General features: G+C 27.6%; 5 protein-coding genes and 3 non-coding genes across 9 annotated transcripts in view; 5 read left to right on the forward strand and 3 right to left on the reverse strand.

Moving 5' to 3' along the window:
- Positions 1-957: 957 nt before the first annotated feature.
- LOC129968711 (60S ribosomal protein L34-like) lies at positions 958-7,315 on the forward strand. The gene is made up of 5 exons (XM_056082890.1): positions 958-1,082; positions 1,202-1,283; positions 1,591-1,684; positions 4,648-4,751; positions 7,199-7,315. Exons 2-5 carry the CDS (start codon positions 1,219-1,221, stop codon positions 7,284-7,286), a joined length of 351 nt encoding a protein of 116 aa, XP_055938865.1. The 5' UTR covers positions 958-1,082; positions 1,202-1,218; the 3' UTR covers positions 7,287-7,315.
- A 3,037-nt stretch (positions 7,316-10,352) lies between these two features.
- Positions 10,353-26,797, forward strand: LOC129969357 (protein lifeguard 1-like). 2 transcript variants are annotated; one of them, XM_056083903.1, is made up of 11 exons: positions 10,353-10,713; positions 15,498-15,599; positions 16,869-16,947; positions 19,185-19,238; positions 20,322-20,412; positions 21,234-21,271; positions 23,410-23,455; positions 23,559-23,600; positions 23,839-23,928; positions 24,945-24,992; positions 26,589-26,797. In XM_056083903.1, exons 2-11 carry the CDS (start codon positions 15,518-15,520, stop codon positions 26,736-26,738), a joined length of 720 nt encoding a protein of 239 aa, XP_055939878.1. In that variant the 5' UTR covers positions 10,353-10,713; positions 15,498-15,517; the 3' UTR covers positions 26,739-26,797. The 2 variants fall into 2 exon arrangements, with proteins under 2 accessions (XP_055939878.1, XP_055939886.1); XM_056083911.1 differs by having other exon boundaries at positions 10,353-10,585.
- Positions 26,798-33,846: 7,049 nt separating this feature from the next.
- LOC129969562 (glucose-6-phosphatase catalytic subunit 1-like) lies at positions 33,847-49,332 on the reverse strand. Its single transcript, XM_056084190.1, has 7 exons — positions 49,210-49,332; positions 44,981-45,045; positions 42,315-42,479; positions 40,875-40,990; positions 40,662-40,752; positions 37,404-37,525; positions 33,847-34,541 (listed from the first exon to the last, which is right to left on the reverse strand). Exons 2-7 carry the CDS (start codon positions 45,031-45,033, stop codon positions 34,042-34,044), a joined length of 1,047 nt encoding a protein of 348 aa, XP_055940165.1. The 5' UTR covers positions 45,034-45,045; positions 49,210-49,332; the 3' UTR covers positions 33,847-34,041.
- A 4,188-nt stretch (positions 49,333-53,520) lies between these two features.
- Trnag-gcc (transfer RNA glycine (anticodon GCC)) lies at positions 53,521-53,591 on the forward strand. Its single transcript has one exon. It is a non-coding gene; the product is annotated as a tRNA-Gly (tRNA).
- A 339-nt stretch (positions 53,592-53,930) lies between these two features.
- Positions 53,931-54,004, forward strand: Trnai-aau (transfer RNA isoleucine (anticodon AAU)). The gene has a single exon. It is a non-coding gene; the product is annotated as a tRNA-Ile (tRNA).
- A 728-nt stretch (positions 54,005-54,732) lies between these two features.
- On the reverse strand, positions 54,733-54,805 carry Trnav-aac (transfer RNA valine (anticodon AAC)). The gene has a single exon. It is a non-coding gene; the product is annotated as a tRNA-Val (tRNA).
- A 6,603-nt stretch (positions 54,806-61,408) lies between these two features.
- Positions 61,409-62,614, forward strand: LOC129972701 (septin-10-like). The gene has a single exon (XM_056086933.1). It carries the CDS (start codon positions 61,409-61,411, stop codon positions 62,612-62,614), a length of 1,206 nt encoding a protein of 401 aa, XP_055942908.1.
- A 3,613-nt stretch (positions 62,615-66,227) lies between these two features.
- The window catches only part of LOC129958398 (glucose-6-phosphatase 2-like), a 7,928-nt gene continuing 2,066 nt past the window's right edge, over positions 66,228-72,089 (reverse strand). Inside the window, exons 2-7 of the mRNA XM_056070910.1 lie at positions 70,741-70,819; positions 69,329-69,493; positions 68,535-68,650; positions 68,336-68,429; positions 67,712-67,833; positions 66,228-67,269 (exon numbers count right to left, since the gene is read on the reverse strand). Of these exons, the coding sequence (XP_055926885.1) occupies positions 66,764-67,269; positions 67,712-67,833; positions 68,336-68,429; positions 68,535-68,650; positions 69,329-69,493; positions 70,741-70,817 (1,080 nt within the window). The 5' untranslated portion in view covers positions 70,818-70,819 and the 3' untranslated portion in view covers positions 66,228-66,763. The remainder of the gene's footprint in view (positions 67,270-67,711; positions 67,834-68,335; positions 68,430-68,534; positions 68,651-69,328; positions 69,494-70,740; positions 70,820-72,089) is intronic.

Below are 72,089 nucleotides of genomic sequence, written 5' to 3' on the forward strand. Positions count from 1 at the left end.
CCAAAGGCGGCTGGTATACAAAAAATTAATGCATATTAGTGTTTTGCGTTGATTTTTTTTATTGAAACAATGAAATCTTTATTTAATAATCCTCTGATATATTACACAAATTAGGAAAAGTATGCTTTAACACAAATAAAACTTCAACGCTGAATGATTCTATTTTCCATCTTATTTCTTAAAAAAATGCTTAGTTTCATAAAAAAATGTTTTTGCATTATTTGACGTTTAATCATTTCAATTTAAAAATTAAAACTCGACTTTCTAAAGAGATCACGGAGATACATTACTCAATGCACTGACTGGTGTAATGATTTTAAGATACTACTCGTTGTATTCTATGACGCATTGTGGGTTATTACAATTTCTAAGTATTAAAAACCAGTTAATAACTACGCAAAGAGTAGTGAAGGCCGAATTTGGAACACACGGCTGTCACTTTGCATTTACAGCATGAACAAAAAAATATACTTCATAATATTTATATACTTTATAATAATAATAATCCAATAATAAGTGTAATGTATATTTCTTCGTCAAATCTTGGATATAAATGACAATTCATTTCATAGCTGAAGCATTTGAATCTATTTGTTCTGCATATAAATAGACATTAAAAATTGGTTATCTTAAGAGAATTCTTTTTAATTGCCATTGCAGCTCCTTCATTTAGTAATTTGATATGAATATTCGCTGGATTATGCATTGTTTATCTCACTGCACTTTTATTACTATGCAAAGTCGAAAAAAAAAAAAAATACCTAAAGACTGCAAATAAGTACACAGGTTTTTCAGTTTTCTTTGATCTTCAAGGGATTTATTTCATTCATTGGTTTGATGTGCATCTAGAGTCTGCAAAGAAATAAATCTCTTCATAAAAGAAATTATTTGTGTTCTTTTATTTTCTGAAAAGACAAAAATGATATATTTTTTTAAAATTGCTATTAAAATTAAAATTTTGGTTTTCCGGATTGAATATTTCAACGTTTAGTTTGTAGACACAATTTAGATATGTTGTGGCAACAGCACTACATTCCGGTCCATATTCTCTAAAAACAACAGGGTTGGTGTTACGTGGTGTGGTATGTATAAACCATTTTCAATCTCATTGAATCTGTCGTTATTTAGAAAAATACGAAATTTTACTGTTTATTTCACTCATATTTATACTTTAATTTACTGACTGGAGATATTATTTTAGGTTTAAGAGCTAACAAGATGGTGCAGAGGTTAACATATAGAAGACGATTGTGCTACAATACACAATCCAATCGAGTTAAAATGTAAGAAATATATAATTTTATATTTATGTATTATCTTGATTGTAAAAATTGTATAATGTATGTATCGTAATAGTTCCGTTCTTTTCGATGTTTTCTAATTATTTCTTGTCTTCCGTTAAAAATATTTTTTAAACTGAAGTTAATAATGTGCAATAAATTCCACTGTTCATTTAAGTTCATGGTATTAAGTTTTATCATTGCATGGTATCAAATAATATTAGATGGTGAATACCTGTAGATTCTGCAATTATTTTATGTATGAAATTTTTATCGAATTAAAAACAAAATGAAATTTTTTTTTGTATAGTTCAAAAACTCCAGGTGGGCGACTTGTATACTTATATCCTGGTAAACCAGGCAAAGTTCCAAGATGTGGTGACTGTCATTTAAGGCTCCGTGGGGTATGTAATTTTTCTATCTATAAATTTTAACGGAATTGTGCATAGTTATTCAAAATCCTAATAATATTCGTGAATCCAACTATTTTTAATGGTTGGATGCTTTAATTAATGAATACTCTTGCATGATGTTACTTTTCATCTTGAGGATCAAGATGCTGTACAATCAGCCTTTTCAAATATATGTAACGAGATCAAGACACCATATTTCTGGTATAGAATTCTGGTGCTAGCTATCTCGAAAATTAAACAAAATTATAAGTATTCTTTACTGTTCTGTTAATTACAACAGACTTTGATCACTAAAAGTTTGACATTCTAAATTACAGAGATGGTTTAGTTCATAAAATTGTAACAGTGTCCTCTTAATAATAATATTAAATAGCTTTAATAGCAATCAAATTAAGAAAATACATACAATAATTTTAATTTATATCTTTTACTTCCAAGTTTATTTTTCTGCACATTTCATTCTTAAATATTGATGAAATTGAGACAGAGTCGCCTGTTCGCTCTTGTAGCAGCTTGGTGCTAATGTAGTCTCGTATAGTAAGTTGGAAGAATAAACACAGAATTCCATTTATTGCAATTCATGTCACCCTTCTTCCTTACAATTAAATTATATAGTATCTTAATTTATTTACTTTTGAATTATAATATCTTAATTTGCAGGTGATGACATCAGATAGGGACAAATGAATATGATGATTCATATCTATGACTGATGCATATCTTTTGTTTTCTGGCAAAATAATTCTTAAGTACTGATGAAATTGAGACAGTTACCTGTTGTCTCTACTAGCAGCTTATTGCTATTCTTGCTTACAATTAAATTATTATTCAACTCTTAGTTGATTTACTTTTGAATTATAGTATGCTAATTGGCAGGTGATGACATCAGATAGGGACAAATGAATATAATGATTCGTATCTATAACTGATGCCTTTAATGTCTTATTTTTGTGTAATTAATTCTGAAGTACTGATGCAATTGAGACAGAGTCGCCTGTTCGCTCTGATAGCAGCTTGGTGCTAATGTGATCTCATACAGTAAGTTGAAAGAATAGATACAGAATTCCATTTATTGCAATTTGTGTCACCCTTCTTCCATACAATTAATTATTCAGCTCTCAATAGATCTGCTTTTGAATTATGCTAATTGGCATGTGATGACATCAGATAGGGACAAATGAATATGATGATTCGTATCTATAACTGATGCCTTTAACCTCTTGTTTTTGTGAAATTAATTCTGAAGTATTGATGAAATTGAGACAGAGTCGCCTGTTCGCTCTGATAGCAGCTTGGTGCTAATGTGATCTCATACAGTAAGTTGAAAGAATAGACACAGAATTCCATTTATTGCAATTCGTGTCACCCTTCTTCCATACAATTAATTATTCAGCTCTCAATAGATTTGCTTTTGAATTATGCTAATTGGCATGTGATGACATCAGATAGGGACAAATGAATATGATGATTCGTATCTGTAACTGATGCCTATAACCTCTTGTTTTTGTGAAATTAATTCTGAAGTATTGATGAAATTGAGACAGAGTCGCCTGTTCGCTCTGATAGCAGCTTGGTGCTAATGTGATCTCATACAGTAAGTTGAAAGAATAGACACAGAATTCCATTTATTGCAATTCGTGTCACCCTTCTTCCATACAATTAATTATTCAGCTCTCAATAGATTTGCTTTTGAATTATGCTAATTGGTATATGATGACATCAGATAGGGACAAATGAATATGATGATTCTTATCTATAACTGATGCCTTTAATATCTTATTTTTGCAAAATTAATGCTTAAGTATTAATGAAATTGAGACAGTCATCTATTGGCTGTTGTAGCAATCTGGTGCTAATATAGTCTTGTGTTGTAAGTTGGCAGAAAACAGTATTCCATTTATTGCAGTTCCTGTCATCCTTCCTTCTTGCAAATGAATTGACTTTTCAGCTTTTAGTTGTTTTGCATGTTAATTTGTAGATGATATCTGATAGGGACAAATGAATATAATGATTCTTATCTGTAACTGATTCATTTAACATGCCTTTTGTTATTTGAAAAATTAATCCATATTATAATATTTCAATAGATTCTTATGAGTTTTCTTGTAGTTTTGATTTGGAAGAATACAATGTTAAATTATCATGTGTTGCAATTTATGTTGTATTTTTTCTTGCAATGCAACTAAATGATGTTTATTATCAGGAGGGATTTGAATCATAAGTTGCTAGTGTGATTTTAATTTTTAATATTACCTTAAAAACAGTGTTTTGTGTGTTCTACTCTATCTTATTCCATTTAATGATTATGATATGGTTAATTGTTTGCATATAGTATTGTTTATACCTTCCTGAATAAACATCTATTATTGATTAATCAGTGTCAATACATAGGTAAAATGAAACATTGCAAATCAAATTTCCCTGGTTGCCTTTTTCCTCTAATAATTGCAAGATTTTTTAAATTTGCATTAATGTTTTAAAAGTGTGCAGGTTTTTCCATTTACAGCTAGATTGTTATTTTAATTCATTTTTTTAAAACTTATCCTTTTTATCTTGCAAACATACATATTAATTATCCACAGCATTAAACTTTACTAAAAATAAATTGTAGACTTGAATAAATAAAAAAAAATATCTTAATATCTTATTTAAGCTGAAAAATATAATATTAATTATGCTTAAGATGCTTTTGGTGTAAAAGGATAAATTATCAGATCTTCAAAAGGATTGCAAGTTATTCCCTTAGTTTTACTTTTTATTTAAAAAAAAAATACGAATATTGTAATATCATATTTCATGTATTACTGTATTTACAGATTTTGGATTGGTTTAATTTTTTTAGTTCGTATTAATTTGCTGATTTCATACTAACATTTAATTTTTAATACCTACTGGATCTTGTTGATTTTTTAAAATTTGTTAGGGTAAATGAAATAAACTGCTTTTTATTTTAGATAACCCATGCTCGTCCAAGAGAGTTGTCAGCCTTGTCTAAACGCCACAAGACTGTTACAAGGACTTATGGTGGATCACGATGTGGAAAGTGTGTTAGAAACAGGTATGGATGGCTAATTGAATATTTTCTTAGTTATTTTTTTAGCCATTTTATTAGCTTTTCCCCTTCGTGAATGATTGTAGATAATATGAAATAAGGAATTTATTATTCTTATTTAGAACTGTTGCATTAAATAATCTTAAACTGTTAATTTCTGTTTGAAATGACTGCAACTGAGACAAGAGTCGCCTGTTGGCTTGAATAGCAGCGTGGTGCTAATGTAGTCTCAGATATTAAGTGAAGATTACTACACAAGATTATCTAATGATGATTTTGTCACCCATCTTCACACAAAGTTTTTTAATGGAAAGATCCATTGTTTGATTATTTGCTTGTACTTTTACTTTGAAATGAAAATATCAATTGTGGAGAGCTACTTTTTATTTAAACCTAATTTATAAAAATTTGGTTCTGTAAATCTAATGTTAGTAAAAATTATTTTTTTTCATTAAAACGTCATGCAGAAGAGGTTCTCCTTAGGTTTACTGGTTAAACTCTTGAAGTATATGGGGATTATTCTATTGCTGTACTAGAAATTAAATTGCTACAGACAATTATACATATGGATAAGTCTCTTGCCAAACATATTTCCAATATAGATATAATCAAGGGTGTTTGTGCTCCGGGGAAACCCCGGAATTCCGGGGATTTTGAACTTCGATACCCGGAAATTCCGGGGATCGTCGTTCAAAAGGAAGTAGGAATAATAATGAATTATTTATTTTGATCTGGGTAATTTTGTTTGCTTTGAAAGCAGAAAACGCAAGGTCAGTGTGTGTGGTGAAAACTTTTCCTTTCTTTCTCCAAAGGCAGTGATAATGCGTGAAAAGGGGGAAAAAACTTCTTTTTTGTTTTTTCCTTATTGCGAGTTATGACTCATTCCCCCGGTTCTCGGACATTCTCTTCTGGATTCTTTTCGGCAATTAAGCGCGGCAGAAAAAAAAGGGAGAGACTTCGTTCGACCAGATGTGCGATCACGTGCCCTGGGTTCAAAGGTCTTAATTTTGCAAAATTAATGGTTATTAATTTTGCAAAAAAAGTAATTCATTGAACTTTTATAATTAGGTCATTCAATACTTCATAATCGTAATTTTTCATTTCTCCCCCCCCCCCCTTCTCGAAACTCCAAAATGTCGGTAGTAAGTCCGTAAAAGTTTCAAAGGATTTTTTGGGGTCCCACAAACACCCCTGTATAATACTAGCTTTTCTTGTGTTACAGTTATATTGAATCATATGCATTCTGAATTGATGGTTGGAGTAAATGAATTGCAAAATACCTCTCATTAAATTATGTCGTGATTTGTCCAAATTTTAATCACTTAAAGATTTGGAATCGTTAATCAGTTATCTATTATAAGAATTTGAACTTCATACGAGTGATGATATCAGATATAAAGACAAATGAATTTCAGGGATTCATATCTATAATTAATGCTGTATTCAAATTAAAATTTCAGTTAATAGTGAGATAATAGTAGCGTGTAAACTAGTAATGTCGTGGTGTTAATTTGATTTTGTATATAAATTGAAGATTCTTGTGACATATTGCAATGGATTTTGTCACTTGCTTTTCTTATCAAAAGTTACTACAATTTCAGCTAGTTATTTTAAGGAATTATCTTTTTATTAAATCCGAGCTCCTTGTAATTTTTAAATGTTCTGATTATTTATATATTAATTTGAATTCAAATAATTTCCATGGCATCAATTAAGATTATTTATCATTTTTTTCATTTCATATTTATCAGATTTAATTCAAGTTGCAGGCTTAAACTGGTTATTACTTTGTAGAATAAACTATTCAAAATTATACTTTTTTGTATTTATTATTTTTAAAGGGTTTTTATACTGTAACTGAATAGATTTTGTTCTTAAGTAGTATTACAAGTATATTATATGCCATGAATTGTCAAATTTTAGTTTATTTTCTAGTATATTCTGTGTAAGCTCGGAGGTAGAAATCGTGAATGTAGTTGTGATAGCATTTAAATATCAGTTGCATTTACTATTCTGTAAGAATGGATTGCAAAAGTTGTGAAACAATTTAGTAAATGATGATATCAGATAGGGACAAATGAATTCCCATGATTCTTATCTTTATCTGATGCTATAATTAGGATTTGCACTTTCTGAATTATTTTAAATAAACAATATTGAGACAAGAGTCGCCTGTTAGCTTGAATAGCAGCTTGGTGCTAATGTAGTCTCAGATATTAAGTGAAGATTACTACACAAGGTTGTCAGATGATGATTTTGTCACCCTTTCTTCTAACAATTTATGTGTATATTAATTTATGAAAATAGCTGTACCGTTGCTGATGTAATAGTTTAGCTGATGTAAATAGTTTTTGCTTGTAAGCATGTTAACTAATAGTGAAATTTAGTCTATCCTAACAGTGTATGAGAATGTCTTAGACATAACTGAGCTGATGATTTTTCTTTCTTTCTAGGATCAGCAGGGCATTCCTTATTGAAGAGCAAAAGATAGTTGCTAAAGTATTGAAAGCCCAACAAATTACTACAAAGTCTGCAAAATAAAAGTTCTGTAATAAAGTTGTGTAATTTAAGCTGTTTAATTCTTTCATACTATTTGGTACACAAATACATCTTCAATGCATTTTCATAAAATACTTTTTTTTTTTCATTTATGTAGTTCAACAGTAATAAAAGTTTCTTTATAATGCTTCTGTATTGTATATATTTACAGTTGCTAACAAATTTTTTATATAAGGAAGAGATTGAAAACTTTTTGACAAAAAATAAGTTTTTAAAATTTATTGTAATAGTATCAAAAATTATCTCTAAATAGTAGGTAATATGACAAATTTTGGCAAGAAAACTGTTTTGTATTGAAAAGTTGTTAATGTTTGTCATCACCAATTATGGGCAATTGAATTGTGGCCTTGAAGTGATACTATATATAGTAATCGATTGTGCTCTTGCGAACATTTCTTTGAAAATATGGACCTACTGATTGTTTAATTCTCGACTCATTTTTTAAAACACAAATTTAAATTTTAATTAATGTACCTGAAAGAATATTATCTGAATATTAATAATTTGATTGCAATGACAACTGTTATTAATTATATTTAAATTACTTGTGAGTTTTTTTAAGAACTAAAAATTACCCTTGGTGCCTCTTGAAATTAATTTTCCAAAGAGAATATTCTTTATTGGATAATTGCGCGAAAAAAAATCGCATTTTATGATCCATAATCATTTCTTGTGTTTAATATTCATACTATGATTTCACATATACTATAAAGGTTGGATGAAAAGTTGGAGCTAATACCTAAATGTCTGGTTGGTAATATTAAAATTTTTGACTGTTGAGAGTAAAAGTACAGCATTTTTTAAAACTAACATTCACTCCTCTAAAAAAGTTAAAATAGTTGTAAAACTGAAAATAATAGCTATCCTATAAAATGAAAAATACCTTTTTTTAAAGGGAAAAGTTTAAATGAGTATTTGCTTCCTTATTAAATGTTTATATCCTGAACTATTTGGGATATTGATCTTAATATAGGGTCATTTCTGCTTTTGATGTTTATAACCTAATTATAGTAATCTGGCAGTATATGTGAGCAATATGCAAGTTTGAGATATATCAGAATGTCAAGCATTCAATGTGAAAACCATTCAGTTCTAAATGAAGAAAATGTAGAATCTCTTACAAACAGAACAAAGAATATATATAGAAAAGCAATATCTACATTAATGAGATTAAAATGAATTTCTGTGAGAATACTATCTCTTGATATACTAAACATTAACTGATATTGCTATGCTATTTAATTGCATATTGGAAGTACAGTGGGTTTCAAAATTATTTGATATATTTACTGTTAATATGAATTTGCATCTCCACTTTGGCTGAGAGTTAAGTAACGACATTTTGTTCTCCTTTTAATAGAATATATATAGTGTTTTATAAGTGTAATCTGGAATTGAAAAATATAAATGCTTTATTTCTTGGCTATATAATATGAAATAATAAGAAAAGAGTACTAAATAACTATTGAAAACTCAAGCAGATAATGTATCCATGTTACTCTAATGATATTGCATGCCTACCTATGAATGTTTTCATCTTCTGGAGCTTTCTGTACAGATTTACAAAATTGAAACCAAAGAATTGTTCGAACTACCTTTATCTTAATAAATGTTCTTTGAGTATTTTAAGCAGTTAGCAATCTGCTATTGTATGGGTTCATATTTTTTGCTCTCTTAATATAAAACAGTGTTTAAATCCTCAATACATTTTAAGAATTATTGTCAAAAAAAAATATCCAAGAATGAAAATATGCATGTGGCAGTACATTTTCTAGCTATAATTATAGAAAAAATCATGCACATTATATAGTAGGAAAGTATGTACTTTTTGAGTATGAGCATAAATATAGATTAAATTTTACAGAAATGATTTTCTTGTTATATTTTTCATTGATGAATTGCTTTAATGTGAAAATTGACAATACTTAGAAGTATTCAGAATTTTGACAACTATTCCTTGCTTATTGACAATACACACCTGAAGTGATAAGCTATAGGTCAGTGAAGAAAGCTTATGCTTTGAATATCTTGGCTTGTATTTTGATCATGGAATATAAAGAAATTATAAAATAGATGCCTTCTAACAACACCTTGGTGAAGTGAATTATTGATTTTACTTCAGAGATTTATTTTTATGTAATGGTTTTATATAATTACTTTATTTTTAGATACAGAATATTTTGATTAAATATCTTTTTCTTATTGTATAGTTTTTTTTAATGCTTTTACACTCTTATTAAAACAAATGTAAGTATTACTATTAATGCTTAAAACTGCATTTAAAAAATGTGAAGATAAGGATTATATTTTACTTATAAGTGGAAAGATATCAAAAATAAGAATTTGAAACGTTTTTTAAATATTAATTGAGATGATTTTTTTTTCTCTTTTACCTGTATATACTCAAGAAAAATAGCACGACTTGGTTTAATATTAATAAATGTTTTGTGTATCGGGAGGACCCATTAAAATTTTTTTAAAAGGTAAAATTTTGTAACCTTAAAAATAAACAATTAAATTTTTTGTAAAAATCCTTAGAAGTAATAAAATATATTATATTACTCTTGGCTGTTATGAATTACTGAAAAATTAGAATAGAGATTACACAAATTATCTAGCTGAATGTTACCATCTATAATCATATTGCAATATGTAGCAAATTATCAAAACAGATTTTGCTAGAAAGCTATGTTTTTGGATCTTTTTATAAACAGTTGAAAACCAAGAGAATAAAAAAATTCATACTTCAATTAAGAAAAGGTCTTTAAAAAAGTAAATAATTAATAACATGATTTTTCTCCAATTAAGATATAAAAATAATAATTGTTGCACTGATTTGAAATGGTATTTCAATAAAGTTTTGATTTAATTAAAAAAAAAAACTACTAAATTTTAGAGGTTTTATTTTTTTCGTAATTCTTTTGGCGTAAATTATTTTACGAGAATTTTACTAAGATATCATTGTAGTTTCTACTTGGATAAAAAAAAAAAATCAATTGATTATTTTCTGCTATGATATACTGCGTAACTTTTTATTATGGGAATCATGCGGTGTTTCATATAAATAAATCTTCCTTAAAATGAAAATAATTAGATTAATTGTCTGCAATAATAATAAAGGCCTTTTATTTCTTCATAAGCTGTATTCCTGACAGAAGTCACTTTTAAATGTTTATATTTTGAAGATGAAATGAAGTGAATTAAAATGATCCGATCTCTCTCATCGTATTTCTAAAATATTACAGTTTGATTGCAGTATAATAGTACGCATTTGCGTTTCGGTGAGTCATTAATATATGTAACAATTACTTGCCTTTTTTAAAGCAAAGATTTTAATTATCGTTTTGAGACTCAAATTCACACTGTTATTGCTAATATAGCTCCTGATATTGACTTTTATATTTTTAGAGTAAGTTTCGTTTCGATATTCTATAAGTTTTAAATCCAATAAACTATCAATTAACGTAACATTTTAAATTAGTATTTGATTCTTTTAGAAGGCTTCACTGATCATGTGGGGTTAAATTAAAAGTGCCACTTTCGGTTCGAATTCCTTTTCATGTTTATGGAAAAATGTTTTGATTTAGTAATCTAAATAAAATTGAAAAGAAGGATTAATTTTGATGCTATTTTACATGATTAGCTGCAAAATAATTGCTATACAATTTTTAAACTATATCTTGTAAAGCCAGTCTGTCATTTTTTGCACTTGTTGACATAAAATGAAATTGCGTAACCGATTGCTGAAAAATCAGTTTTGTTTTATGTTGCAGATTGATTTTTCATTGTCTTATTTCTTAATCCGAAAATAATTATTCCGTGTGGAAAGAAATTTCAGGCATAAATTCAAATTGTTAATAAAATAAATTCCTGTAATTTTTTCTTTCGAACTGTTGGTAATTGTAAACACACGTTGCACAGTTTCATTCGACTGGCATAAAATGCTCAACTTCATTTCATATTTTTAATAACGGACATAATTATTTATTATTAACATGATTTCTTTAATGACCAGTTACGAAAATCATTAAATTTGTAAACAAACCATTAACTTTAACTAAATTATCCCATTACTAATTCAGACTTTTAGGTTCTTTTTTTTATGCAAACTGTATTTTTAGATTTTTCTTAAGCTCAATACTAATGCTTTATTTTAAATAATTTAAACCACATTTTTATTTATTTTTTGACTCTCCACATATATTCTATTTGAAATGCAATTTCTATTAATGATTTCTTTACTATTCTCGCTAGTACAATATTCTTAATCTTATTCTGTCATACTTTTTTATTACATATTGTTCTTTTATTCTCAGCACTCTTATATATATTTGATAACATGTAAGATAAAATATTTATCTTAGTTGTTTTTCTGCCATAATATGAATGAAATAACAATCTGCCTTGACATTCAGAACTTAATATTGTCTATTCTGTTTACAAAAACTCTCAATTCAATGGACTTAAGAAGTAAACTTGGAGAAAGAATAAATTATCGAAAACAACTAACATTATTTTCCATTTAAATATAATCTGAAAGGTTGGACAAAAAAATGCTGTAAGTGACGAGAAAGCTTTAAGCTTAAAAACAGAAAAGTAGGGTAATACTGTATATTATTTATAAAAAATTTCTTTCTGTAGCTGCTGTTTATCTGTTTAAAAACTTCTTAATGTCTAAATGAAATGCTCCTAAAAAATTGCAAAATTTTATTTTGTTATCAAAATGATGAGTTGTCAGCTCAGTAATTAGCATTGTTGTGTCAAGCATTTCCCACAAATTTGCAGGCTGTTTTAAAGAAAAAATGTTATTTTGCCTATAAGCAGCATACATTTTTTTAAACTACATTGTCATATATGAAATTGTTGCATTTTTGGTGTAATATTATATAAATTTTGTAATATTGTTTTAGAAAAAAAACTACATGTATGCTGAAACAACTAATTTATCATTTCTTCCCACTCCCAAACACTACCACCTTTGCTCAGTTGATTCGATAATGCTTGCCTAATAATGAATATCAAATATGATGCAGTAATTGATTAACAATATTCATCAGTTTTACATGGAATAATTGGTAGTAAATGATCTTTCATAAAAAATATTTAATTAACATTTTAAGCATATAAATATTTTAGAAGCATTGTCTTTAACAAAAGAAAAATTTATATTCTATAAATCATGTGTTTCTATTAAGGTATCAAAGATTAAAGCTGAAATTTATAAACAGACAAGAGGGTTGGGAAACATTCAAGAACTTTGGGAGTAGGAATAAAGAGGGGCGGAAGGAAAGAGACTATTTGGCCATACTCAAAACCATATCTGTTTGCTTCTGTAGCTCTCATTCCTCTAAATTCTACGGGAAACAAGACTTGAATGAACTTTGAATCAAACAATCAATTCTGGATGTTCAATGACTGCAGGAAAGATAACTGCATTTATCTTACTTGTATGCTCATTTTTTTTTTTTTTTTTTAATATTTATATTGCTTTTTTACATTTTTATTAACCATCAAGCTTTCAAAGGGATAAAATAAGAAAACTCGATGAAAATGTAACTTTCAGAAAGGATTTCAGAATCTGGTGCTGCCCTAATGGACAAGTTTGTGATATATATATATATATATTATATATATAAAATATAGATATAATTTATATCTATATTTGTATATATATATTTATATATATAATATATAAATTGTTTTTTTTTTCCCCTCCTAATTTTCAGGTAGAATAATTCATATTCATATTAAATTTCTTTTTATTATCGACTATTCAACTCAGTCAACCATTTGTTTCACCTAAACTATTATTTAATTTGATTTCAGATAAATTGTTTAATATAATTTCATATCCATGATTTTGTCAAATTATTAGACATTAGATGTACTATTTTAACTGTCATACATAAGTTATGTTTATTTTGTACATGAGTCTTTGTGATGGAGATCAGTCTGATGACATCTTAGCACTGTTGAAATTGTAAATATCCAAGTAATCTTATGTCCTAAATTGTGTGATATTATAACTTTTTTATTTCACATATAAACTGCATAGATATTAAACAGAATCTTTCAAGTATGAAAGAAAATGAACTGATTAAACATTTGATAAAACAGTTAGAATTTCAGAATAACAATGAAATTTATTGTTAGAAATTAAATTTATTGAAATATTTTTAAAAAATAAGTGAAATTTACCCTCAATTTTTTATATTTCCACCTTCTAAGATGAGTCATTTCATAGCTGTAAGCCGAATGACCTGGTCTGTAGAATGCCAATACATAAACTTTCATCTTTATTACTAGTAGAAATTTATCTAATTTTAAGACAAATTAAAAAAAAAAAAAAAAGATGTTACTCTTTTAAAGTGAAACTTGCATATACAGTATTAAATTAGACTGTTATATGCAATATGAAAATGCATAGTTTATGTTGAAATATATCTAATATTTCTTACTGAATGCGATCTGCAACTGGAAAGAGTGCTCTTGGAAGAAAAATTTGTTTCGGAATATTACTTTGATTACTTTATTACTTTGATCACTTGATATCATGATTTCAAAGAATGTTTAATATTATGAAAATAATCAAATTAGCTATAAAAAGTAATTATCATTTGATACTTTTTGTTATTCAATAAAATATAATTTCTTATGAAATGCTATTGAATTTGTCAGCATTGTGTAAAATGAATTTTTTGTACTTTTTTATAATATCAGGGCCTTTTAAGATAAAATTGTTTTATATTTTCTTTATATTTATGCTTTATATTTTCTTTTTTGTCTTGTTAATAACAATTATATTAAAAATTTCTTTACATTTTACATTACTATTGTATTTTTTTGCAAGAATGTACTGTTAAAGCTTTGCAAAAATCTTTTTCTTAGCCCTTAATATTAATATATAAATAACTTTTATGTTAAAAACAGCTAAATGTCCTTAGCTCGTAATTTTTAAAGGGGGGGGGGGAAACAAATATAAAATATCCTAATTTATATACCATAAAAAAACTATTAGCAGCATTCCGAAAAGAAATTATGAGGTAAACAATAATGAGGAAATTTCGATGAAACTTAAGTAACAAATAATTTTATGAAAGGTGTTCTCTTTTATTAATTCGGTGGGTATTGAAGGCTGTTTATTACAATCTTCTTGAAACATGTATATGTTTGTTCTTCCATATTGGACAGTTTAGCTTTTGCATTTTAAAATATATTTTCTTATGGCACTTTAAAAGAAGTTTAAAAACTCAAACATAACTATTTATTTGAAAAATCATTTATCGCTATTTGAAAAAGTGTTATATACCATAAAAAATCTGTTATGAATTATATTAAATTCTTTTATTTTTCTCTCCATTTTATTTATTTGTTAGCGTTATTGCTTTGTAATCTGTTAGTGCATGCATATTATATTTTTTTTAATCCTGATAATATTTAAAATAAATAATATGCAAGCTAACAAAACTCAGTGGTGTGACAGCCCATGTGGGTCAAAGCCTACAGTGCCCATATCTGTTTTCTTGATTGAGGGCCCTGGGGTGCAAGGCATATGTCCTAGTTAGTAGGTCAGACTAACGCGGAACCCCGTGTGTTTTGTTCCTAAGCGTGCTTTGTCCTCAGTTTATCAACCCACTGAAGGGTGAAAGGCTGAATATGTAAGCTATATTAAAATAAATATTTATAGATATATTTTTAATAAGATAATAATGTACATTTATTATTTTATTTTAATATTGGATTTTAGTTATTACTTTGTAAAAAGATTCCAGAGTACACATCCTCCTGTTTATTGAAAAACAAGTTCAAACTATAGAAAATAACAGAAACCTAAAAGATACACCATAAAGAAAAATAATGTGAGAAACAATTGTGATCAAATTGTGTGAAAGATTTTTGAAATAGGCAAAAATCATATTGATATGTTTTAATTATGTAGACAAGACTTTTAAATTTATGGTTGTAATTTGTATCATGTTTTATTCATTTTCCTGAATTCTGTTTTTACCTATTCATTTTTCTGAATTCTATTTCTACCTATTCATTTTCCTGAATTTAATATGGTATTAATTTTGTATTTAATATGGATATTTAATAATTATTTTAATTGTATCATAAAGCTACTGTTACATGGAACTGTTATTAACATTGAAAAGTTGTTTATTTAGAACCTAATTTAAACTCATTTTCCAGAATCATTAGGTTTTGCGAAGATGGATGGATACACTGATTCTGAGTATGCCACTCTTGGCGCCGAATTTGGTGGAAGTTTTTCTGAGAAGAGTATTCGCATGGGTGAGAAGACTTAGTTTGTTTATATATATATATATATAATATAAGATTTCAAAATGCTAGTGATACATTCTGATGTGTAATTCAACATGTTCAGTTTTTTTATTTTTTTTTTTTTTATTTAAGAAATAAAAATATGCGGAGATTGTTCCCTCCTTCTGAATTTTTGAACAATCATTTAAAAAAATGTGTATCTAATTTTTTTAAAAATCAATATTGTATTTAATCTAATTATTAAAATTAAACTATTTAATTACATGATTTTGCATGGATATCTTCTAGTAAATCTTTGTCCTGTTGAAATGTAGTTTATTTTATATCCTGCTCTAATAAGAGGAATATTGGTCAGTTAAAATTTCTAAAATAATATTCATTGCAATGAGAGAATTATTTAAAAGAAAAACTGTTGTTTTAATCATGAATATTTATCTATTTTTTCTGAAAGAAATTTTAATTTCTAAGGCTCGTTAATAAACCTTTGGAGAGAATTTAAATTCAATCTTCTTTTAATAGTATATTTTAAGAGAGAAATATTTTAATTTTAGCTGTTCAGCTATAGCCCAAATCCACTCTCTTGAATGATAAACCTTAACTCTAGAATCCCTAATTTTCAAGAAAAATCACTCTAAAAAAATCAAATCTGCTTACAAAGAAACTTTATTTGAAACATAAAAGAATTTAGTACACAGATATACAGTATTTATAGGGGCAAATGTTCAGAATGACTATTTTGTTTTAATTGTTTGATTATATCTGTTTTTCAAATAAATAAATAAACTTCTAAGACTTTAATAATTAATTTTAAGGAAGAATTTAAATTCAATCTTATTTCTTCAAGTGGATATCAAGTCATGATTTTGTGCCCAAATTGTAATCGATTTAACTATGCAGTTTAAAATTGTGCAGGTAACATGAAGACAAGAAATTAATTTTGCTAAACAAACTAATTTTGTAATTTGGATAAAATATTAAAAAAAAATTAAAACATTATCATGTAAATAATTGAATAAATCTTGACCTAATTAAGTATTTGATTAGGAAAGAATAAGTGGTTCTTTTAGCTTAACTGTCTGCCTTAATTACATATCATTGGCAAAAACATAGTCAGTCATAGTCATAGATAAATTTTTTTTCCAATTAAACACTAATATGCAGTTAATACAAAAATATCAAATATATTATATAAAAACTTGTCTAATATTGAAGTTTTGCTCATAAAATAAATAAGTTTTACTCCTGATTTAATTCCTTTTCTATTCTTTTTCATTACAGCCTTTATCCGAAAGGTCTATTCAATACTCATGGTGCAGCTGGCTATAACATTTGCATTCATTTCCTTATTTGTTTATAAGTAAGACTGTTTTTTTTAATTATCTAAATTTTTGTAGTATAAGTGCAACTACAAATTTACTGTTAGATAAATGATTTTTTTTTCTTTCTATTTAATATTTTCTTGCTTTCGTGTTTGTTGCTTTTTAAAATATTAATTTTTATATTTTCACTTCAACATTTAAAAAGAACCAAAAAAAATTATTCCATTTTTTTTCCAACATGTTTGAAAGAAATCATATTTATCAATTTTGTCGTTATCAGTTCAATATGCATTTCAAATAGAATTTTTTTTATCTTTTAGAGATAATGAAATGACTTTATTTCAGTCTTTCTATCTCTGAAATATCTTTTTGCTCTTTTCGCAATCAGCTATATATATAAAAAAATTAATATATATAAACGATCAATTTAATGAATTAACACTGTATCCTGACATTTTACATATTTTTTATTTATTAAATGTTATAAAAAATTTTCTCTCTCTGAAGCTGATAAAAATGAGCCTTAAGCTTATTATTAGGGTGTTGTGTGAAAAAAGAAATAGAATGTTTTTATTGAAGTGGATAACATGTAAATAGTTGATGATAGTAGTAGAAGTGGATTGATATTCAAGCATACTAAGTTATATATAAAAGGGTGCAATTAATTTCTAAGTTTTAAACATTTAAGAACAGTGATAATTCATTAAAGCTATTTAATAAAATTTAACAAATTATTATTAAATAAAAAAATTTATGCTGTTAGTGAATACTTTTTATTTATTTTATTTTTTCAATTCTTTATTTTACAATGAAGCTGTAATCAAAAATTTTTGGGGCTAGAATACAAGTAAAAATTTTATCAATTTTTGCAATAAATTGTTGAAAAAATATTTTAAAATTTCATTATTTACCATTTGTTAAGAAGTGTCTCCATAATTATCAATTTAAATATGAATTTATTTTTTTAAGATAACAGACATTTTATTCAAGTACGTTTGAAGATATTCCCATCAGAGGCTTAATTGATAATTTGCTTTTCATTTCACCCAAATCTACACTTTTGTTTTTTGATATCTTGAGACAATTATGTGACCTGAGAAATACGCTTAAGAAAAACAAAATCATATCATGATGAGGGAGTTACAGTAGATTAACAGTACTTGAGAGCCTTTTTTTTTTTTTTTTTTTTTTTTTTTGCACATTTTTACTATGCAAGATGACATAGATCTATTTTTCATTAATAAGTGAGATATTAACACATTCTATTATATGCAAAGAACATTCTCCTTAAATTTGCAGTGTAAATTTCTTCAATTCATTCTTTCAGAATGAGCATTATGAGCTATATTTGAATATATAATATATGAGGAGATAGAATAAGAGCTTATTGATTTTAAATGATCCTTTTCTGAATAGAAAAGCAAACACCAGCATATTTGTTAACATTGCAGAGAGAGTGTCTTAAACATAATTAATTAGGACTATTACCTAAATCAAGTATCAATAAATATGAAAAAAACCTTTATCACTTATTAGGATTATGAAATGTTTATTCGTTATTGATTGGTTATATATTTTTGGCCATACAATCTCTCAAACTTATGGAGAGAGTGTATCTGAAATCCATTAAATTTCTGATGAATATGGCCTTTAATAATCATAAGAATAAGAGGTTAGAATTTTTTTATACACACCTCATTAGGAGGCAGCCGGATCAAAATTGTCTGCTCAATCCTTTAATTATCAGTTCTCTAATGCGCTGAAAACTTCCAAGACTTTGGTTTCAAAATTTTATCTATAACATTTACTTCTAATACAAATTTAGATGTGATTGCAGTAATTCTTTATTCTCAAGTAGTAGACACACTATTTATAAAAATTTCTATTTGATCCTTGTTTGCTAAGTTTCTTTCTTTCACAATATTAAATTTCTATTAGTTAGCCTTGGAAAATTCTTGTTCCAAAATACACAAATGTAAAGGATCAACTTGCCAGTGGCAAATGGAATTTAGGAGTTTCTGATTGCAATACCTTTTATTACTATATATATTTGTCTGCTTAACACTTTCATTCTTAGATTTTTGTATAGCTTCTTTATGATAAATTCCCACTATCTTTTTTCATTTATGTATGATAATTTCTTATCAATTTCTGTTTTTATATTTTCAGTCAACTACCTGGAAGATTAATTTTTGTTAATTTTAATTTCACTATTATATTTATTTTACAGCTATTTCTAATAGATGTTTACATGATCATATTTTATATTTTTCAGTGATTCTGTCCGAGAATATACAGAACAACATACAGAAATGGTGGTAGTCGCCATGTGAGTGTAATTACTCTTCTATATGAAATTAAAAAGATTATTCATTTATTGCTCATTGTTTTACTTTATAAAGAAAATATATATGTAAATAAAATAGTTGTACATTATAAAAAATTTTTTATGCTTGCGTAAAAAGATATAAGAAAGATATAACAATTAGGATTTATCATTAATTTTTAATTACATGAATAAAAAATCGTACAAATAATTGTTTTTTTTTTTATATAAGTATATATTTATGGAAGTTTGTTTCATTTTTGCATGTATATATTATGAAGTCTTAAATTGTTGAGAAAAAATTGATGAGTTATTGACAGTGCTTCTTTATGGCTTCTGTAATCTGAAATAATCTTTACCAATCTATAAAAGCTGAGTTGGTAAGTTGAGAAAATATTAAATTACTTATCAAATATACAGTCTTAGCCTTACCAACTATGAAGTCATCTTAATCTAGTTTCATTATCATAAGCATTATAAAAACCTTTTTAATTTAGTAAAATTTTTTGAAATATTGTCTTGAGATATTTTAAAATCAAATTATTTTTAAACTGTCTATCTTTAAAAAAAAAAAAAAAAAAAAAAAAAAAAAAAAAATAGTTTTTGAATTTTTGATATAAAACAAATTGATTACAGTACTTTTTTTCTTCTAATCTAGAGTATTCATAAGTTTTTGGAGAATATTTAGGATGATATTATTAAGATAATATTGTACTTCTTAATTAAATGGCCACTCTTTAGTTATTATTGCTATTCAGCTGTTGAATCAATTGAGAGAATTTGCTTCTTTTGAAGTCACAAAATTTCTGTTTTAATTGGTCTGCATTATTATTTTAGTTTATTGAATGTTTAAGACAATCAGTGAAGCTAAATAGTTAGTCATTAAATGTAATAATTTTTGTCTAAACAAATGGGTTGATGTTTGTAATAATTTCATTTTAGAAATGTTTGCTAATATATTTCAATTCTTTAAATTTGAAAACAAAAGTAATTTTGCATTGTGTCAAGAAAAAATAAACTGTTCTTAATTTTATTTACTCTAAAAAGTATTATTTTATTAATAACTATTATCTATATTTTTTTCAGATTTATGGTATTTGCACTTATGATAGCAATGGCCTGCTGTGATAATGTGCGAAGGACATTTCCCCTGAATTTCATTTGCTTATTCTTATTTGTATGTATTCTTATTTCTTTATTTTTTAAAATATAATAAGAATTTAAAAAATTGTGGATAGTTATGCAGTCAGTATTTATTTTTAGCTTCTTGAAGAGTTATCAGATTCATTATTTCCTTAATGTTTTAAAACGCAGGAGAAAATTTGTTTTTTTTGGGGGGAGGGGCAAGGATACATATGCTGTATATGATGTACCAGAAGGGTTTTCATCCTACCCTCTTCTTGTACTGTAGGCTGGCATAATAGCTGTGTCAATAGATCGTCATTCATTTCATTTCATTTTTTCCCTAATCTATAATCATTTTAAAATGGCACCCAAGTTTAATTTAGCATATGATTTCAACTTTAAAATATTCAATAATATAGTTTTGTATTCTTTGCCATTTTAAGAATTTTAAAATAAAAAGGTTTGTAAAATGTTTTGAATTCTGATTTTTCTTTATCAAATCATTTGAAAGTAATATGAAGAATTTTTTACAACATACTTGTTTTTTTGTAACTAAAACAATAAAATACCTCTGATCATAAGTTCTAGTGCATTGAAAATTTTAACATGATAGTTATATGTGATAACTTGCAATTATTTTTAAATTTATCTTTCCTTAAGAAATGCCCAAAAAAAGTTAATTTGTGGGTTATTAAAATGATTAATTTTTTTAAAAGGATGTTCATTTGATTACCTAGAAAATCTTTAAATTAAAATTAATAATAATTTTCTAATTCAAGTATTTAAACATGTTATTGCACTTGAATATTTGTTTTTAGTTTAAAAATATTGAGTTATTTTGATAAATAGAAAACAATTCTTTTTCTTTCCTAGACATTTGTAGAGTCATTCTTGCTGGGTGTTGTTTCTAGGTAAGACTAGTTAATTATTTATTTATCCATACTGATGAAAAAAAAAAGCTGATGAAGTTATTAATGCATATATAAAGTTAAGAGGCAAGAGACATTATTATGTTCATTTATTAAAATAATGTTGAATGATGAAGGAACTTTTCTGTTTGCTACATATGACTAATATTCCTTTAATGAATTCTGCCTTATTTGTAGGCATATTATTATTGTTTGAGTGCTAAAGTATGTACGCAGGAATTGCTCTTATTACGGAATGGCAGCAATGAAATGTGAACATATCGATGGACAATATTATATATTATTGATATTATAAATGCTGCTTGATGTGTCAAATACTTCAATCAATCAGAAGATGTAAAAGAAATGAAGAAATAAATTTTAATTGAAAGTTAAATAATCAAAAGTGAAAATAGGCTTAACCATCACTATGGATACTCACTATGACTTAGCTGCTACCAAAACTATTAATTACCCAAAAAGGTTTTTGCATTATCTTAAGACTCAAAAAATTATCTTTTAATGATATCGATTTCATTTCTATACAGTGTTTTTCTTTACTTTTAATAAATTCTTCAAGTTAAATTTACAATATTTCGATGCTTTTTTAATGTTATGAAAATCAAACTCTTCCATAAAAATATTCAATTGCATGCCTTTGCTGATGTTAAAATTATGGTAAAAAATAACTTTCTTTAAATTTGAAATGGGATTTTCACATCTTGCATTTCATAATGATTTTAATTAGCATCCACAATGATTTGTTACAGAATCATTTAGTTAGTCATATTTTTAAGTTGTCCCAAATATTTTTAATATGCATTCCTTACTAATCATTTAATAACCTAAAAATCATCAATAATCTGGATGATCAAGCTGGTTGCCAATAATATAATTGTTTTCAGATAAAATCATTTACTTATAACTTCATGTCCATGATTCTGCCAAATTATTTCACATTAAAGCCATTTTATTTTAATTATCTTATTTGGAATACTGTGTACATGAACATACATCTTGCTAATTGCACAGACAAACAAAATCTTTCTTCATTAAATTTCATTAATGGGGGGAATAAAATCACGTGATTAGATAGTTGATGAAATAATGAATGAATGGTTTGAACTTCAAAGCAACAATGTAATCTTGTGTTAGAAATTTGGCAATAAAATTTCTTAAAAAATTCTGATAATAAAAAATTGCATAGTTATTAAATTGGTATCATTAAAAAGACGATATTGAAATAGTGAAGATTCCTTTTTGTGTGATAATATTTTCAGAAATTATATCGGAAAAACAGAATTCAGTTTAACTTTTAATTAAAGTTTTGATGATTGAAAAAAGGGTTCTGAGGTGCACATTTCTACCTTCCAAGGTATATATGTGCCAAATTTGGTAGCTGTATATGAAATGGTGTGGCCTGTTAGAGCACACACACACACATACATTCATCTTTATTATCATTATAAATTTAATTAACTGCCTAGCAAGTTATTTCATTGAAATAATCTTTGTACATATGTTAAAATATGTATAAAATATGTAATATGTATAAAATAAAATTAATCATAAAATCTAACTAATCTGTTGAAAAGACTAATAAAACTTATGAGTGAAAATAAATTATCTTGATTGATAAAATTATCAATAAAAAATGTAAATTTTGAAAAATGATTTTGACTTGACTAATGAAAATTATTATCTTCATATTAACATTCAAATAGACTTTTTTTTGTGTTGTATATTTCATGGACGTTTGTTACCACTGCTTTGCAAATCTTTCCAAATTTTTTAAAAAAATTAATAATTTATTAGACATTAATCTAAAGTAGTGTTCAGCTTCTTGCATACATTCGAAAGATATATAATGAATTGTAAAATTTTCCAATGCATATATAGATTATGTATGTTAAAAAAATGGTTTAGAATATTAAGGATATTGTACGTATATGTATTAAAACACAGAAAAGTTTGTAAGTTACAAAATTATGAATAGAGCCTTATTTATTTACATGTTGGGAAATATTAACTGTTACTATTATGCATTTGATCTTACTTAGCAATAAAAAAAATTAAATAGTTTAATTATATACATCTGTACATTTATGTAGATGAAAATATATCCTTTCATTTTATTTTAGTACTTATAAAGCTGAATCTGTAATGTGGGCTGCTGGAATATGTGCTGTAAGTTTTTTTTATGAAAATTGTTAATATTATACATATAAGTTTGTCTTAGTTTTACATTGTTTTATTTATTGTATTATTCTGAAACTTTTTATTATTTCAGTTCATTTGTTTGGGCCTTACTGCTTTTGCTTTCCAAACTAAAGTAAGTTACTTATTCTTTTTCCTATAGCTTAATAATATTAATTTAAAGTTTTTTAAATCTCTCAAAAATGCCATTGAACTATATTAAATAAAATTACTGCTCTCTCTATCAATATCAAATTAGTTTCATAGAATAATTGCTGCTAACCTTTATGAAATTTTCCATATCATTTTTGTTATTATGCAGTATTATTGATTGTCATTTTATTTTATTTTTTATTGTCACTTTTTTTTCACAGTATGATTTTACTATGATGGGTGGTATGCTCTTTGTATCTCTACTGATCTTTGTCATTTTTGGATTTCTTGCCATTTTCTTGCATAATGATGTAAGTATTTTTTAATTAAACTAATAAGAGAACTTTTAATTCTGTGTCTAGATTCCAGTGAATATTCAATTGAAATTTGTTTATCATATACTTTTATATATAAAGTCCATGCTTATGAGTATTTTATGCAGCATGCTTAAAATTAAGCAAGACAGATTGAATATTTAAATGTCATTTCAATTCAAAGAGAAGGAGAATCTTGTTTTGTTTATATATAAATGGATATACAATTTTTTAATTATTATTTTCTAAAATATTTGAAAAATTTCTGGGATATTTGAAAATTGTTGTTTTGTTGTATAAATCAAAGATTAAATATAATATACATATATGATAACCAGAAATTTTGGGATTGATTTTTATTTAACAATTTTTTTTTGGGGGGGGGGGTATAATCTTAAAATGAAAAGTTAATCATTGTTCTTAATGCCTTTGAAGATAAAGAAGAATAAACAGATTATGAAATAACAATTATGTTAAAATGTTGCTGAAATGAAAAATCAAACAGCATTATTCGGAAATGGCTATTTATGCATTTAGATATAGTTTATTTTGTAAACATTACTGAAAATGTTATCTTTTAATTTTATAATAAGTAATCTGTTGCAAAATTCAGTTTTGCATAGCAAACTTCACACATTTAACTACTGTTGATGCACTTAAGTATGTCAATAGTAAACATGAAATTTATGATTGTTCCCAGTTTAAAATTTGAAATCTGCATCCATTTGAAATCATACTTTCAATAAAATAAAAGCTGAGCATGTTTATAAAGTGCATCATTTTGTATTATTTTTAAGGCAGTTTTATAAATTTAGTAATTGGTTCGAATTGAAATATTATAATGGAATATTATTTCTTTGGATAAAATTTAATATTTTCTAATCAAGTGTTACTAATGAAATCTAAGTTATAAAAAAAATAATAAGATTCTGCTATATTTAATTTCGTGCGAAATTCTTTGAATGTATAGCTATATACATGAGTTAAAATCATATTGTTTTTCTCTTGTATAGATTGTTAATTTGGTTTATGCCTGCATTGGAGCTCTGATATTCTCTCTGGTAATTTTTTTTATTGTAAAACTTTTTTAAAACTATAAATGTTATCATTGCAATAAATTATTTAATTATGTTTAATTACAGTAAATTTTCAAAAACATAATTTATATATCTAATTTTTTTTTTCTGTAATCAAATTTAGTTTTCAATAGTTTCATAAAATTGAATTAAATGCTTAGTGGGTTCTTATGCTTTTATATTAATGGGCAGAAAATCTCACTCTTCCTTTTTCCCTGTATTTGGGATTGCCTTATTGGTAGACATGATATATGAAACATTGCTGAAATTAAATTCTTGACTCTCAGTGATCTTCTAAATAGCAAACAAGATTTCAAAACTAAGTCAGTTTGCTCTTTTGTACATCAAAAATCAGTCTGTTCAAACTAAACTTCTGAGCAGACTGATCACTGAAGGGAAAATGATAACTTTTTTCTTAGCCATATAAAGCAGAATTTTTTTTACAATGGAATAAAAAATAACAATTAACAAAATGTTTGCTTGCAATGCTATCTTTATCTTTTAAAAATTCTATTTTACAGGATTTAAAAATTCCAAAAGTTTGGCAATTTCATTTTACAGGTGTGACTTATGATATATATCATTACTCAATGTGTAAAAAGCAAATTTTTTGCTTTGCAAGTTTAAATATTAAACCTGAAATTGACATGCATTTGTTAACAGATTTATTTATAAAAAATATACAAATATTAAAATATTTGCTGCCAAGCTAAACCTTTTACCTTTCAAAAATATTTTGTTTTAAAGGCTCATAACATAGAGTTCTTTGTCTCTCTTTTCCCCCTCAAATACAAAGTATAGAGCAAGTCAGTTGTCAAAAAATTCGAATTCCAGATTTTGAACAAATATTTATGTTTTAGACCTTCCAGAGTTTGAAAAATGCCTCCTTGACAAAAATAACTCAAAATACTTTGAGCTAAATGAATGAAGTAGTTTGGTATAGTCACTATGCCAAATTTGTAGATTTCTATCAAATTTCGAACAAAGTATGCCCAGCTGTTCAAATATAAGTTAACATAATAACTGCAAAATGAAGAGAGCTAGATGGCTATGAATCACTACATAGATTTAACATATGTAGTGTAAATACCATAAAATTTGAGCTAAATCTAACAAAGGATTAACTATCTGTTGGTCTGTAATTTCAGAAATGTGTGAATAAAACAGTAACTCAATGACTTAATATGGGAAATTTGGTATGTGATTTTGTGACTACAAATATAGTCCTGTATCAAATTTTTGTTTCATCCAGTTGGACAAAATGCCACAAATCGAATCCAAAACACTAATCAAATGTTTCCATGCAAGAAAGTCTTGGGGGGGGGCATTTCTGCTGGTTTTTAATGATATCTTAGCAGATTCCAAATTTCAGAAATCATCCTAATTAATAAATTTTGTATAGCATTTCATGCAAGAAAATGTATTTCTGATAATTTTAAAATTAATTCATATGCTTTATTTTATTACTTTTTTTTCTTTTCTCATTTTAAATTTAAGATTATGCAAATTTAACAGATTTTTTTTAATAGGTTTAAAAATTATGTTGATTGTAACCTTTCTAATTTTTTTCTCTGTATTTAGTACTTGGTTTACGATACTCAGCTTCTGATTGGTGGCCATCATAAATATTCCATTTCTCCTGAGGAATATATCTTTGCTGCCCTGAATCTGTACTTGGATATCATCAATCTTTTCATTTACATTCTTCAGATTATTGGATCCAGAAATTGATTTTTTTGAATTGAAAAATTAAATTCTGTATTGGCTTTAAAAAATTCTTTATTAATTACTGTGATGGGTTTCTTTTTCTTTCCAAGCAAGTTTGCTATAAAAACACACTTTTTATGAGATTATGCAATTTTTAAACCATTATTGGGATTTGGGGATTTTTTTTTTTTTTTTTAATACTATAATTTTTTAGTATGTGATTCCCATGCAGTATTTCTTCTGCTATTTTTTTTTTAATGGAAGTATAATTCTTTAAATTTGTACTTACAATTTATTTGATCTTGTAGCATAATTATATACTGCTCTTGAACCATTGAAATAATCTTTCTTTAAAATGGGTCAATTGTGTAATTTTTAGTTTAGCATATATTGTTGTTGAAATTTAACAAGTTGTTAAATTTTTCACCATGCGTTACTTTAATATGTCTCATGTTAAATTTGTGGCTAATTTTTAACTAATACCTTTCCTTAAACATTAAATGTTTTTAAATAATCATTTTCTTTGAATTTATATTAACTGTGGTGCATTTTTAATAGTTCCTTTTTTGTATAGGAAGTCGTAAATAGGTATTAGAATTTAAAATCCCTTTACTTATTAATTACAAGTTACAGTTATTGAACAGTTCTTGTTAAATCTTTCCAGGTGATGTTTTATGAATAGCAATATTATAATAAAAAGCATGCATAAGACATTTTTTAAGAATACACTGAATCTGCATTTTTTTTTTTTTTTTTTCAAATTAGAACCTTGAATAAATGATATTGAATAATATTGATCTTGTGATTTAGTTTTAAAACCACAGACCTAAGAGGTTTTTTTTTTTTTTTTGTATAGTTTGTATTTTGATATCTGTTGTGTAACAAAGGCTGTATGACTTAAAATTTTTTTTTCCTTCTGACGTTTATGTTTTTAAGAATTTTGGTCAACAAGCACTTTGTTTTGCTATATGTTTGTGTAAATATATTTATATTTGTGTAGCAGGCTCAGATATTGATGGAAATATAGGAAACTTTTTTGTTAAAGCATGTCTTTAAAATAGTAGCAAGTTATAATAATGAATGTAAAAAAAATTTCTGTTTGGAATTTTTTTACCCATTAACATGTATATATATATGCTCAATAAACTGAAAAGAGCCAGTTATAGTTTGCAGTCAGTGTTTGGAATTTGATTATTATCCATATCTTTTCTAATAAAAGATTTATTTTCAAATTTTCATAGAATTTGTTGTAAAAAAAAATTGTGCACTGAGGAATGAATTAAATCTGTTATGTTAAAAAATATGTATCTGCTTTTCTTATGAAATTATTCATCATGCTTATAATGAGAACTTAAAGCAAACATAATTTGTTTTACTATTTTTTCAAAAACTTAAATGAAATGGATAAAATCTGCAGTTAGAATCTAGTGTAATGGTAATGCAATTTTTCATGGAAAAACAGAAAGGATTTAAATACACTAGTGTTCAAAATTAAGTAGATTATCTTTTATTGAATTCTCCATAGATGCTAGACATGTTTTAATGAAATTAGATATGTGAATAACATTTTAATGAAATTATAGAATTCTTGCATGGTTTATATCAACCTCATTATAGAAAGGCCAATAAAAAATTTTCTGTATCAAAGAAAAGTGGTTTAAAAAAAAGGAATGGTATCTTCTAATGTGGTCATGCTTTGTCCCATTCTTATTACAATACTGTTTTCAGGTCTTGGATTGTTCTGAGAATGAGAAAGCATTTTCCCAAGAATATTCCTTAAATGTCTTTTAGATTTAAGTCTCAATATCAGATTAATTAATCTAATTAAGTTAATGTTCTCACTTTCCTGAAATTTGTTAACCAAATTAGCCCTAGGTGAGCAAGCATACACACTTGTATTATGTACGCACTGGGAAAGAAAGCAGGCATTTAGTTCTTGAAATATCTTGTATTATTTCTTGATAGTAGTGAGGCAGCTGTTCATTGGCCATTTATTAAAATTTCTTTGATCAATGACTAAACAGAAAGCAGGAAAATGAGAATATGGGAAAGTGAGGAAGGAATTTAGCCAAAATGGCATTTTGATCTCCGCATTAAAAAATAAGAGCTTGTGTAAGAGAAGTTAAAGGTGGATCAGAATTCCAATGCTTAGAAAGTAATTATTTCAAGAACAGGTATAAATTGAAATTATATGTATTTAGAAAGAGAAGCTGAGCATTCAACTCCAGGATTTCATTTCTGTACCACAAAGTAGTTGCAGAAGCTTTGGTAAACATATTGATATTCTGCACACCATCTGACATGCCTATTTAACCTTTGTTTCTCTCTTGATATTTCTAACTTTGATCTTTGGGGATGAATTTGTATTGAGTGTCAGTGTGTAGGCTAAACAGTGAATGTGCTTCCAACTACTATTAATTGTCTTTTGTCCAGTGTCAATACTGTCTGCTAGCAAAACTAGCTACTGATTTTGCCTTTTGGACATTGTGGTTTTGGAATCAGCTTTTAGTAATTGTTTAAAAGTCACTAAAGGGTTAAGAAACACTGCTTTCATGTTATAGTGACAAATTTCCTTCTTCATTGATGTTATGGGTTTCAAATTAACTTCTCAAGTTTTCTTTTTATTGATTTGACCTTAAAATTGTTCGCATAAATCGGGCATGATGCTATGTTTAACATCCAAATCTCAAACAATTTGCTTTTTAGAAAGCTTTGCTTTGATTTCTAACGATTTCTCATATCATTACATTAGGGATGATCTTCCTTCTATTTCTTTTGAACTTCTCCTCATAATTCACCCAGGTATATGAATCAGCAAATAAAATATACATAGAAGTTGCGTGTAAGAAATCTATTCCTTGCTCATAGAGATTTAATATCAAATAGACATCTATTTGATGTTAAAATTTTTATATATATAAATATAATTTTATCTTTTCAGAACTTTTTGGGCTATTACAAATATATATAATCTTAATTTTGAACACTATTGTAGTTTTGTACTCCCTTCAGATTTCAAGAAATCTGAGTTTGAAATCATTATAATTTTTTATTTAATTTCAAATAAGTATAGAATAACTAAATAACAGAATAACTTATAACTATAGAATAACTAATAAGAATAGAATAACTTTTTTGTTTGCCATAAAAAAAAAATCCGGTATTTACAAGAGAAATAAAGTTTCCTTATTTCTAGATTGTTATATTATATTTTAAACTCCATATTGATGATAGTCATATAGGATTATATATGAGATTTTAGAAATATTTTAAATAAAACCTTATTAGAAGACAATTTTAAAAATCGCCCCAAATCGTGTGTGATATGTCAATAAACATTATATACTTTGCTTTTTATTAATTGGTTTTAATTTTAAAAATCATAAATGTTACTTGATTTAAAATACGAAAATCAGAACAAGATACAGATTACTATGCATGTGTTTAATTTGCTTATTTCATACTACTGATAAAACTAGTTAAAGCAATATTTGCATTTGTATAGAGCATAAAACACAGAAGTGATCCGGTATATATATTATATAAAATTGTAGATGCCTTAAATTAGAGCCATAACAGATATACAAAATATTTTATTTTATTATGTTTACTAAAATAAAATTAAAAAAAGATAAATCATACAGGGAATTTTTAAGAAACTTATTGTCTTTTTCCTTTAAAAAAAATATTTACACATTACAAAAATTTCAGAAATGTAATCATTTTTATATCTATTTTATCATGTAAGCTTGAGTTCATAGGTTAAAATTTGTCATTTAAATAATTTTTTTAACTTATACAAACTAAAAATCAGAGCTTTCAAGTTTCTTCTAACTTGTATATCTGTAATTTTAACTTTCTTTGTTCCATTTTTATTTAATTTTTATACATTCATTCATTGAATACCAATAGAGTATTTTTTAGCTTTTGTTATATTAATAGCACTGAAGCTGATTCGGTTTTTGTCCAATATTAATTGAAGTGGCTTGTATATTCACTTTTTTAACCCCCCCCCCCAAAAAAAATGAAACATTATTCAAATAAATAAGGTTCCATTTATAGCATTAAAAATTGTTAAGTCTCAGAATTACAATCTTTATTGACTTCCTTCTTCATTTTACGTTCAGAGAAAAAGGATAACAAGAAACTTAATTATTTTATCAATTACTATGCATGTGTGTAGAAAAGTTTGATAGAAGAAGAACTAAAAATGAGCATATCCTTGCATGTGCCAGTATGACTTTATACAATAGTTTAATTACAAAAATAAAATATCTTTTATTGTACAATATAATTTATTGTACAATAAAAATACATTAAAATATTAGCAATATTTTAATAAATTTTAAACTTAATTTCATTTTGTAAAATGATTTTTTTTATTGCTTTTGTTGAATATACATCTTATGAAACGAAAATAATTTTCATGTTAAGATTTTGTTATGTTTTTTAATTTAATTTTCATTTGAAAACCATTTTATGTTGGGAAAATTCCATCTGCTACTGATAAAGTAAGAAATTAATTAAAATACTCTTCTGATATAAGAAATCTTCTAAGCAAATTTAAGCTATACGTTTTTAGGTTTCTTTTTTAGTAGATTTAGATTAATAAAGATATATATTTATTTTCAATTTCCTAAATCTTCTATTCTTAAAATAAGTATATGTAAGTCCCATCTCCAAACAGGATGATCATTTTGTTGACTTCACAATTGTAGTAGGATTTAAATTTATAACACTTTTTTTTTTCTTTTTGGAAATAATTATTTTAGTAGAATATGATTTTTTTTCTAAATAATTAATTGATTGGAAACAAAATATTGCTCAATTTATTATTATTGCTTCCCGTAAAAGCAAAAATATACTGATGTCATTGTCAGTTTTAAAGAATCAAAGACATAATTATTGGATTGCCTGAAAAAAATTAGCTTCCTTTTTTTTTTTTTTTTTATTATGTTATAATTTTTCCATGTATTTGTAGAATGTATGTCATAAGATGGAGATAAATTTCAAATTAAAAAGGAAAGTTCTATTTGGATACCTGGTTATTTTTAATGGATTTTCTTTAAATTAAATTATTTTTTCACATAATTTTTTTTTAGTCTTTTTCCTGTTGTATAATATAAGGTCAATTAACAGGTAGTATTTGTATTTAGTTGAACAATAGATATATATTATTATTTAAAGTATGTAATTTTGAATTCATCATTAATATTCATTATGTGTACATTTTGTTACATTGAATAGATTAATTAAACTTGTGACGCATTTCATGTTAAATCTTCTATAGCATGCATCTGTTGATTTTAGTTATAGCAAAGGTGGTATGTGTTTTTCAAGTACTGTTGGGCATTAAACGGAAGTATGTATCCTTTAACTTCTAACCCCCACGAAAAGAAATCACATGGATTGATTCAGTTGCCGTGATCGTAAAGTAACAGTTCTCTACTTCTTCAAATGATCGACCAATAATGCTTTCATAGGTTTAAAATCGCACCTTCATTTCCAATAAATTTATCTGGTTTTCTTCTGCCAGTATCAACAATGAAATGTCACAGGAAGTTTGATGACAACTGCATAATTATCTTGATGAATGTCGTAAAAAAAGATATACATCTATCTGTACTTATATAAAGCTCAATGTGTGTGTTGGTGCTCTACAGGCCAGACCGTTCGACCTACAGCTACCAAATTTGGCACATGAATACCTTGGAGGTCGGGAATATGCACCTGGGGGTTCCTTTTTTTGAATTTTTAATTAAAAAAACTTTCCCGCCAAAAAAATCTTTTCATTTCCCCACCGCCGAATGAGTAAGGATTCAGTTTTTTTTTCTTTTTTTTTTTTTTCCCCAGCAGTCATGAGGCTAGGGTTAACATTTTTCGGCCGATTATTTCAGAGGATTCTGTTTATTTTCTTAATGTTTGATGCATTTAAAATTAAACATTGTTAATTATTCGATCTTTCAAATTCATTCTGAAGTACTTTTAAATTAAAATAAAACAGAATACAGGAAATTAAAAATTTCTAATCGTCATAGAGTTACCATAATTGGCGTTGAAAATTCACGCATGCGCATTGTGTTCTGATTGTTGACAACGGATACGAACTTGGTTTTGAAGGTTTAATATGTTTTCGACAGATTATTTCAAACGATTTGTTTATTTTTTTAGTGTTTGATGCATTTAAAACTAAACATTGTTACTGAATCGATCTGTTCATGATGAATCTGAGAAAATATTGTTGAAAACTTCTTGAGATATTATATAAATTAAGAAAAAATATTCATTAGTGCCCATAAGGTTTAAATATTCAGCGACTCTGTTTTCAGTACTCATATTTAAAAAAAATAAATGCTTCGTTTCAGTAAAAAAAAATATTATATTTATTGCAGTTTAATCATTTCCAATTTAATTTTAAGCATAAATTCTACGGGAGTTAACAGAAAATTAGATACATATCACGTTGGCTGAAGGTCTAAATTATATGACTATTAAAATTTGAAGTTTTAAAATATTTTAATGAAGAAGCAATTAAAATGGGAGTTCCATAAAATATTTAATTATTAAAATTTTAACGTGCATTAAGATTGGCGAACCGGCTGGTTGCCAAAGACGGCTAGTATTGAATATTTGCGATACTTGAGTGTAGAACGTAAATATATTCCTCTCAATAATATTACATTTTCTTTTCGAATAATACAAATACTTTGCACTGTAAAGTTTCGAAATCGGGACATTCATAACGAATTTTTGCATTTAAATTATGTGCAAATATCATCTGTATTGTTTTATCTTTAACCAAAAAAATTACTCAAATCTTTAGGAATTCATTCCTAAATCTTACTGCAAGCGGTTCCTGTAATCGGATTTAAAATACTCTTTAGCTTCATTTTTGAGCTTTCCACGATGTCTCTCTTTACATTTGAGTAGGAAAGAATGCATTGGTGCTGGTATCTAAATAAATATCTACGTTGGAAATTTGTTTTTTAACCTTTGAATGGGAACATGTAATCATAATAATTTCATTTCTCTTTCCGCACTGCGGCCCTGTCAGTTTGCTTCAAATTTCTTGATATATGAGAAAAAGAATCGCTTTTATTCATCAACTGCTATGTATAATTTTTATTTCAGTCAAATTAAAATTACATCTCTGTTGGGTATTTCATTATTAAAATGAAATAAAGTTAGTTATTAGTTAAATATTTTATTTTCCGATTTCATGAAGTTAAAAAAAAGCATTCCAGATTCTTAATATCAGTCGAATTCTAAATGGCGAAATTTTAATTGCTATACAATCAATACAACTGTAAGTTCCACTTCTCCGATTTTAAGAATCTTTTTCTTTCAACTTGGATACTTGAAATACCATATTTGGAATGACAGATATCATAACATATGATAAAAATGCATTGAGTGCAAAAGCTTGAAAGTAGAAAAACGCCATATTCTCCTTAGAGAAAGTAATAGTTTCCGATAATAAACAAACTGCCACTGAAAGCAAAGCACAGCAGATTTTCATTGGCGTAGTGAAGTTTTCCTTGGAAAATGTGTTGAAACTGTAACTGTTGAATCCAAATCCCATCCCAAACATGAAACCGCAATATCTCATCATTGCGTATAACGGTGTTGTGTCGAGGTGAACATTGTCAGGGTTGTTGCACCATTTCACTGCTCTCTCTATGGTCCACATGGGATCTGCTCCGATAACTTCCAGGAATTCGAAAACTAGGAAAGCGCTCGCAAACATGCCAAGTGTAAATACACAATACTGAAAGATGCTGAAATGCTTCTGGTTGATATTCTTGAGACGTGTGGCAACCAACCAACCTAAATATCAAGGGGAAAAAAATAAAATGATGAAATTTTATATATATTTCGAATTTATCTAACTACTAATTACATCTTTTATTATCTGTCTAAGACTCAATATTTTTTTCAGTGTTATTGTGTTAAATATACTAATGTTGATTTGTAAATGTATTGGAATAGAGCTCTCAGTGGCATGTGCACAAAGCTCATGGAACCAAGAAGCTTCTTGCATGTGTTTGAATTAAAATATTCTTGATTAGAGGAAGCAAAAGATGGAAGAGCCAAATCAATAATCTCAGAAAAAATTAATGCAGATGCGAAATGTCATGATATGATGATTAAAACTAAATTCATTTTTCTTTATTTCATTTTTAAAATTTACTCATATATTATATCAATGCACATTTAAATCCCATACACCCCTTTCCTTTAATTATGGGAAATCGCAGCTTTATTCATAAGCGTAGTATCTAGGTATCAAGAAATGGCTGCTGTATGCTACTCGATACGAACATCACCACCTGTGAAATAAACTATTTTGTGTGCAACCTATTTGAATTCAAAACTTGTTCCTTTGACTTGTATTAGTTTTTCAGTAGGCCGGGATAGCCTGGTTGGTAGGCATTGTATTCACATCCTTTGAGTTGTGAGTTCGAACCCCGCCAGCCGAAGACTCTCCGTGTAACATGGTGGCAGGTGCACATATAAATCTGCCATAGCCACAAAGTGGAGACAATACCACTAGGGGTACTGGATCAGAGGTGGTTGTTCTCTGATTCAAATCTAAATTACGATTCGTGGAGGAGTGAATGAAATGTATGAATTAAGTCCGCCCCGTGAAAAGGGCTGTGACGCAAGAGCAGCTAAGACGCACTCTTGGCTCTAGATGGCGCTACTGAAACAAAGAGATGCTAAAATTCGACTTAAAATCGTCAGCAGGCTTGCCTATGATAAATGCCATAAGCAACAACAACAGCTTTTGAGTTTAACATGTTAATCGAACCCCCTCAAAAAATATACACCTTCTGTCAAGTAATAATATTAGCAAGTGAATATTTAAATGGAGATTATTTATAGTGCAGTTGTAAGTTATGTTGTAGCGTAAAATTGCGAAGCTTTCAGTCAAAATCAATGTTCGATGACATCTCATTTTATTTATTTATTATTTTTTGTTTTTTTTTACCCATCTTTTAATTTTTAGATTAACTTAATTATTCTAATTTCATTCGCAGATCGAAATAATTTCAGTTGAATATCAACCTATTGTAAAAGTACGATAGGGGGAAAAAATAAGCGAATTTTTAATCAAAGATTGTGCTGCGATTGTTCCGGTCTTGATGCAACAAAAGAGAAACGAAATGTTGCAGGAAGATGCAATTACGTTTAATGCAAAATGATTTAAAGGCGGTCGAATGACTATATCAAGAATTTGGTTATAGGCTCCCAAAGTAATTGTTAGGATAAATCTTATGCAAATACTGATTCTGGAAAAAACAATATTATGGATGTGAATATTATGAAAAAAAATTATTCCTCTAACAGAGATGATTCACTATAAGTTCAGCAGCTGACGCTATTGAAATTCCCAAATCAACGTTACTTCAAATTTTCGAAAAAGGAAAATTCATAAAACGAGTTTCTCAAGCATCATCAAACCATTTTTTTAAAGAAGAAAGCAAAGCTTCGCAGCCAAGGGATCCTAACTATAAAATACAGTAACGAAATTATTGAAAAATGGAGAAACTATCTTAAGATTAAAAATAAATATTAGAAGTAATATTTTTAATTTATTGTGTTCTTTAATCTAGTTTTTTTTTTTTTTTTTTATAATAAATGTCGCGTTCTATATTTTCTTTTGCTACTTAGTAAGTCTCAGTGTTATGGGAGTCTTAAACTACTCATCAGTTTCTATTATTATTATGCAATTAAAGGGCTATGAAATAGGAATGGAAAATTTTACCCTTGTAATCTCGCTGTTCTGAATGTTATGTTTTGCACAAACTTTAAAGGACCGATAATGATATACAATACAATTTAAATTAAAGATCCTACTATGTCGCAGTTGAGATATTTGGCTTTAATACTAGGTTTACCATGAATTGGCATATACCTATTTCTACCAAAGAGCTCATTTTGAGCCCTTTCGGTGTTTAATGAGAGAAAAATATAAATTGACCTATTATGAAGTTAAAGTAGATTTTTTTTTTTTTTAATATTTTCAATATATTTTTTGAAGTGTGATGTGATGAAAAGACAGTTTATTTACTAAAAAAAGTGTTGATTTCCAAATCTAGGTCTTCAAGACCATCTATTCTACCAAAACACACGTTGACTCACACGTCTTCTTACTAAAAACATATAATAGCTTCTGCTATCTGACTCACTTTCGGATTCGGCTTTTTGCTTCTTATGTACACACAGTTTACTCTGCTAACACATGCTTATTTCTATATCTATGCGCATCCTATCAAGATGTTACATATTTAAATATAAATGTATGTATTCTCAACAATATTTATTCGAATGGTCAAAATGACCCCTTCGGTAAAAGTAGGTATACTATATACATTCCTCCGAAACTAAAAAAAAAAGATAAGATTTGCGATTATATGTCTTATAAATGTAAGTAAAAATTAATTAAAATATTCTTGTAAAATACGACAATAATTTTTTGAAGAAATTTAGCGATGAATTTTCTCAGAGGGGTCAAAATGACCTCTTGATAAACCTGGCGTTAATTAATAAAGAGTCGAGTAAGCAACATTTAAAGGTCAAGATTTTTTTTTTTTTTAAAAGCTGGCTTGAATTTTTTCAAGCTCAAAACACATTAACTATATAGATTCATACATTTTAAATATTAGGGAAAAATTCATACTTTACCTAAAAACATTCCAAACAAACACTGATGTGGAAAATGTGCTGCAATGAATATTCTAGAAGTCCCGACCGTAGCCAGTAGAGCAAAATATACTGTCCAACATAACTTTGAGATTCGATCATCTCTATAAAATTGGAATATTAATTGTTGAGATATTTCTTGAATTAGAAAAAAAAATCAAATTATATAGTGCAGCAAATAGTAAAAAATGCAATTTTTATTTTTTATAATCGCCCAAAATATGAAGGTGGAGATTTTGACGAATCTCCTTAATCTCCACCAGAAAACACATTTTTGGAATTATATCTGTCCGTCTGTCTATGAGCTCGATGTTGAATTAGTTGAATGACATACAGTCTCTAGTAAAAAGTTTAGGTTTTATCAAATTTTAAGCGAAATCCATTCAAAAGAAGTCTGTTTGCACGCCGGTCCGAATATAACACAATAACTACAAAACAAAGCGAGCTAGATGAATAAAATTTGGTGCTCATATTTATCATCTAAAGCGGAGATATCTATCGAATTTGGTACCAAATCCGACAAGAGAACCGTCTTTCTGCTTATATTTTCACAAGCATGTAAAAGCGATAACTTAAAATCGCAATAATTTAAATATATGAAATTTAATTTGTAATTTTGTGACTACAATTGCAGATCTGTGTTAACAAAATAATCCAAAAATACACATTCAGTGTTCTGGTGCTTGTATAATAACCTCATTGGAGCAATTAATCATCAAAAAGCGCACGCTCATAGGATTTTTCGTTACTATTATTCGTACTATTAGAGAAAGTGCAAGAAAATTTCTGGAGAACCACTCCCAATGGTTCATTGAAATAAATTGATTTGAAAATAATTCTTCATTTTGTGCTCTTTATATTGAAAAATTAACTATTTTATTTAATCGTTAGAATGTCACCCTTATCTGATGTACATATTGGCTGGCGCACTTGAACCTTGTGATTTTTAGCTACTGTCAAATGTAATTCACAATAGAAATCTCAATTTAAAATTTTATTTTAGATTAATTATATTAACATCGCGTTTGAAAGCAACACTAAGGCTCATTTGAAAGGGACCTCGCTATTCTGAACGATGGTGATGAGAGTGACATCAGAGCTGACACCTCCCTTTCCAAATTTCCGCATCACACTAGGGGGATGGCATTTGGATCCGACTGATTTAGCATGCAATTGGCCTGCTTATGCAGCGGTTCTTCGGGGCTACTGGGTTTCGAGCCTGAAAACCTCCGGCCCAACGAAAGAGATCTTACAGGGTAGAGGCCACCGCTACCCCTGCTCTCTAAAATCTCACCCTAATGATACCTTTTTCAAATCGCGAGTCTAGTGCATTTGTATTTTAATTCATAAATAACCTGAATGTAAACTGAGATCCTAGATACATTTTGTTTTGTGTTATTTTACCAAGTGTTATTTTAATCTGTATATTCTTGAACCATTGAGGGAAAAAACTGAAACAGAAAATGTAAAATTAAATTTTTATTTTATAAGAATAAAATTATAAACTTCCCCGCGTAGTAATTTCTTTCTTCTGTTACAAATATAAATATTCAGCAGATTCACATTCCCACTTGAAAGGTCCTCTCGCTGGTGTAATGTAGTGTGGAGAGGTGGGGGGGAGGGGTGCCAGCTCAGGTGTCGTTCTCGTCATCTGACCGCGGTTCAAAATTACGAGATCCGTCCCAAAATAGCCCTAGTGTTGCTTTACAACGGGACGTTAATATAATTAAACTAAACTAAACCTTCTTTAAAGTGTTACGCCTACCAGCACGATCCGCTTGATAAATAAAAACGTTTTCCATCATTCTACCAGGAGATAAAAACAAAATTTGTTTGTTTAATATCGTTCATTCTAGCGGCTAAGATTATTAACGTTTTTATTTCTTTTAAATCTGGTTGCTGAAATAATGAAAGCTTTAATGCATTATATTTCTGATAAATTGAATCATCTCTAAAATATTCCATTTTAAAATACTCTCTCCGACAGATATTAGTTATCTATTTTTCCTTTCAAAATTATGATGCGGATTAAATCAAATTTGTGATAAATCGATTTCATTTGCATGCATGTTTTAACTTAAATCTTTTAACCATATTTCCTTACTGAAAATACCAAATTAGATCGTTGTTTCCGATTTTGTATTTTCATGTCTCGAACAAGTTTATTTACAAATAAGGAAAAGCTTCTAATATTAATTAGACAAACAATAAAAGTGGGGAGGACAAGCAACAAAGATTGATGTAAATAATCACTACCGTTGGATTCATTGGGTAAAAGATAATTTACAAAGAAACAGGTAACCCCTTTTAGAAAAGAATTTTAAATCGGTGAAGTAAGTTAATTAGCTATAGGTCGTGCACATTTCAGTTACCTCCGAAATTGTATTGCAGTATTTTCAAGGTAATTTAATATTCTATTTTCATTTTATTTACCATGGATATGTATTTGAATTTATTCAAATTAACGTTAAATATCGTTTAAATTACAGAAAAAAAAATTCTTAAATCTCTTTTTTTGTTCCAAATTTCCTTACTGGTCAGTGCGATTATATTTTTTTGCATTTGATTGTTCGATTTTCAAGTCGATAATTTATTAGACTTTGAATTAGAATATTTAGATTGTGTTAAATCATTTCTGTAACGTATTTTATCATTTTGTTTAAAATTACTTTTAAATTTTTTATATCAATATTAAAACAAGGTAGTTTGATATCTCCACTGCATTGTTCGATATTCTGAATGCCATAAATATCATCTGTATTAGCAATACTGAAGAACATTTTGTGCTCTTAAGGAAGTGAGATTCTAAATCCAATTCTCATTAAAAAAAATATGCAATAATTTTTTTAAAAAATTTTGACATAATATTTTTTATTTAAAAATTGCTTATATGTAGATTAAATTAAAATCAATAAAAACAGTGAGTTTTGGAATTTGGGAAGATGGTGATTGAAGGTATCTCATTTTGCCTAAAGGATCTAACACAACTTAACTAGATTTTGCCTTTAGGTAATATTCTCCTATTGGTATCGAAGATGCGAAATACCACAGATATATTTAATTTTCGAGGTTAATATCCAATATAAAATCAATAAATTACTTATTAATAAATAAATAGCGGTGTCCTTTGTTATTTTGAAAATAGAACCTCTTATTTCCAAAAAAGAAAAATTACAAATCAAATGATTAAATCAGAGGAAGGAATAATCAAATTCTTGTAAATAAATAAATTTTACTTACTTTTGTACGACTGAACCATATTTCTCGAGGAAGGAATCAAATATGACGTACCACACAGCAGCACAGCTCTGCGAATGCCCAGACGGACTACCTAAATTGATATATAATTATATCTCTTATTTGTAGCCTAAATATTATACACAACTCAAATTATTTTAACTTCTAGTATGCATTCGAGTTCTATGTACATTATAGAACATTTCTTCTCTATACCTGGACCTGTTTCACAAGTCAGTGAAAACTGGTATATATTTGGAACGGGAATTCCTCTTCCGTTGTACACATCTGCTTCATGTACCCACCAATAAGGTCGCTCCCCATGTAATAACCTAAAAATGATGAATAGTATAATCTCATTTTATTTCAGTTGCCATAAAAAAATGGCAGGATTTGAAATATTGACAAAAAAAATGACTTAAATTTTAATGCTCAATATTAATATTCTTTTTTAAATATTTTCATGTATGCAATATTTAATAGGAAAATTCGACTTAAAAATTTCATTTAATACTCAAAACACTTTTTTCCTAAATGGATTTTCTAAAAAATAAATTCTAGGAAGATAGTAGTTATATAGATTGTATCATATAACTACTAATATTTTTGTGACCTCAAAATTTTGGTATATGATATTTGTGGCAGCTATTATTGTTCAAGAAATCCCTTTCTTTGAAATATTTTGACCTTCAATCAGACCTCAATGAACTTTGTACTTTCTCATATACGATGTATAGAGAAAATATTGTAATCGCCAAATAATTCGAATTCAAGGTTTTGACGAATCTGCAGATTTCAGACTCCGAGTTCGAAAAATATTTTTAAAAAAATGTCTATCTTTGTCCGTCCGTCCATCCATTTGTGACAAAGAAAACTCAAAAACACTTTGAGCTAAACGGAAGATATTAAGTATATAGTCTTTACACCAAATTTTGAGTAAAATGTGTTCAAAGGAAGTCCGGCTTTCGAATATAAATTAATACGATAATTACAAAACGAAGAGAGCTCGATGGATAAAATTCGATACACATATTTAAAATTTATAATGTAGACATCTATCCTATTTTGAACCAAATCCAACAAGGGATTGACCATCGGTTCGGTCTGTTCTGTACATTCAGAAACACATAAACGCAATAGCTCAAAAACACAATGATTTGAATATATCAAATTTGGTATGCTATTTTATCACTACAAGTGCAGTTATTGGTCAAATTTTTATTTCAACTGATGGCGGAAAATGAGTTTAAAGCACAAATTCGATTTTCTGATTCTATTAATTGCCAAAAAACTTGTCATCATATGATAGATTCAGTGAAAATACTAAATTCCCGCCAAAGATTAGTATTTCATCGCCATTATACGCCAATAGTTATATTTTACGCATTTAATAATGACGCAAATAAAAATGGTGGGGACATTTTTAAGATGCATGGCGGCAGACGATTAAATATGTTGATGCTTTGTTGAGTTCATTTTGCTGAATGCAGATATTCTCAAAAGGAACTTCCAAACCGTGATAGTTCTCTCAATCTGAAAGAGTAAGGAAATCAAAGCGGATGCTGTTGAAACGCCGAATAGCTTCCAGTGAAAAATGAATTATCATATGTGGTTAAATCTAGTTTTAGTACAAAACGTGAACAAGATCCCACTTACCATTTTAATAAGTGATTTATCCATTCAACCGCAACAACCACCCACATCAATTTCCTTCCTATATACCAATCCACCGAAAACACGATTGGTGCATATAATAGAAAAGCATACCGTGGGTCAAAAATATTTGAAATAGCAATGAATACTTTTTCATATTCTAGGAACCTAAATGAAATAAAAATAATATAAGCAATGAAAAGAAGTAACTATATTATATTTTTTAACAGGTTGCTAAAACAATTTTTTAACGAATGTAGCAGTTACATTACCCTATCTTCTCTTTTGCATAATGGCGAAACCTGATTAAGTACGCATCCCATAGTGCATTTCGATTGATATTATAATGAGATGAGATGCTATTCCGAGATGTACGCGCGTTAATGTCAAGTCTTGTCTTTCGTGTTTGTGTTTGTTTAGTGTGAAATGTGATCATTAAAGAAATGTTCCCAAAAACACATGTCCTCTTGCTTCCCCTGGCACGGATCATAATGATCTTCATTGCACCACACAAATAATTTTTATTAATAATTCTCCTCAGTCATGATATCATCAATCAAGGATAATAAACACTGTTCAAAATTTCAATCATGATAACTGAAATGCTTCTAGATTTCAAAATTACTCTTGTAGGTATCACAGATCCTCTGATTAAAACACAATATTTATTTCTGTATATTAAATTTTAAAAATAAATCGGGAAAACCAAAGGACCAGTTCTCCAGCCTTTACCAGTGAATGATTCTGATGGGTCTTTTTTAAATTTATTATTATTTTTTTTATTTCATATGAAAGTTCATAACCTTTAGATAAGCCATGAATCCCTCTTGCTATCCCCACCCTCATTCAATTTTCAAAGGGAATCTCAAAAATACCTTTCATTGCATATTCTTATAGAGAAAAATCTTGGCAGAGTCCCCCAAATACAACCACTGTGCTGATTTTGGAATTTTTTTTTTTATTTCATATGAAATTTCTTGAACCTAGATACGCCCTCAATGATCCCTTATCCTAAAATTTATATATATATATATCTCAAAAAATCTCTTTGGCACTTTCTTCATCATGAACAAGTGCACTCATTTCGCTGACTTTGTTTATCAACTTGTTGATATACCCGGCGTTGCTTGAGATTAAAATCCTTTCATACATACTATTTCGAACATATAAGTTATTTTCGTATAAAATATTATAATATACAATAACATTTTCTAAAACAAAAATATTGAAATAAAAGATAAATTTTATAAAATTTGTGGGAGACAGGAATGTGATTGACCGAAAGGTAAAAAAGAGAAAATCCAAAAATGCAACACAAAACAAAACACGAAAGAAAAACAAGCAAAAAATAAGAATTAAATCAATAATGCACAGAAAAAATATCAAAATTACAGCCCAAACAGCTTTTATATTCATTTCAAAATAATTTATAAAAGAAATGAATCAATAGCATATGATTTTACCAATGACACTTTAAGAAGTACATTGCTAGGACAAGTTTCAATGAATGTATATTGGACAACAGATATGAAGGGATAGCCATTACATTATAGTAAATATACTTCACTTGCATATTTTAGTAAATATGTTTTAATGGTGGATGAACCTATTCGGCATATATCAGAATGGAGTTTCGTTTTTTACAGGTATTTCATAGGTATTACTTAGCCAGTGTTTCATAGTTTGCTTTATAAAATCATCTACATTATTAAAGCAAGCAGCTTCATTTGTGTGTGTATTTTATGTGTATACATTTTGTATGTGTATTTTATGATGAATAATATTCCTCTGCAAGTTGACAGCTTTGCCAGATAGGGTGTGGAGGGATGCGCACCAAGAAAGAAAGATTTTCTACTTTTTTTTCAGTGGTAGAAAATTTCTACCGTTTTTTTAAATTGAGGTGAAAATTTTTTATGTAAAAAAAAAAAAAAAAAAAAAAAACTGAAAAAATACGGGGAAAAAAAAAGCGGAGAGCCGCGAATGCGATGAAGAATCATATCCCTGGGTAAAGTAGTTCAGAGTCTTTATGCAATCCGGCAAAGAAGCTGTCACGTCTCTTAAGAGCAAATAATAGTCAACAATCTTTTAGTGAAATATGTTTTAATAAGAAATTTATTGCACACATCACAGGTACACATATATAAAAGATATAAAGTTATTTCAGCATTAAATGGGCCGTTTGTTAACAGTTTTCTGAGGCCATATTCCACGAAACACACACATCACATACACATCGTCTTACCACATAAGACCACTGATCCTCACGTCACTCCATCACAGTTTCTCTCTTTCCGGTCTTTTTGAGTTCATACATAGAAGGCGCTAATCAATACAAAGCATCTACAAAGTTCCTTATTTCAGAATCATTTGCATTAATTTTTCTAAAGAATTAATATCATTTTGAAGAAAAATGACATAAGAATGAAATTGGTATCGTTGAAATAAAATTCTTAGTTACCTCTTAATATAAATAAATAATAATAATTTCCTCCGAAGTTTTTTTATGGTAAAAAAAAAGATGAAATACTGCTTAATCGGATCAGTAGTTTGGACTAGGGGATTTATTTTTCGTATTATTTTAAATGAATGCATCCGAATGGTTCATTTAATTATATCTAGTAAAATAAAAATATTTTATAAAAATTTCTGAAAATTATGAAAGTACTTACCAAGACTGAAACACCTCTATAATTGTGACGTCAATTTGATAGATTCCTTCCATACTTGAAAAATTCTGTTGCCAAAAAAAATATTATTATTATTATTGAATGACAGGTCGGCTCATAGGAGACCAAAACTTTACTTTTTATACTTGTTTCACACTTTTTTTATTTGAAAAAATATTTAAAACAAAATTTCTAAAATTATAGATCCCGCCAAGAGATGGCGCCGCGTAGATTATGTATTAGGAATTTTAACGATTTTTTTTTTTAATTGAAAGCATTTAAGAGGATAGTAAACTTTGAAATAACTAAAATATGAAAATCTCATTGTACTGTTTCATCATCAAAATATATTTCTATATTCAATTAAAATAGCATTATGAAATACATTGTTCAATAAAACGAATATTTGAAGTGCCCAAAGAAGAAAAAGTACATTTTAATGACTTTTCTCAAAATAATATTCTAATTAAATTAAAATATCTTTGAACTATTTCAAGTGTCTTAATTTTTGAGGAAATGAAACTGATAATAAAGATTTCGATTAAACATTAAAAGAAATCAAAGTATGCATTTTATATTCAATTTTTTTAATTATTTTCTTAGATACAGGAAAATTTTAATTTAGAAAATATAAAATTCGTATGAAAATTCAGTGTGTGTGTGTGTAATTTTTTTTATATAAAAATAACATTTCATTGGAATTACAAAAACATACACAATTTTGTTCCATATAAATTTATATAGAGTTACAAAAATTTGAGGCTACAGATTGATCTCAGAAGTTAAATCGCTTGCATAAAAGAAATATATGCGTTAGATGCAAGATAATCCGCTGATTAGTGCCCCACAACTTGCAACTGATTTAATGGTTAATTACAACAATAAAGTCGTACCTCAAATGGTGAGAAATGTCATTAAAAAAAGATTATAATGGACGTCCGGTCCGTAAAACGCCTTTTATAAGTCTCTGCAACAGAAAAAAGCATCGCGAGTTTGCAAAGAAACATGTAAGCAAGCCTCTTACTTTTTTGGGAATCGGTCCATTTTAGTGTTGAATCAAAATTTAATATCTATGAGTCAGATGGTCGAGTTTTGGTTTGGAGGAAACCAAAACAGCAGATGTTTATTAAGAATTTATATGGAACTGTGAAGCACGGTGGTAGTGGGATCGTGACGTGGGGGTATATGAGTGCTGCTGGTATCGGAAATTTATGTTTTATAGAATGAAATATGGATAGGAACTTGTATTTTGACATTCTGAAACAAAGTTTTAACCAATGCAGAAAAACTGTCTCTTGGAACTAACTTTACTTCCCAACAGGATAACGATCCTAAGCACATCCCCGAGATTTGTCAATGGTAATGCCTCTACATGTTAAACAACAGCTTCATAGCCCTCCCCAGTCTTCCGATTTGAACCTACAGAACATTTATGGGAAGAAATCAGTCTTGAACTAAAAAAATAATAATTTGACATTAAGTTCAAGGGACAATAATTTGACAACTTAAAAGGGACATTCAGGACATTTAGAGCAATATTTGTCCAGAAACAACAACAAAAAAAAACTTGTGAGGTTATGCCACAATGCTAGAGATAAGTGATAAAGGCCAAATGAGAGCCTACCGCTCGTTAAATGCAAGTTAATCAGCATCTTTCATGTACTAAATACTGTACCGAAACATTTTTTTGTTTCTGCCAATTTACATATTTAATGTTCTCCATATTTTTTCCTTTATAATATTAATAAATAATAAATGAAATTGTGTTGAACCAATTTTGAAATTTTCATTTTCATTACAAAGTATTTTGTGTCAAAAATGAAACTTTCAATAACAGGCATAGCTGCGTACGGAAACTTATTTTCCCCTTTCCCAGTATATTTCTAAAGAGAAATTTTTGAAACACTCTTGCCTTGCAAGCATTTTTTTATATCAATGATTGTTCCTAAAATATTTTGAATGATGCATTATACCAATAAACATTAACGAGTGGCACTAAAATCTAAGTTGTAAATTTTGATTTCATTCGTGATTTTATACATGCATTTCAACATAAATATGATGAACTAAACTGTATGCAAGAGCATTGTCAGTTCCAATGGTACAAACTGTTTTACTGTGAACTTCAAAACCCATTTGAACGAATAAAAGAGGCATTTTTAATATTAAGTAAGCAATTCTGGATTTTATTGATAATTATTGTGTTGAATTATTAAAAAAAAACTAAGTTGATATATTTTGTTTAAATTTGAAAAAAAAAATATTTTACATAACATTACATTTACATTACAATTTTTTTAAAGTGAAAAATTGCAGTTAACATTATAAAACATAGAAATAGCTGTGGTATACCTTTAATTATTTTCCACCAGGTGCATTTGGCAAACAGTAGAAATTAATAATTACTAAAAAATTCCTTAAAAAAAACTTTTATTACTTAGTGTTAATGACTTCATGAGCAAAATAGTTTTCAGTTTTGAATTTTGATAGGCATGAATTCATGCTATTTTAAAAGCCTTTCATTATTGTATTCATGGTCCTATACGTTTCCCTAATTTTTGGTCTATATCTTTAAGCATCTAATTATACATAACACAAGAGAAACAGTATTTAAAAATAGCTGTACTTAAAAAAAAATTTCGTCATTGTTTCATTCTGAGGTTAAGTCTTAAATGTAACTCAGCAAATTTCAAAATCTTTATAACTAAATATTACTTACTTTATTAATCTTTCTTACTAAAACTTAGAAAAATAAACCGTATCTTTCATACCTTGATTATCAACAATGTAAAAAAGGTCTAAATATTATTAATAATTATAAAAAGGATTTCTATTTCATTTCAGCAAAAAAATATGTTGTTGTAAAAAGCGAATAAATATTTTTAAAAAATTAATTAAAAATCGAATAAGAATAATTATACGAAAAAAAAAATTGGTAAAATAGAAAAAGTGAGTGAATTTAAGATGATGTAAAAAATTTCTGCTATAATATTTCCAAAAGTTATAGCTAAAAAGATGTCAAAATGTAGTTTATTTATTAATTAATTAAAATTCTAATCAGAATTTTTTTAAAACGCTGCGATGTGCACATCTCTAAGTACATATGTGCAGAGAACCAGAACGCATACTCATAGATACACATACTCATGTTATTTGAACCTATTCATGTTATTAAAACTATGTAAACAAAAAATATGCTCACAAATAAATCCTTTGGTTTAATCCTTTATATTCCAATGTCGAGTCTGACTCGACATTCTGAAGGATGCACGATTTTCACATTCTTGTTAAATGATGATTGTGATGAAATCAGTATAATAACAAAGACTTTCACATTCATTTTTAAGAAAATTCTAAAAAAACCCCTAAAACTTTCAAAGCACTAAAAGAAGCTCTTACACTTAAATATGCATAAATATACACCTTATTACTTTTCAGAATGTAAAGTGTTATACAATGATTAATGATGCGATCATATCATTGTGATTAGTTAAATGGCTTTTGAATTTTGAACCAGATTTGGAAATAATCGAATCAGTTTTCGAATTATTTCTGATGCAATGATTTCAAAATATTCTCAATAATTTTCCGAGAAACTCCCAGACGTTTGGAGTCAAGACACAAAATGATAAGTGTATGATAAAATTCGAATTTACTTTAAAAGTAGAGAGAAAAAAGAATTCATTTTTACGAAAAATTAAATCGTGTTTCACTTATCTGATATTTTATTTAATCCCTAATTTTTATTTCTGTGGAGATTTTAGAGATAGTAAATATATAAGATAAAAAATTCTATCTAAATTATTGTATTTAAAATCATTTTGGAATGCAGTAAATTACGCAAAAATAATAATTAATATAAATATGTATAATTAATTATACATATTTATATAGTTTGACCCTAAATCAGCAAATTTTTCAATTCGGTGATTTTATAGGATTGTGTACAAAAAAAAGTAAGTTTTAGTATCATTGCTCTAATCTCAAAAACCTTAACAAATATAATTTTTAAAGATGATTAAAATAATAGTTACATATCTTTTATCAGTTTTTATCAAAATTCGACAAACCTGTATAGCCTTATGATATATTGTACATTCTTTGTTTACAAATACATAATTATGCATTAATATTATTATGTATATTCTTATATAATTTGTATAAACATTCCAACTATATATAAATTTTTACAAAAACAAGAATTACAACTAGCGAGAAAAAGATGCTCTTACCTAAACGAAACTTTTGAAGCAGATTCGCGCCGAGATTAACTCTAATAATGCTGAGTTTATTTTTGGGTTTCTTTGTTGCACAGTTACCGCGGAAATGTTCAAACATAAATATTCATGACTTATGCTTGTATGCATTGTAAATCTATCTAATAGCAGTTGCAGAACAAATCGAAAAATATTACGTCACAATGTGTGATGTTTAGTTATCAATGTTCGATCGTTATTGTTCTTCGCGGATTTTAAGTCAAGATGGTCGTTTCAATTCATTAATTTATGATATCGATTTATGAACAAGGATAGTACATATATATTGGTTCACAGAATGAAATGATTTCATGGAATTTAATCATGGAATGTAGATTTGTGCTTTATCGTTTGTTCGCAAAATCAATTGATTATTTGCTTTCGTGTTAAGACTGTAACGTACATGACAATTTTTTTTTTTTAAGGAATCGTCTTCCAGTTATTTTTAAAAAGTCAATTAATCTTCGAGTTTTTAAAATATTTTTCTTTGTTTCGGTTGAAATTCTAATAATAAAACTTCAGACGATAATAATTAATGGAATATAGAATGTTTCTAAATTATTGCAAGTGAAAGTTACTAACAACGGAATTAAAATGTCTTATTTATTCAAAATTATTTTGCTTTGTCATGAATCGACAGAATCTGTACGAATAAATTTATAAAAATTCTGGTTAAAATTCTAGCTCAAATTCTTACAATGTGTAAAAAATAATTATAATGATAAGAATATCTTTGAAGAATATGATAACATTTTTTTTTTAATTACAGTGGCTCAAAAAATTGAGAGTACACCTTACTTTTACTTGATAAATCCAACTTTCAATATAAATAACACATTACCGGGAAGTGCAAGCATGTTTTTATTTTTACACATAACAAATGGTTTAATTTAGAGTAAAAATAAAGAAAAATCAGCGAAATACTTCTAAATTGAAAAATTTCAGAAGCATTTTAAATAAACATGCATAGAATTTTGCCTCAAAAAATTGAGAATACACCAATGAAATATTTGCAATATCTCGCATAGAAACAAAGTGTCACTGTTAAGTTGCATGTCTATTGGCTCCTATAAGGGCCTCTAAACTACATGGTACCAATTCGACCAAATTTTGGTGGTCTCTGAAGATATTTTACCCCATTCTTCTTGCAACACTTCTTTTAAATGGCTTTTGTCTCTAATTTTGTGTTTTTGGACCACTGCTTCGAGTGTGGTCCACAGATATTCAATGGTATTGATGTCGGGGTACTGTGGTGGTGTGTGTAATTGCTGTTTACAATGAAAAAGACACCACATTTTGACCTTACGTGCATTCTGTTTGGGGTCGTTGCCCTACTGGAAAATGGAATTTCCATCAAAACAAAATTTTTTAACATTTTCCTTTAGATTGCTGCGACTATATGGTTCATCCAACTTGTTGTAGAAACTTTTCAAATCATAGGCAAAAGTGTAGGTGCTGAAACTGTGCGAAATACCATTAGACAAACTGGATGTAAAAGTTGCATTGTTAGAGAAAAACTGTTCATCAGCTTGCAAATTCAGAAAAAGCATTTGAAGTTCGCAAAAATTCATCAATTGAAGACCAATAACCTTTGGAAGAAAGCTATATTTAGTAATGAAAGAAAACTCAACATTTTGGCAGTGACAGCCATCGTACTGTATATAGAAAGCCAAATATTGCTTTGGATATAAAAAATTTACGTCCTGCAGTTAAACATGATAGTGACTCCGTCATGAATTCAGGTTTCATGGCTTCATCCGGGGTAGGAAATTTAAATTTTATAGATGGCATTATAAATGATATGGATTTCTTGGATATACTTCGCAGCAATCTAAAGGAAAGTGCAAAAATTTGGGTTTAGATGGAAATTTCCTTTTCCAGTAGGACAATGACCCCAAACAGAATGCACGTAAGGTCAAAATATGGTGTCTTTTTCATTGCAAACAGTAGTTACACACAATATCACAATACCCCGACATCAATACCATTGAATATCTGTGGACCACACTCGAAGCAGTGGTCCAAAAACACAAAATTAGAAACAAAACCCATTTAAAACAAGTGTTGCAAGAAGAACGGGGTAAAATATCTTCAGATGCCACAAAAAATTGGTTGAATTGGTACCATGAAGTTTAGAGGCCCTTATAGGAGCCAATAGACATGCAACTTAACAGTGACATTTTGTTTCTATGCGAGATATTGCAAAAATTTCATTGGTGTATTCTCAATTTTTTGAGGCAAAATTCTACGTATGTTTATTTAAAATGATTCTGAAATTTTTGAATTTAGAAGCTTTTTGTCGATTTTTCTTTATTTTTACTCTAAATTAAACCATTTTTTAGGTGTAATGGTGTAAAAATAAAAACATGTTTGCACTTCCCGGTAATAAGTTATTTACATTGAAAGTCGGATTTATCAAGTAAAAGTAAGGTGTACTCTCAATTTTTTGAGCCACTGTATTTATTTTACATTTAAGTAAATTCTTATGAAGATAGGTATTTATATAGAATCTAGATATTTTTTTATACCACAAGCAGTAATATAACTATAAGGTGGTTACTGCCTGTACAAAGTGTGTTACTGCGGCAAAATACTTAGGGTACAGTGCCGCAGCGGTACCTGGCCAGAGATGTCAGAAATATATACGCGCATGCCTAAGTGCAGTAATAAAATCAGTGCAGTGACACATAACACAAAATTTAATTATAATCTATTTCCTTCATTATATTGTTATACAAGAGAAGAAAGTTAAATCAAAATTGTAATTAAATTGATAATTATTTCTTTACGTCTTCTAAATCATGGGAACCTTTAACAATCAAATAATAGGAAATATGTTAAGATCGAAAAAATATGTTAAGATCGAAAAAAATTTAATTTTTAATTTGAAGAAATTAAATTTAAATTGAAGAAAAAATTGCCTATTTCATTTTCATATGCCAATGAATATACAATGGCTCAAAAAATTGAGAGTACACCTTACTTTTACTTTATAAATCCAACTTTCAATATAAATAACACATTACCGGGAAGTGCAAACATGTTTTTATTTTTACACATAACAAATGGTTTAATTTAGAATAAAAATAAAGAAAAATCAACTAAAAACTTCTAATTTGAAAAGTTTTAGAAGCATTTTAAATAAACATACGCAGAATTTTGCCTCAAAAAATTGAGAATACACCAAAGAAATTTTTGCAATATCACGCATAGAAACAAAGTGTCACTATTAAATAGCATATCTTTTGGCTTTTATAATGCCCTCTAAATGTCATGGTACCGATTTGACCAATTTTTTTGTGGTATCTGAAGATATTTTACCCCATTTTTTTTTTTTACCACACGTTTTAAATGGGTTTGGTTTCTAATTTTGTGTTTTTGGACTACGTTTTCGAGTATGGAACATGAACATTCAATGGCAATGATGTCGGGGTACTGTGGTGGTGTGTGTGACTGCTGTTTAGAATGAAAAAGTCACCATATTTTGAAGTTACATACGTTCTGTTTTGGGTTGTTGTCCAGCTGGAAAATGGAATTTCCATCTAAACTCAAATTTTTAATACTTTCCTTTATTAGGGGACTATGAAGAAAAATCAATTTTTGGCGAAAACATCGAATATTTTTTGTTTATTATTTCGGATTTCTAAAAAAGTTCCTTTTATAAAACTTTTTGTTTCGATATTCATTTTATATTTTCAACTTCTGATATAAAATAGTAAGAATATGGATTTGTTCATATAGCATGCCACTTAATTCTGGCGCAATCTGTGTTTCTATCTGTATGCTACAATGCAGAATGGAATATAACCATATTTTTTCTAAAATTCGATTTCAGAAAAATTAAATCTCAAGAGTCTCATAAAGAAATAGGCTCAAATATTTATAATTTTTTTTTTATGCTCAATAAAAGAAACAGTGAACATTTTTTACAAATACCTTTGTAAAGTTTTAACAATAAAAGAAAAGATCAATATTTGAATAAAAAAGAAGTTAAATAATACTTAATCTTCTTTAATTAAATGTAAAATTAATTAATATGAGTTATTTTGAAGCCAAATTAGAGATATTGTGCTTGTCCCCTCCCGTCGGCAAATCTCTGCCGCCGCCTCTGCTTATTTTGACCCTATTTTAATGAGAATTCCGTTGTTGCTTTTTGTACTTAGATAAAAATATGCCAGAAGGAAAAGGATTTAAGGAACAAGTGTTTTCTTTTCCATTTTATCTTCTTCTGAAGTAAGCTTCTATATCAGTTATGTAGTTCAATGAACCAGTTTCTTTCTGATTCGAGCATCGGTGGTTCAGTGGTAGAATGCTCGCCTGCCACGCGGGCGGCCCGGGTTCGATTCCCGGCCGATGCAATTGTCGGTTTTTTTTTTTTTTTTTTTTTTCCTCTGAAGTTTTAAGTTTATATTCCATTACATATTCATCTTTCTTATCCGCATATTTAAAAAAAATAAATTATATGAAATGTCTTTGTAGAATAAGAATTTATTCTATATTCATTTTAAAGGGATCATTAGAATAGTGAGAAATATGAATTAAGTACAAATTGGTGACATTTTTTTAACTTATACATCATATAATTATATCACACATTAGGCATACAAAAGGGAAAAAAGAAAAAAAATTAAGGAAAACAAGAAAAGAAAAAGCATTGGTTAAAATTCCTCAAGATTATTTTAAAAAGGTTGCATGCCGGCCCATTAGCTCAGTTGGTTAGAGCGTCGTGCTAATAACGCGAAGGTCGTGGGTTCGATCCCCCCATGGGCCAATTCCTATTTTAAATCTTTTCGATTTAAGCTAGATCCAAATTAAATGAAGAATCCGGAGGTTAACAATTGCTTTTTTTTGACATTTTTTCTTTTATTTAGCTTATTTCGAAATTATTAAACAAAAAAGATTATAATTCAATTTTTGCAATTATATTTTACGGAAAATTCTTGGCTTAAATCTGTTTGTTTTTGAAATGAATTTAACTGTTTCTTAAATATTACATTCATTCAAATTTATTAAAATACAGTATTTTCATAAAATACTTGTTGTAATTTTAAAAAAAAATCTTTTTAAAATAGAGTTTATATCTTTTTAAAATACTGTTTCAATTATTTATATCAATCAATGCTTCAATAAATAAAGTTTTATAAGTTAAGATGATAAACAATTATATTTTTCGGATGCTTTGTAATAATCAAGCTGCATCTGCTACTGGAAAATAAGGTGATATCTGAACTTATGATCTTCGTATTGAATTACATGGAAGCAGTTCGCACTATATTATAATGCTGAACTAGGGACGTACCCATGGTGTAGTGGTTATCACATCCGCCAAACACGCGGAAGGTCCCAGGTTCGTGGATATAAAAAAACAAACAAAAAGGCAATTTTCACCTTGCATTGCCTTATTAAAGAATGTCTTATTTAATTAACTCATGCACATTTTTAATTCTATTTACAATTAAAATAAATTACCTAAAGCAACACTAGTTGAAAAAAGACGCTTGTACCCACCAGGTTTCGAACCTGGGACCTTCCGCGTGTTAGGCGGATGTGATAACCACTACACCATGGGTACACATTTTCTTGCTGCGTAACTATAGAGCAGTTCATAGCTATTTTTATTTTACTGTTCTGTCTGAATTGGGATATACTTTATAAGCAACGGGTCCACATTCGGAAAAAAAAAAATTATTAGATGCTCGGTTTCCGGCATTGTAACGGTCTTTTTTTTTTTTTTTTTCCCTTCTCATTTTTAAACTGAAGTAAAAAAAAAAAAAAAAGAGCGAATGAAAAAGAACAAGGACCAAAAAGTTTCTTCAACATTTCTTTTTTTATTATTATTTAAATATTTAAATTAAGACAGACTTCTTTATTGTTTTATCCTTAAAAAGAATTTTGACTTTTTCTGTTGACGGTGTGAAAATTAATTTTAATAATTAATATTGTCTTGAAAGTTAATATAACGAGGGCTCATTATCAGTTAGTCATTATCAGTCAATTTAGTTGGAATATAATCAATATTTCCAGGTCGCCAAAGGCGAATAGTTTTAAATAAAAAGAAAGATCCTTTCTATTGCGACTAAAACTGAGTGAGTTGTGAAAATGTGAATATTATAAAAATGCGCGATTTTAGACAATTCTATAGATTGTTTCTGAGAAGATACGCCAGTCAGGGCTTAGAATTTCTCCACGACTGATCTGCCTAAGATTATGAAAATGTTGATTGTTCTAAAATTGTAGTATTCGAAACCTAAATTCGTTCACATTCGATCGCAATGACCGAAACGTTTATAATATTTATTTATTTAAAAGTTGGAGTGTCAAGAATATTTTGCAGAATATAATCCCTGATAATATATCCAGAATTTGGCATAAAATGATAATAATAATAATTATTCTTATTTAGGACCAAAAGATTATTTATCCTTTAGATTTCATATTTTTTTGAAGTATGACAGGAGAAAAATAAAATATTATTATTTATGTCATTTAAATCTTTTTTTAAAGTAAAGCGAAAAACTGAATTTCATGATGAATCAAAGAAATTTTTGTTGAAAAATTCTTTGAGATATTGCATAAATTATTCTGTAGTGTGCATAAGACTTCAACGTCGAACGATTCTTCTTTCCTGTATTTATATTTTTTTTTAAAAAGGATATTTGGTTTTAGTGAACAGTGTTTTTATATTAATTGAAGTTTAATCACTTCTATTTTAATTTAAAGTTCACATTTTATGGGAGCTGACAGAAAATTAGAGAGATAAATATAAAACAATGATCAAAACTGCTTAAGGCTTCTATAATAATATGAGTTATGTGATTATCAAAATTTGACGCTCAAAAATATTTTACTGAAGAGGCTAATAAGAGATCAAGTTACATAATATATTTAATTGAAAATATGACAGAGTATTGCTCCCAGCATACCAGTTGGTCGCCAAAGGCTGCTAGTTTGAAATAAAATACGTCAAAGGGACGAAAAAAATAATACCAAGCTCTGAACATCATTGATTGTCGCTGGGTCATTGATGATGATTGAGAGGAAAATATCATATATCCCAAGCATCATTTACTCTGGCTACATCATTGATGCCTTAATGAAAGAACATCAGAAGACATCGTAAGATCGTCATCGAAATCATCTATGAACAACTTTTGTTACAACTTTTCATCCATTGTTACAACTTTTTATTTGAAGATCAATCGATATTAAACTCTAGCAATGGCTTATGGTATAAATACTCCAGCTACCAGTTTCAGAGGGCGACATTCTTAGATACAATATGCTACACAATACCATATCTCTACAATGTCTTTCGATATTTTAGATGTCGAAAATATCATGATGATAGCGTGCCAAGGTTAGTTAGGCATCTTGTGTTAATTGGGATGGAGTTTAAATGTGCTTTTAGGTCAAATTTTAATATTAAATATGGTAAGAGGAAAAAAAAATACATATTTTAGATGTCATTTACATTTCTAAGTCTACACTTAACGTGGTCGAAAATATTATAATATACCTCATACTTACTATTTTGTTTCTCTACGCTACTGGAGTGACGTTGCGAGGAAAGAAGTATTATTACAAGTAACAAAGATGGAGACAAATTGTTATCATGTTTATATCACTTTTTAAGTGAAATATATAAGTGAATTTTCTCCATATTTCTGCAAAAAAATCTTTAGATGAAGATATTTAAAAGATTACTTAATGCAATGTAAATGTAAATATAATAAGCATGAAATTAAGCTATAATGAAGTAATCAGACATTTAACTATTAACTAATATCCACTGAAAAATAATTTAAATCACGAGGAAAATTTTTCCACGTCATTTTTTCACTTGGTTTTTTTATCAAAAACATGTTTTTTAATTGTTTAGTGTTGAAAAGCTTAAATAAAGAAGTGTCAATGTATCAGTTATTGATTATATTTCTTTTCCCCGATCACTTTTACATTAATTGCAACATGTTTTTTAAATGTTTAGTGTTGAAAATCTTAAATAAAGAAGTGTCAATGCATCAGTTATTGATTATATTTCTTTTCCCCGATCACTTTTACATTAATTGTAACATTTCCCATCGATTCAAAGTCAGGACTAAAAGTATTGTGGTGCCATCTATTGATAGTGTTACGAATCACTGACATGGTTCATGTTTTATTATTATTATTAATTATTCAATCTTCAATTTGATGCAAGAAATATTGCATTATTCCGAGAAATATATGCAATGTTTTTCCAGAAAATAACCAGGAAAACAATATCTTGAAACCACAGCTTTATTTTCTTCACTAGCAGGCAAAATTTTCTAGCGGCTTATAAAAGTTCTTTGTTTGAACCATGACAAAGAATCATAGGTGCATCTCTCAGTTCTAATACTAAAGATGAAAAAGAGACGGAAGGGAAATGTTCAGAGAGTTTATACATTTTCGAAAAGAGGATTTAACCAAAATGTAGCTGAAAAGTATTTGTTTTAAGCTCTTGATTTTTCTATGACATTGTTGTTTAACGTTGTACAGTTAGTTATATGTGCAGAAAATAGTTCTTGAGAAGTGTAGGAAAATGCTCACGCAATTCAGAAGTCAGAATGCTTTATAAGTAGTTAGTTAAACTTCAAATAGTTAGAAAATAATTAATTTTAAAAAGGCGGATAAATTGAATTTTTTATTATCATATATGTAAATTTTCGAATGAGAACGAGATTTAATTTTGCGATCCATTCAAGATAGGCATGCTTTGAAAAGAAATCTTTAGAATCACTTCGAGAAAAATTCTTTGTTTTCAAATGAGCCAAAAGATGAGTTCTTTTAAAGACAAACGCGTACATAATAGGATTTTTTCGATGCTTCTCACAGACATTACTTGTGGCTTAAAAGGTATAAACGACACCTAGGCCATTATGCTTTTTCTCACTCTTCGTCATATTTGATTTAAAAAAGTGATATTAAGCAACTAACATAGCGTCTCAAAAGTGGCTGGGGTATCTATATCCCTAATTGTCTTTTAGTCTTACGTCACTGTGATGGTATACATTTGTTGCTCCATTGAAATAATATATATTTTAAATAATAATAATAATAATAGTCATTAATTTCAGAATTAAACGAAGATATCAAAACTTTTCTATGTTTTGGGAAACTTATATTGCTGGAATATTGTAGAAAACAAATATATATTTGCTTTCTAACATCGCTAGACTGGAATGTCATTTTAAGATATAATTTAAATTTATTATATTTCAGTGGTAAGCAGTTAAAATATTATTTTATTACAGCATATTTATAATATACAACACACGCAAATATAAAAGTAAAATGGTTGTTTTTCAATATTTTACAGCATTTTTTAGTTTTTGTTAAATTTCTGGATATGAAATTTAACAAATAGTAAAATTGAATTCTCGGTATAACCGTGACCATCAGGAATCGATTGCCACGGTATTATGTCAAAACAGAAATCGGTATCTTCAATCTGATTTTTTCGTTATTTAAATGCAAAAGGAAGTGGTAAGATTTTCACCTCTTTCCTTCTGTCTCTTTAAGTACTTTTGTTATGAAAAGTCATGAAAAGTCATATTAGGGTGAGCTTCTTTCCTTACCATCAAAAATGCATGAATTATTACGTTTTTAGATATTATGTATATAGCTATGCATTAGTTTATGAACTTGAAGGACATTTGGCTGAAAAGACGTTTGTAGCTGTCGTTTGTTTAGTATATTTCAAATACCAATTAGGGTGAATCGGAGTTTAACCCCCTTCTTCGCCAAGTTTCGATAACGTGCCAAATCTGGCAATCTTTATTATGCACTATGATTGGACATCTGCTCCCTTGCTTTTAAACATTTCGTAAGACCGTTGTTGGTGATTTTTGAAAATTGCGCCAAGAAGGGAATTAAACTCCGGTCGTACCCACGCCAGATGTCCGACAAATAGAATGGCTCAAAAAATTGCAATAAACGTTTTGAAGGTACAAAAATAATTTCCAGGATCACTACATCTAAGGAGAAATCGACTTACAAATTCAATTGTGAAAGAAAAGACACCAATTTTAAATAGGGTATAAATTATTTTGGTTATTCTTTATAGAAATACAGCGATCAAGTAACTTATTTCATTAGAAGAAAATAAAATTTGGTATTTAGTATGTGAATGTAAGATTAAATGGAACATTTCCCAAAAGAACAGAAATTATTGAAAACAAGGAAAAACTCAAGTTAACTATGTCCAGTTTTTCACCATTCACAATACAATCCTTACAATCATGCAAAAAACAAAATGTCCACCATTTTTTATGGCTATAAGAAATGGAAATAAACGTTTCTTTTTAGGTCGCAATAAAAAAATTAAAAAGTTACATGGCGAGAAATAATTCAACTTTGGCGACCGGACATCATTTTTAAATATAAACATCAACAACATATTATCAATCAAGCTCTAAGGTGAATTTTGTCAAATTGATAGATATAATTATTTATTAATTAAAAAAGTTATTTGCATTGACCACTTTTGAAATACATGATAACAGATATAAACTCTTCATTGACTTGCACTTATTCTTGGCTTTTCTGATTAAAATTTTCTGCTATATCATTTTAATTTCTTTAACAGCTAATTTTTTCTCCTGTGTTATTTACTCCCACATGTATATTTAAACCTATTAAGGTGAATGGATATTTAGTTTACTAGGTTAAATTAACGATATTGCTATTATTTAGGACAAATCTTAAAAAAATCCCCAGTTTTTTTTGCTAAACATGACAAAATTATGCCAAACGTCCTCAAACTCGCCAAGAATCAGTTCTTTTGGATAGTTATAAGAAATAATTACAAATTACTTTTACGAATTCAATAAAGACAAAAAAAGAAGAAGAAAGAAAGAAAAGAAGCCAAAAAAATGCAACTTTTGTTATTTACATATGAAATGCATGCTATTGACAAATTTTTAGTTATGAAATAATCTGTAAGCATGGTAACTTTGGAAATTTATTTGATGGTTTCCCCTTGGTGTATGATTTTTCGGTACTTTGAATTATTCCGTCGACTTGTAAACGGTCGCGAAAATGCGCCAATCCTTGCGAAATGCGCCAAAAGATTGGCAAAAAATGCGCCGATGCTTTGGCGCCATCATAATGAAAAGTAATTTGCGGTTATTGGCACAAAGCTACCTTTTGGCGATAATATCGAGTTTAGCGAAAATTGTCTATAGGATAATCCCAAAGTACCGAATTTTCGCCATAAAAGCAATGCAATCTTCGAAAATGTTTTTTGGCAATTAATCACTCATATGCGATTATTATATAATTACTAACTTTGGAACTGGACATTACATTTAAATCGAACCGACCTAACTGGTATCCCTATTTTCAAACTTCTATGCTATAACAACAGTAGAATGTTTGGCCTCCCGAGATTAGATTTATTTATTAACAAGGTATTTGTCGGCTGAAATCGCAACCAAAAAGCGTCAAGAAAAAATTTCGCCAACTTGACGATTTCAATTGTCAAATTACAATATAAAGTATATGATTCACACTTTCACATTTTTTTTAAACAAATAATAATGCACTTGAGCATATTTTTATAATGTGGCGAAATTTTCTTGGCGATTTTTGGTTGTACCGAATTGTAGCATTAACAAAGTCACATGTATTTGCTAAATACGGTATCGAATATTGAACTTTCCGTTATAAAGTTAGTTACTTTTTACAGTGGCCAGTAATTCAATGAAATATTTCTTAAGGTATTCAAAAAATAATTTTTGCATCTTATTCAATGCATTTTTTTAATTATCTTTATTGTTCTATTGAATTTTATCATCCATTTTTACTGCACGCTTACAATGTTTTTTTTTAAATAATTAATAGTGATACGCTTTACAGCATTTTATCTACTATTTTAATTGAATTTTTTTATTCTTTTCATCGCCGAATTTAGAAAGGAAAGACCATTCGATGAATCTTATATACGTTTAATTTTACAACCAGAAATATTCATGTTTTATTTGCCTTTAATACTTTCTTGGCGGAATATTAAGTACGTTCATGCCTTTTTTTTCCCCCAAAAAAATCTGTTTTGAAAGGGCATGTTCTTCATCTATTCTAATATGTGAATTTTCTTCAATTTCAGATATAAAGTCGAAGAATATTTTAGGTATCCAATACTGAAATGTTTTCGGAAATGACAAGAGATTTAGAACTTTCGGGATACGTTGGGTTTGATAGCCTACCGTATCAGATAGTTAAAAAAGAATTGCAAGAAAGTTTTACATTTAATATTATGTGTGTTGGTGAAACTGGGATAGGAAAGTCAACGTTAATAAGCTCATTGTTTAATATGGACATAGATATACCTCGAAACCATAAGCACACAAATTCTACTGTCGGTTTGAAAACCAGAAAATACGACATAAAAGAGAAAGAAGTTCCATTGCGATTGTCAGTGACTGAAACTGTTGGCTATGGTGATCAAATTAACAAAGAAGGAAATTTTGAACCGATTTTGAATTATATAGATTCTCAGTTTGAGAAATACCTTCAAGAAGAGTTAAAAGTCAACAGAAATCTTGCAGGATATCCTGATACCAGAATACACGTTTGTCTGTATTTCATTTGTCCTACAGGGCACACTCTGAAAGTTCTTGATTTACTTGCTTTGAAATATTTGAGTTCGAAAATAAATGTTGTACCTCTGATCGCTAAAGCCGATATCATGACAAAGACTGAACTTCAGAATTTCAAATCTAATATTCAAAAAGAGCTTCAGAGGGAAAAAATTGAAATATATCAGCTCCAATCTGAAGATGAAGCGAAGAAAGAATTTCAAGTTGTTCTTGATATTCCGTTTGCTGTTGTAGGAAGCACGGATTTCGTTGTAAATGACGGAAAACTTACTAGAGGTCGAAATTATCCATGGGGAACAGTCTATATAGACAATGAAGATCATTCAGATTTCATTAAGCTGCGCGAGTTGCTGATCGAAATTCATATGGAAGATTTAGTAAGTTCCACTCACATCAGACATTATGAAACTTACAGAGAAGAACGGTTAAAACAATGTGGATTCGAAGATTTTCAACGTGGTGATGAGCAATTGAATTTAATAGAAATACTGGATGCAAAAACAGAGGAAATACGCCGATGTTTGGAAGCCGAGGAGGAAGAAATGATACAATTGTTCATAGAAAAGGCCAAAAATGCGGAACAAGAATTGGCAGAAGAAGAACAAAGAATAAAATTGAAATATAGAACATTGCAGGATCAAAATGAAAAAGAACAAAAAATTCTTGATGAAGAAAAAGAATTGCTTCAACGAGATATTGATTTATTTAATAAGAAAAAAAGAGAGTTCGAACAAAGGAAGAAGGGGCGTAAAGTTATTTTTTAAAATAAAAGTTGACTGTTATTTAAAAAAATGCCAGAAATACGACTTTAAAACTAGATAGCCATTTAAATAAATATTAATTATCAAAAATTTTCTTTAATGAGAGTATCTAATATAATTGGTATCTAATAATTTTTACCAGATTTTAAGTTAATAACCAGGAAAAAAGAAATGATATTATTTATATTTTTCAACGTCACCATTTCTAAAAGAATAAAAGAAAAAAGTATTTCTTTGCTAGTATATTTGAAGTTTGAACGTAATATAGCATTTACAAAAGTAGAATTCATTAAAAAAATTAAGGGTTTTTGATAAATTATCTAAGGGTTTTTTTTTTCTGTGTGTAACTAAATTAGAATACGTACACTATGAAGCAAATGACAGAATAATTGTTTCTTTTTTTCTTCTTTTTGAGGTTCTCGGTATTCTACATTCGCATTTATATTTGTGCAAAATAAATATAAATAAAAAAAAAGAAAGAGCAGAAATGCAAATTTATTATTTTTTGTCAAATTATTCATTTGTTTTTTAATATTTTTGTGCCTTCTCTCTAAGACATCTATAACTTTTTGGGAATAACTAAAAAATTGATATTTTTATATCATATTAATGCTGTGGCCCTATTTAAGAAACTGAAAATGAATTTTACACACTTTATTTACAATATATATAAATAATATATTTAAAACGTATATTATTAATATAATTTTCTTAATGCTTTTTCTCTTTATATGCAACGTTCTAAATGTAATGCTCTATACATGTATTACGATTTCTTAGTTTTGAATATGTGATATAATACTGAAAATAATGGAAAAGTTTCAATTAGTAAGAACGCATGCGTTCTGAATAAAAAGGGAATAAAATACATACTGAAATAAAAAAAAGAATAATAGAAGGGGAAATAGAAAATGTCTGATATCAAGTGAAGGATTAAGAATGGTCACATTTTTAAAATTATTATTCAGGTCGAAAAAAGTCTCAGTTTTTATTTTTCTAACTTTTATGGTTTATTCGAGAGAAAGACAGACGATTTTTTTTTTCGAAAATAAAAATGATTACAATTAAAATATAAAATCAAGGAAAAAAAATTTGAAATTTAAAACTAATTTAAAAAATTAGTTTCATTGCATTTAAAATATTTTAATGCAATGATTAATTTTAAACCAAATAAATGTATAATAATATATTAATTTATCCAAATATTTTAATGCAATGATTAATTTTAAACCAAATAAATGTATAATAATATATTAATTTATCCAAATATTTTACGGTAATATGTGGTTTTGGCAACATTTAAATTCTTAATAATAAAGAGCAAACGATTTTTCAACACATCTCTGAATTCTGAAAAATTTATAAATATGACATAACAGAAAAGAATTCTTAACAGTTTTTTTTTTAGTAACTGTCAGAGTTTTGAATTTGAAATCAAAAAATTCCTAAAAATGTTTTTTTATCAATTTTTTCTTTACTTATAATAAGTAGTTTATTGTGAGTTTTTATAATTGATAACATTCTACTAATTTATTTATATTATTTTATTATATATTAGATGAGTAGAAACATATTTTTAAAAATATGAATTATAATAAGGATATGAAATACGTCGGATAAGAAGCAGGTAAGAATTAATCTAATAAAGATTTTGGGATTCTATTTCAACGTTCTCTAGTAAATAGAAGGAAATGTTCATAGATTATTTTCTAGCGTAAATATTTATCAGTCCTTTTTTATCTCATTCTTTATAGATAGAATATAAATTATACAATTAAAATTTAAATCATATATTCCAAATTTAAATTCATGGAAATTTTCAAAATTATATCTCTTGAAATCAATAGAAATATAATGCTACTTCCAAATAATGTTCTAATTATTTATAAGATTATTTTCTTTATTTTGTTTTGTTAAGAGGGATGTATGCTGTATTGACATTTACCTTTTAAAACTGAATCGATTTTCCTAAACAAAACAATTATATTCATTCTAAATTGCTTTAAATTCTCCATTAATTTTGTGCCTGTTATCAGTTCGAATCATACTTTCAGAAGCAAAGATAGTGAAATTTTACTTATTTATTTATTTTTGTTCTATAGAGAATTACAGAACTCGAAACTCAATTTCCTTTTCAATATCCGTAGATTTTAAGAAAAATAAACAAAAGGTGTTCCACTTCTTTTTATTTATTTAGTATTATTTTTTACAATTTTGAGTGCATATGGAAATTATTTTTTAAATTATGTGTGCTTATTTGAAATCAAAACTAAACTAGATTACAATGATTTACTGTTTTATTAATTATAATTAATACTCAGCAAAGATGATAACTGTCGGAATTGCATTATATTAAATTTATTTTGAATTTGAATAGTAAATATACGATTTAAAATGTATAAAAATATCCGAATCTGATCATGCATTTAATTTATAAAAAGAAAAATCAAACAGCTAGTTCGAAACACCGTATCATGATATCATATTAAGAAAGAAAATTTTTATTTTATCATCTGTGTTTTTATATATACTTGCTTCAGAAGTTATTGCTTTTTCGCAATCGTTTTTAAGACAAGTTAACAAATTTAACCCATACATTTTTTAGGTTTTCCGTTATTTAACCTATTACAAATATAACCCATAAAAATATAACCTCAAACATAAAAAATTGAGATTCCATGCAATTTGAAACAAAAGTATAAAAATAAGTTTTGGAAATTAAATATTTTTAACATTTCAAGTTTTTGAATTAAAAGTTATGGTGCGAAAGCCTACAATTAAACAGATTAATGAATTTTCAGTGGTGAATGAATGGTAAAAATCTATTGCATCAGCCATTTTATTATAAATTAGCAAAATTTTATTAAATTAAAAAAAAATTGCACAAAAGTAGTTTTTAAAAAAATTTAATAATTTAAAAACATTTTTTATGCGATAATATATTTCGAAATTATCGAGAAAAGTTAAAATTTTGATTAATTTTTAGTTAATACAAAATCTTTGTATATGTAATTACAAAGGAAAAATTAATTATGCTCCATTAATTTGTCCTATGAACGATTTCTGCATTTTATAATTGGCATTTATTATGTCATCTAAAAAAATTGTTATGTTAATAAATGTTTTGAAAGTTCTATTCTTTATTTGTCCGTTCATCCGTTAAATTTATTCAATCATCTTTCATTGGTATTAAATTTTGATAAATGTATCAAAAATATTCTAGTATCTAACAATAATCTTTCATTACATTTTTAACTATTATCTAAACTGTGAGCCAGGTAAGGATATGAATATTTATTTGACTGGGTCTGATTAAAGGTTTTGGTAAAAATTTGAATTGGCTCATATATTTGAATTCTTTCGTAGGATTTTAAGGGATCTGTACGATATTTTATTATAAATGCCATATCGTCATCTCCTAGATTGATATGTGGCTCCAAAGACCCTTAGGAAGGTAATGTACGTATAGGCCTGAAAAATATCGAATCATTAAAAACCATTAGATTTAGTCAATTACTTTGAAAAATATTCATGGCTTTGGTATCGATGCCTTTTGAATGTAAATGAAATTTGGGAAGCATAAGAAAATTTTTGTATATGTAATAAAAGGAAGCAGTAAAATTTTCAATTTTATTTAATATATATACAAATAAAAAAACAGTATGATCCTTGATGATATGTGATCTTGGTTTTACAAGGAATAATAAAAAAACAATAACAACAAATATATTTACATTATAATACAAATGCATAGAAAAGTAGAATTTCCCTGAGATATCCATTATACATTTTGATTAGTATATGGTTTGTGCTTCTTCAGAGAATATTCACTTTTCTTGCAGACATTTCATAAATATGTACACATTATTTACATAAATACGATTTCCCACTAACATTCATGCTTTTCGAATCATCAAATGTATTTAACAATAAAACAATATATTTGTAATTCTCTCAGATTAACAAAACGATTAGTATATTTTAGATTTCTTGCTCAAAATACATGAACTAATGTCTTACTTTAATTAAAGCATTCTAATTATTAATTAACTATTTTAACTATGTTTATAATATGCTCACTTTTTGTCCAAATTTTATATAGTTCTTTTGTCATCTTGTATCACATATATAGTTCCTTACTTATTTTTGGTTTTACTGTGCTTTCTGTTTTGCTTTCGTATTCCAGATCTTTGACACAATATACGGAGCTGCAGCTATCATGATATAGGATAACAAAGCATTAAGAAGGAAAGCTTGAACATAAAATAAGAACATATTAATTCTGAGCAATGATACTTTTTCTGATAACTTGCACACACCCACAGAAATAATTGCACATGCAATCCTCATTGCCAGTGTAAATTTTGACTTTGAGTTTTCCTTGAAACTTTTACTGTTGAATCCGAAACCCATGCCAAACATGAATCCGCAGTATCGCATCATGGAGAAAAACGGTGAGGTATCCAGGTGAACATATTCTGGCTTAGCGCACCATTTAATAGCTCTTCCAACAGACCACATGGGATCCACTCCGATAGCGGTCAAAAATGCATACATAGACAAAGCACTGGCAAGCATGCCAGCAGTGATAGCACAATAGAGAAATGTGCCAACCTGTTGTTGGGTGATGTTATTCAATTTCTTAGCTACCAGCCATCCTAGTAAGAAAAAATAAGTATTTTTATTATAAGTATAAAATGCTAATAAATTAATCGAATAAGAATTAAAACTTGTATTAAGATAATTTACAGATTAATTTTGAAAAAAAAATTAAAACAAACAAACCTAAAGGAAATAAAAATGTGTGTCAGTCAATTTTACAGCAAAATTAGTCACATTCGTCAGAGAAAGGCGTCATAGTTTTCAATGGGTTATGATGAGCGATGCATTAGTTAATTTTTTCACTCGACATTATGAATCAGCTTTAAGTGTATTAGTAGATTTACATTTTTAAAGCTTAAATTTAAAACATTTAATCTACAATTCACTGTTTATTTCTTATAATTGCTCTTCAATATTTCCAGTAGTCTATGAAATTATCAGGAAATTAAATATACTAACATAAATGAAAATAAAACTATTCGAATAAATATGACGTACCAAGAGCCATGCCAATGAAACACTGATGCGGGAAATGAGCTGCAATGAACACTCTGGAAGCACTGACTGTTGTCAAGAGGACTATGTAAGCTAACCAACAGATTTTCGGAACCAAACTGTTGCTGCAAAATAAAATAAATATTTTTATAGACAGATATTTCTACTTTAAAAATTAGATTGAAGCAAATTATATGAAATACGTTTTCTAAATTCATTACTATTTATCAAGACTTTATTGAACTTATTTATAAATGTTCAGAAAATAGAACATGAATTTTACTCGCTGGAAGTATCTCGAATCATCGAAAGTATCTCGTTCAAAATAAAAATTCTAAAAATTACATTTTGAAAATAAGGATTATTTTTTTTAGTTCATAGATAAAAAAATGGGAAACTTGTCCAGCACATGTTTACGTATAGTGACTAACAGCAAATAATTTCTGAATCCTAAACGGTATTCAGGAAACGTTTATACAATACATTGAAAGCTTTTTTTTTATTGATAATCATTTTAGAAAGAAATTGGAAAAATCTATTAATTACAAAGTAATGGGGTAAAATATTTCCTATCCTATATAAATATTTAATAAAAAATTTATAAAAATTAAGAAATATTAAACTTACCTGTCCTTTCTGTTGAAATTGAACTTTTCAAGGAAAGCATCTAGAATGACGTACCACACACCAGCTGTCACCATTGAATGGCCAGATGGACTGCCTGAAAATTTTATATCATATTAGTTTTATTATATTTTATATTTTTAGAGTATTTCTTTAAAAAAAAAAAGGGAGATCTGAGATTTTCTATCTCAACTGAATTTACCTGGACCAGTTTCACAAGTGAGGGAAAATTGTTGAATATCTGGTGTTGATATTCCAGTTCTATTATACACTTGAGTCTCGTGAATCCACCAATAAGGACGTTCACCATGAAGAGCCCTGAGATAAAAAAAAATGATGTTTGTAATATAAAAGATTAGAAGAGATTTCTGAAGAGAAGAATATATATATTTTTTAATTTTCCATTAAAATCTAAAATATAAAGTGCCAGCTCATATTCTATCATTTTTATTTCGCTTCTGTGAGCTTCAAAACAATTTATTTATTTATTTTAAAGTAGTTTATTGCATAAAACTGAAAATATATGTGTCTGTGCTTTGCAAGAATTACTTCGAAAGAGTCAACAGTAGTGACAAAATATACTCATGTCCTTCTACAGCCTATTTCCAAATAGCAAAAACCTATTTTATAATATATCTACGATTTTGTACAACTTTCAAAATAACAGTAACATCATAAAAATATCATATAATACCTTAGTGCTAATAAATTTCTCTATCAGTTACTATTTTCAATTTCTAAAAATAATTATTTCTGAAGATATTTAATTACATAAAAGAAAAAATGGTGACAAATTCTTAAATGCAAACTAGATTTTAATTCAAAATAGCAGTATAAATATTTATATTTCTAGTGTCTTCTGGTATATTTCCGATGGAATTTCGAGTAATTAATTAATTGTATTTTAAATAATTTCCAAACGAAAATGAGTAATAATGCTAGAGCTGGTAAAAAAAAAGAAAAAGAAAAATTTTGCTCGCAATTTACAAAACTTACCATTTCAGCATTTGGTTGACCCATTCGGCTATCACTGTCACCCACATTATCTTTTTGCCAACACGCCAGTCAAGAGAAAGAAATAATGGAGAGTAAACCAGAAATGCATATCTGGGGTCGAAGAGGTTGGAAATTAAGAAGAATACATCACTCTGCTGCAGAAACCTAAATAAAAGACGTAGGTAAGATGTAAGAAATAAAAGTAAATCATTTAGATAGAAACTTTAAAAAAGAGTTGTAATCGAGAACACTTCTTTTATAACATGGCATTTTGAATATGCTGAAATTTATTTTTCTATTTTAGTTCATTGTAAATCTACTTATGCGCCTTTAAAACATATTTTGCAGCTTCCAGCATTTAAAAAATTTTTAAAGGCAATTGCACTTATGCTTAATTATACAGACTTTCAAAAATTAATCATCTCTATATTTCTAGAATTTTGCAACATTTTAGCTTTGTTATTTATAATATAAAATTTAACTTAGCCATAAATTTTAATTAAATAATTTTAAAATTTTAATTGTTTAAGAAAATTGATCTTAATGTGTATGAAAGGAAATCAATACTGCTATTAATGACAAAGAGAAAAAAATATTCACAGAAAAGTTACAGCGCTGAATAGCACAAATTAATAGAAGAAAGTTAATGATTAAATCATGAAACATGAAAATGATTTTCACGTTTTCTTCTTTTCTTTTAAAAATATAAAAAGGAAACATAAATATCAGAATTCAGAAGACAAAACAAATATCTGAAATAATAATATTAATTTTATTATGATCTTTGAGATTGTTCAGTATTCTGATTTCAAGAAATGTGTTCGGTAGGAAATTTGAAATAAACGAATTAATGTTATTTAACGTAAATTGCATAAGAAATATGAGTCTTCGACAATTTAAGGCTATCCATTTAACAAACGATGATCCTGTATGTGTGTTTTTTATTTTGATTTCTATTTACATAGATAAGATTTTTTAAAAAAATACTCAGGATGGAAATTTTTTTTTTTAAATCTGTTGAAACTCTTAATGCTTTAAGCATGTAGAAGCCTTTAAATTTTTACTTCAATAATGCTACTGAAGCGTCGCAAATCATGACAATATCTGAAGCAACCAAATAAATTTTCAACTTTTGTAGCAGCTTTTCTAGGAAAATCTCAATGGCGAGGACCAATATATTACTTCCTAAATATAAGCATACTACAAATTTCCGTGAGTGTTGCTTCATTAACCATCATTTTTTTATTTTAATCTCCACGGGAATTGAAAATAATCTGATCTCAAGAAATCTTTAGTAAGCTTTATATAATAATATTATATATTAGCTATAAGCTTTATATTACATATAAGCTTTTATAGAATAATTCATAAGGTTCTAGTATAAGTAGTAGGTATCAAAAATGCTTCATTACCTGGCTTGTAAGCCTTCTATAGCAGATACACTATTTTCGTAAACTACGTCCATCGTTCCTGTTAAGACATTCGCCATAGCTGAAAGAAAAATAGTCTTATGAATAACAATTAAAAATATTTATATTTATAATTATTTAATAGAAATACATCGGTGAAATAATTTTTAATAGAAGCGAAATATAAATTTATTAAATTTTCAAATAAATGCTTTAATAATTGCAAATTTGTTATGATCTTTTTATATTTATAAACAATGCTGAGTATGCATAAAAAGAAATTTCTTTCTCATCTTTAAATAGTCATTCTAGGGCTAAAAGACATCAGTTAACGATTAAGTTTGTATTCAGAGGTAGGTAAGATATATATGGAAATTCCCTTCACTGAGGAAATATTAATCTTCAGTGAACTCATTGTAAATTCTCTTAAATTGAAATATAAATATATCTGAGATCTGAAGTTAGAATTTTATATATTTCTTGGGTTTAATTTTATGATTAAAATAAAATGATAATATAAAATGATCTATTTTATTCATTGGATTAACTATTAGTTTTCAGGCTGCTTGAGGGTTATTTCAGAAAAATTAAAGATTTTAAATCGACGGAAGTTAACAAAGATAATACCAAAGTCTACATCTTTCTTTAGTTCTTCTATACCGTGCTAATTTAAAGACATAAATGAAAGAATTCACTGTGCACCGGGCTCTCATTCGAGGAAATTTTTCTTTGTCGTTAGATTTCGAGCTCAGAATTTTCCAATAAGAAAACCAAGACTCTGCAACCAAATCACTTTACATTTTAATACAATAATGAGCATCATGAGCATCTTTAATCATCAAATTAGGTTCTGCTGCAATTTTTTTTATCAAATCATACGAGATACTGGCTATCATAACTCTATTTTTTTAATTATAGAAATGAGAATGTTTTAAAAATAAACATTTAAGAATTAAAGCAACAGACAAATAAATGAATAAACTCGATCCTAATTTGAAGCTTTAATATGAATACTTCCATGGTAAAAGTGCTTAACCTGGGGACATTTTTCTCTCAAAATATCCCCATACTAAGCCTTTTTTCTTAAAAATGCTTGTATTAAAGTTGCAATTCAATAACTGAAGTCACCCAGTTATTTGTTTGTATCACCCTTTGCAGTTACGTTTAAACATAATTTGATATCAGACTGTTTTCTTTGCAAGAAAAACGATGTTACAGATTTATTGCTATATATAAAATGAGGAAATGAAGGAAAAATTTAAGAGCTGGACATTTTCTTTATTGCTATCAGGCTGATTCAAAAGACTCATTTCTATTATTAATAATTGAAACCTTCATCCTTTCCGTAAATG

The sequence above is a fragment of the Argiope bruennichi genome, chromosome 1 (assembly GCF_947563725.1).
Source record: "Argiope bruennichi chromosome 1, qqArgBrue1.1, whole genome shotgun sequence".
Taxonomy (NCBI): Eukaryota; Metazoa; Arthropoda; class Arachnida; order Araneae; family Araneidae; genus Argiope; species Argiope bruennichi.

Excerpts from the sequence above, each read along its gene's own strand:
- LOC129969562 (XM_056084190.1), bottom strand. The coding sequence starts at position 45,033 with ATGGAAGGAATCTATCAAATTGACGTCACAATTATAGAGGTGTTTCAG. Across the intron at positions 42,480-44,980 it reads ATAGAGGTGTTTCAGTCTTG|GTTCCTAGAATATGAAAAAG; the intron begins GTAAGTACTTTC and ends TATTTCATTTAG. Across the intron at positions 40,753-40,874 it reads GACTTGTGAAACAGGTCCAG|GTAGTCCGTCTGGGCATTCG; the intron begins GTATAGAGAAGA and ends ATATCAATTTAG.
- LOC129969357 (XM_056083903.1), top strand. The coding sequence starts at position 15,518 with ATGGATGGATACACTGATTCTGAGTATGCCACTCTTGGCGCCGAATTT. Across the intron at positions 21,272-23,409 it reads TTGCTGGGTGTTGTTTCTAG|TACTTATAAAGCTGAATCTG; the intron begins GTAAGACTAGTT and ends ATTTTATTTTAG. Across the intron at positions 23,929-24,944 it reads CCATTTTCTTGCATAATGAT|ATTGTTAATTTGGTTTATGC; the intron begins GTAAGTATTTTT and ends TCTCTTGTATAG.
- LOC129968711 (XM_056082890.1), top strand. The coding sequence starts at position 1,219 with ATGGTGCAGAGGTTAACATATAGAAGACGATTGTGCTACAATACACAA. Across the intron at positions 1,685-4,647 it reads GTCATTTAAGGCTCCGTGGG|ATAACCCATGCTCGTCCAAG; the intron begins GTATGTAATTTT and ends TTTTTATTTTAG. Across the intron at positions 4,752-7,198 it reads GGAAAGTGTGTTAGAAACAG|GATCAGCAGGGCATTCCTTA; the intron begins GTATGGATGGCT and ends CTTTCTTTCTAG.
- LOC129972701 (XM_056086933.1), top strand. The coding sequence starts at position 61,409 with ATGACAAGAGATTTAGAACTTTCGGGATACGTTGGGTTTGATAGCCTA.